The sequence below is a fragment of the Euprymna scolopes genome, chromosome 46, assembly GCF_053919585.1.
Source record: "Euprymna scolopes isolate OS-2025 chromosome 46, ASM5391958v1, whole genome shotgun sequence".
NCBI lineage: Eukaryota > Metazoa > Mollusca > Cephalopoda > Sepiida > Sepiolidae > Euprymna > Euprymna scolopes.
This window is the reverse complement of record NC_136527.1, coordinates 204,061,368-204,123,867: the sequence shown is the minus strand read 5'-3', so window position 1 is coordinate 204,123,867 and position 62,500 is coordinate 204,061,368. Positions and strand designations below refer to the sequence as shown.

Here is a 62,500-nt window from a genome sequence, read left to right as displayed (position 1 = left end):
AATTGGTTGCATATTTTACCTAAGCAATAGTTGACAAATCTACTTTTTGGGTTGTTTTAAAAATGGAATAGAAATTAAAATTTCGTTTCGTTTTATTCTCTAATAAAATTATTATGTCAAATTGATTCCATATTTTACCGAAGCAATAGTTGACAAATCTACTTTTTGGGTTGTTTTAAAAATGGAATAGAAATTAAAATTTCGTTTCGTTTTATTCTCTTTTTATTATTATGTCAAATTGATTCCATATTTTACCTAAGCAATAGTTGACAAATCTACTTTTTGGGTTGTTTTAAAAATGGAATAGAAATTAAAATTTCGTTTCGTTTTATTCTCTTTTTATTATTATGTCAAATTGATTCCATATTTTACCTAAGCAATAGTTGACAAATCTACTTTTTGGGTTGTTTTAAAAATGGAATAGAAATTAAAATTTCGTTTCGTTTTATTCTCTAATAAAATTATTATGTCAAATTGATTCCATATTTTACCGAAGCAATAGTTGACAAATCTACTTTTTGGGTTGTTTTAAAAATGGAATAGAAATTAAAATTTCGTTTCGTTTTATTCTCTAATAAAATTATTATGTCAAATTGATTCCATATTTTACCGAAGCAATAGTTGACAAATCTACTTTTTGGGTTGTTTTAAAAATGGAATAGAAATTAAAATTTCGTTTCGTTTTATTCTCTTTTTATCATTATGTCAAATTGGTTCCATATTTTACCTAAGCAATAGTTGACAAATCTACTTTTTGGGTTGTTTTAAAAATGGAATAGAAATTAAAATTTCGTTTCGTTTTATTCTCTTTTTATTATTATGTCAAATTGATTCCATATTTTACCGAAGCAATAGTTGACAAATCTACTTTTTGGGTTGTTTTAAAAATGGAATAGAAATTAAAATTTCGTTTCGTTTTATTCTCTTTTTATTATTATGTCAAATTGATTCCATATTTTACCTAAGCAATAGTTGACAAATCTACTTTTTGGGTTGTTTTAAAAATGGAATAGAAATTAAAATTTCGTTTCGTTTTATTCTCTTTTTATTATTATGTCAAATTGATTCCATATTTTACCGAAGCAATAGTTGACAAATCTACTTTTTGGGTTGTTTTAAAAATGGAATAGAAATTAAAATTTCGTTTCGTTTTATTCTCTTTTTATTATTATGTAAAATTGGTTGCATATTTTACCTAAGCAATAGTTGACAAATCTACTTTTTGGGTTGTTTTAAAAATGGAATAGAAATTAAAATTTCGTTTCGTTTTATTCTCTAATAAAATTATTATGTCAAATTGATTCCATATTTTACCGAAGCAATAGTTGACAAATCTACTTTTTGGGTTGTTTTAAAAATGGAATAGAAATTAAAATTTCGTTTCGTTTTATTCTCTAATAAAATTATTATGTCAAATTGATTCCATATTTTACCGAAGCAATAGTTGACAAATCTACTTTTTGGGTTGTTTTAAAAATGGAATAGAAATTAAAATTTCGTTTCGTTTTATTCTCTTTTTATCATTATGTCAAATTGGTTCCATATTTTACCTAAGCAATAGTTGACAAATCTACTTTTCCAGTAAAGAAATTTAGAGAAATTCTCAGAAAATGTCCTTTTCTTCTCACTGACATCTTTTGCTCTTATTTTTATTTTTTTCGTCTGGCAATAAAACCTACTTTGCGCAAAGGCACATTCGAATTTTCGGCGCTTCTACACTATTGTGACGAACTTTCGGAAATCGTAAACCTGAATTTCACATGAATTTTACGATGGTATCGACGTATTCCTCGTATTTTTAAGATGATTATATAAAAAAAATTTTACGAAAATCGATAAAGGGAAAAATCATTTATTACGGAAAATAGATTTGGAAGAAAACGGCCATAAAACACAGGAGAGCTAAAAAGGGGGATAATTTTGCGTTTTGATTTAAACAAGATGGTGGCAATTTTGCACTTGTTAACACGATTAAAGTTGGGTTGTTTAATAATGCAATAATATTCAAGTAATTTCGACTGCATTATTTGGAAGCTATCTTGTAATTTATTAGAATTGACAACAAAAAAATCAGTGGAAACCATTGCTTTTTTTTAAATCTGAAAACTCCATTTATCGACTACAAAATGTCGTCCTAATAGTGTAGAAGCGCTAAATAATTATTTAAAAGTCTGCATAAGGAAATATAATTTTAATAAAACAATTTCATAATAAAAGCAACATTGGATTGTTATGAAGAAATTTTTTTTCGGGAGAGATGAACAATTTAAATGAAACATTTTTTTTTTCAAATTAAAAAAACATTGAAAGGTCAACAACAAATTCATAATTTGAATGAAATATGTTTTTTTTCAAATTAAAACAACATCAAAAGGTCAACAACAAATATAGTTATGATTGTATCAATATAAAAGATATTCATCATAGTTATGATTGTATCAATATAAAAGATATTCATCATAGTTATGATTGTATCAATATAAAAGATATTCATCATAGTTATGATTGTATCAATATAAAAGATATTCATCATAGTTATGATTGTATCAATATAAAAGATATTAATCATAGTTATGATGGTATCAATATAAAAGATATTAATCATAGTTATGATGGTATCAATATAAAAGATATTAATCATAGTTATGATGGTATCAATATAAAAGATATTAATCATAGTTATGATGGTATCAATATAAAAGATATTAATCATAGTTATGATTGTATCAATATAAAAGATATTAATCATAGTTATGATTGTATCAATATAAAGGATATTCATCATAGTCATGATTGTATCAATATAAAAGATATTCATCATAGTCATGATTGCATCAATATAAAAGATATTCATCATAGTTATGATTGTATCAATATGAAAGATATTCATCATAGTTATGATTGTATCAATATAAAAGATATTCATCATAGTCATGATTGTATCAATATAAAATACCTTCATCATAGTTATGATGTTATCAATATAAAAGATATTCATTATAGTTATGATTGTATCAATATAAAATACCTTCATCATAGTTATGATTGTATCCATATAAAATACCTTCATCATAGTTATGATTGTATCAATATAAACGATATTCATCACAGTTATGATTGTATCAATATAAAAGATATTCATCATAGTTATGATTGTATTAATATGAAAATGAAATCTTTAAGTGAGTCCCACAAAAAACACACGGAATTCGTAACGTGAAATTACAAAATAATTTAGATAAATCCCTTAAAAATGATTATTAACAATAAAAAACAATGTAAAAATATTTTTTTTCATTACAGGTATCCGTGGTTTATCGCCTGTGTTTAATCTGAATTCTCTTTAATATCTGCGACAAAGAAAACTCTATTATAATAAAAAAAAACATCTGTTGCCAAAAGATCACAAATTAACAAATCTTCAGAAAAAATCTGCAAAATCTGTCATAATCAACATATTATGAGTCACTCTAAAACAAACTCTTATTCTTGTACAATTTGTGGATCTATTTTCTCTCGGAAAGCAAATCTAATGCGACATTAGATTAACCTGAGGAAATACCATATTCTTGTGAGGTGTGTGACTATATTTGTCATTGGAAACGCTAACAAAGCCACATGAAAGCTCACACTGAGGTAAAACGTTCTCGTTCTACAAAATCAAATTTAGTGGAACATAAAAAAACTCACACTGATGAAAAGTCATATTCTTGTGAATCATGCGATTATTCTTTTTCTCAAACATCAACGCTTGAAAGACATATAAAAACTCACACTAGGGGAAAACCATATTCCTGTGCACAATGTGAATATTCAAGTTCTCGTAAAGATAATCTTGTTACACATATAAGAACTCACACAGGTGAAAAGCCATATTCTTGTGAACAATGTGGATATTCTTTTTCTGTTCAATCAAATTTAGTGAAACATATTCGAAGTCACACAGGTGAAATGCCATATTCTTGTGAACAGTGTGGAAGTTCGTTTTCTCGAAAATCATATTTAGTGGTACATATGAGAACTCACACTTACGAAAAGCCATATGCTTGTGAATTATGTGAATTTTCTGGTTCTCGAAAATCATATTTACTGGCACATATGAAAACTCACACTTACGCAAAGCCATATGCTTGTGAATTATGTGAATTTTCTGGTTCTCGAAAATCATATTTACTGGCACATATGAAAACTCACAGTGCGGAAAAACCATATTCGTGTGCACAATGCGAATATTCAAGTTCTCGTGAAGAAAGTCTTGAGACATATAAGAACTCACACAAACGAAAAGCCATATTCTTGTCAACAATGTGGATATTCTTTTTCTGTTCAGTCAAATTTAGTGAGACATATTCGAATCCACAATGGTGAAAAGCCATATTCTTGTGAACAATGTGGTAGTTCATTTTCTCAAAAAATCACATTTAGTGAGACACATGAAAACTCACAGTGGGGAAAAGCCATATTCCTGTGAATTATGTGAATATTCTTGTTCTCAAAAATCAAATTTAATGTCACATATGAAAACTCACAGTGCGGAAAAACCATATTCGTGTGAACAATGTGAATATTCAAGTTCTCGTAAACACGATCTAACAAAACATATGAAAACACACACTAAAGTAAAAAAAACATAATATAAAAATATTCAAGTTTTTTAAACACAAAATCATGCGACACACATTTGAAAACTGATAAAAAACCATATTCATGTGAATATTCTTTTTTTATAAATGAAGTTTAAAGAAACATGTTCGAATTCTCACATGTATGTATGTATTTTAACTATATATTTCATAAAGAATGCAAGTGATTATTATTTTAACTATATATTTCATAAAGAATGCAAGGTAGTAGTGATTGGCTAACACTTGATTTCTGATAACTACGACTGAAGTAAAATAAAACAAAAAGGAAAAAACTTGTAAATTATGTAAATATTTTTGTTCTAAAAAAATAAGCTTTAGTTACACGTGAAATCTCACACTGTGGAGAACTTGAATGCCTACTAGACACTATCTTCGAGTGTCTCAGATCTCTCTGTACAGGGGTTTTTAAGAACCATCTGGCATGAGGATACTTTTTCCATAGAAGTAAACCCTGACCAAATATTCAAAATCACATTGTATTCCCTGCCCAAATAAGATATTTTCACTATGGCTAACCCACATTAGCTTTTACGAGGAATGGTGCACCTTCTCCAAGTGATGTTACCTCAAGTAATAGCACGATGCTGGATACTCCAGCAGACTAGATAAATTCTTGTCCTGGAATCCAGTAAAACCATGGGACCAACATGAAAGATATACTACAACGTAAAAAAATGGTTAATTGGGGAGAGGAAAAAATGTTCTCAATTTCTTTACTAATAGTGTTTGAGAGATAAAGAACTTAAATGGAACATTCGAATATCTATGTATCTCTTATAGACTTCAAGTGTTAGCCCCAGGTAGTGGATTAGGGTTAGGGTTGTGGACCCCTTGATTTCTGAGAACTTCGACTGAAGTAAAATAAAACACAAAAAGCGAAAAGTCATAATCTTGCGAATTATATGAATATTCAAAATCTTATGAACACAATCTCGCGAGACATATATATATATATATATATATATATATATACCATACATTACGACCATATAATCCCTACAGCAACTTACCTTAAAAATGCTGCTGTGAAACCTGACATAGTTATATGGAATAATTCAGAGAGTGTTGCAACCTTGATTGAAGTGAGTGTTCCTAATTGGAAGCTATCTTGTAATTTATTAGAATCGACAACAAAAAAAATCAGTAGAAACCATTGCTTTTTTAAAATCTGAAAACTCCATTTATCGACTACAAAATGTCGTCCTAATAGTGTAGAAGCGCGAAGTAATTATTTAAGTCTGCATAAGGAAATATAAATTTAAAAAACAATTTTATAATAAAAGCAACATTGGATTGTTATGAAAAAAAAAATTTTCGGGAGAGATGAACAATTTAAATGAAACATTTTTTTTTCAAATTAAAACAACATTAAAAGGTCAACAACAAATTAATAATTTAAATGAAACATTTTTTTAATTAAATCAACATTAAAAAGTCAACAACAAATATAGTTATGATTGTATCAATATAAAAGATATTCATCATAGTTATGATTGTATCAATATAAAAGATATTCATCATAGTTATGATAGTATCAATATAAAAGATATTCATCATAGTTATGATTGTATCAATATAAAAGATATTAATCATAGTTATAATTGTATCAATATAAAAGCGAAATCTTGAAATAATATTTCTTAAAGAGTCAAGCAAATTCACTTATGATGAAAATTAAAAAAAATATTTTAACACGAATCACTTTATATAATATTGGCAATAAATAATAAAATTTTATATAATTTATTTTTCTTTGCAGATGTTCCTGCTTGAACGGTTGTGTTTAATCTGAACGGGTCTATATTTTCTTTAACATTTTCTACAGATAAAATCATATTCGTGTTCGGAAAACCAACATCTGTGGCAAAAACATATCTCAAATTCTAATATTTATTAGAAAAAATCTAAATAATTTTTTATAACAAAATTGTTATTCTTTCACGGTCAATATAAACCATACTATTGTTTAGCATATGAATTTTCCTCTTCTCAATAAAGATATATAGTTCAACATATACAGCCACTCTAGAGAAAATCCTCATTTTTGTACAATATGTGCATCGAGTTTATCTCAGACAGAAAATATAATGCGACATATGATATAGCACGCTGAGGATTGGGGTGAAATTGTTTGTTCTGATTAATGAAATCCAGCAAAACCCGTAAAAAGCCATATTGTCCTGAACAATTTCAATATTCACTTTCTGAGAAACAAATCCTAGCGATGCATATGAGTACTCACACCAGAGAAAAGCCAGATTCTCGTGAACAATGTCAATATTCACGTTCTGAGGAACCAAATCTAGCGATGCATGCGAGTACTCACACTGGGGAAAAGCCCTATTCTCCTGTAGAATGTCAATATTCTGAGAAAGAAAATCTAGCGATGGGGGTGAGTACTCACACTCAAGAAAAACAATAATCTGTTAGTACATAATACTTTTATATGAATTCCTTAAATCCTTCCTCCTTAACTGAAGATTATATAAAACCATAACCTCCCAATACTAAGAATGGCTTTCTGAATAATAATGTTTTTATTTCAGAATTTGGAATCAGTAGTTTAGCGATGTGTGATGTTTGGAATATGACATCTTGTCTCAATATAATATACGATAAATATATAACATGCATTTTTTTTTTACTTGGTCTTTTGGCTAAGATCAAAGTGTAGCATCTTTTCTAAGAATTCAAGCTGTTTCATCTCTCCACCCCCACCTCCACTAAGAAAACAACTTTGCATGCCTCTTAAGAAACAAACGTCACTCGAAAATAAGGATGGTCTTCTAAATAATAATGGTTTTAGTTTAGATGAGATTTTTGGAATATGACATCTTGTCTCAATTTAGTAATCGATAAATATAAATTATACATCTTTTTATAATAGAAGATAATGCTCGGTAGAAAACTAAGCTGTATAAGACGGTTACTTGGTCTTTTGGCTAAGATCAAAGTGTAGTATCTAGCGAAACATGAGAAGTCACACAGGTGGAAAGCCATATTCTTGTGAACAATGTGGATATTCATGTTTAAGTAAATCACATCTAGCGATACATATAAGATCTCACTCTGGAGAAAAGCCATATTCTTGTGAACTATGCCCATTTTCATGTTCAAAAAAAAACAAATCTAAAGATACACATAAGATCTCACACTGGAGAAAAGCCATATTCTTGTGAACTATGTAAATATTCATGTTCACAAAAATCAGACCTAAATAAACATATGAGAATTCACTCTGGAGAAAAGGCATATTCTTGTAAACTATGTGATTATTCATGTGCACACAAACATCATCTAACGAACCACATGAGATTTCACATTAGGGGGAACCCATATTCTTGTGAAAAATGTGTATATTCATGTTTTCGTAAATCAGATCTAACGAAACATATGAAACACCATCAAATGTGAAAACCATATTCATGTGAACAATATAAATATTGAAATTCTCGTAAACAAAATCTTTCTACACATTTCAGAACTCGCACTTGATAATCTTGTAAACAATGAGTTTATTATTGTTCTTATACCCAAGATAAAGGAGAGAAATGAGATGAGTTCAGATATAAAGTCTTGATAAAATCTATGCAGATCCGTGTATTTCCATCATTTGTAGCAACAAAGAATAGAGAATTAAAAACTCATAAAACCATGGATTTTTTTTTCAAAAAAAGTCTTTTCCTATCACTAATCCAAATTTGTAGCAAATAAATGTAAATCCTGGATGAGGAAATTAAAGAAAGCGACGTCTTTGAAAATAAAAATAATACACTGGTTCGCCCTAAAACATAAACAGTCAACGACGAAAGTCTTTGTTTTTAATGAAAACACAAATATCATCTCTCATAAGTAAAAAAGAGAATCACAATTGGCTTCATTCAACAATGCATCAGTAACACATCTTAAACTACACCATTCATTTGTTGATTCATTCGAGCAGTTTTGACCATGATATCTCATCACTTACAACCATGATATTATTTGTGAATTGACTCCCCTATACGTCCCTTGTCATCAGCAGCTAATAATGTAAAACTCCCAAACCGTCGCTAACTGGTTCATCCTCGCTACTTCCAATGGCAAAGCTATTGCAAACAACTGGAGAGCAACATTAGAAATTGCGAACCCCGATTGTCAATGGCCAGGGTATAGGAATGTAGAGAAGTGTTCGGTTGTTAAACTACGAGAATTACAAGGACACAACTAAAGAGTTACTGTTGCTATTCAAAGTTGTAACATACAACACACTCCATCTGGAGCTTAACCAGATATCTTAAGCGATAGGACTCTAAATTAAGAGTCTCTCAATTAAAAAAAAATAAAGGCCGTCCTGAGCAAAAACAAAACAAACAAACAAACAAAAAAACAAGACCACATATTTATAACGGAAGCTCCAGAATCGGCTGAGTATTTGCAGAAAATAAATTGTTGCAGCTAAAACAATTTATCGCCTCTTAAAGCGCTGAAACGGCTGGAGAAGAGAACCTACATTATCTCATTATCTTGTATATAAATAAGAGAAGAGACGCAATTTTCCGTATCTGGATGAAACTTCCTAAGATTGACAAAATATGGCACATAAAAACTTACTACGTTTACATCATTAGCGATTACGTTATCTAACTATAGACCGCAATTACATACACATTAGTTCGTTATAATAAAAAAATTACATTAAGTCCTAGAAGCGCCATGACCATCATGCTCCTAACCTAAAGAGAAAGTAGCTAAAATGTCACCCTCACTTTACCAACAACTCTTACGATACCATTCTACACCGAGTACTTTTATATTTTTACATACTTTTCACGACTACACATTTCTTACACATCCGCATATTCCTACCCCTTAAATCCGACAAAATAATGATTTCTCCCTGTTAAATATCCGACTGATTGGATTAGAACTATTCATTCTACAATACCAACATTCGGTTATTCCACCAAATAAACGAACACTTATCAACTATTAAACACGCCGCCATTTTTCGGTACGTGCATAATAATCTTACGTTTTATTTATTATTCATGGATTTGTCCCGCTTCTACACTCTGATCTTCTATTATTTACTTATGAAAATGTTACACTCCCCAAACATAAATGATGACCAGCTGCGCGATACAAGTCCTGTTTATAGACACTCGGAGTGAGGGGCAGTTACAGATAGAGAGATACAAAGAGTGGGAATGAGAGAGACGGTGTAAAATAAGTCGTTTTTTATTTTTAACGGACTGACATCAATGTTTACGCTTGTAAATCAAAAATAATTGTGTGATAAAGCTCTGCCTGTCGTACCGGTGAATTGTACTTTATAAGGATTGAAATTGAATAATGGTTATTTTTACAAGAATGTTTACACATTTAACTAGCATTAAAATTCCAAATTATCCAACGAGAATGGAGTTGGCTTTTTTTCGTAAACGAAACTGACTTTGCATTGATAAAATTGTTTCGCATACCGTTGATTTTTTTTTCTCCCCTAAATAACATTTATTAAAGTTTATTATTAAAAGACTGTTTATACATTTGTAAAGCAAATAAAAATATATTGGAAAAAAAAACGTTGAGTATTTTTTACAAAATCACATGCAACGGGGATAGTTTATTTTTACAAGAATGTTTATACATTTGTCTACCGATTAAACATCAAAAATATACAGGAAAACCACGTTTGCTATTGTGACAAATTCTTGTAACAATTAACTTCATTCCATTTATTTCTTTTTGTTTTTGTATGCAAATACATTTAACCACTCCATGTTTAGAACGGCTTACGAAATAAACAGCCCGACCTCCTTGTGTTAAGAACGGCTTCTGAGGTTGGGAGGTGTTTATTTCGACAGCCATTCTTAACATAGGGAGGCTAGGGATTTTAGTAATACGTGGGCTTAATGATACTCGGTCGTTTCTTTTATTTTTACTATTAAAATCATTCTTTTACTTTTTATTTAATTTTTTTAACGTTTGTTCGTTCGCGTTTATTTTTTGATCGATCGATATAATTTAATATAATCAGCGGTTTTTGTCGTTCGCTGGGCATTGCCCAAAGAGAATCCCGGAAAAAAGACCCTACTTAAATCTGCAGAAGTACCGAAGTTTGAAAATGAGTAAATGTTCTTTTTTAATGGTAAATGCGTTGAATAATACAAAGTACAATTTTGGTACTTATGTATTTTTGGTGCTGAAATAATATTGGTTTTTATTTACAAAGATATTTTAACCTTCGGAAGGGGAGGGTGTTTTGTCAGTATTACAAAAGAATTTTTTTTTTTTATATTATTTTAATTTGAATGCATTATTGAGATGTGGCAAGTTTTATTATCGCACAAGCAGAAAGGCTCAACATATAAAAACACCAAGCGTTCTTTGATATGACAAAAAATTACAAAATGAATATTTCTGTTTAGAGCACAAATGAACCAAGATATTTGTCTTTTGTAAATTAAACTTAAATTCAAGCCACTAAAACAGAAAGGTCCGGCGCATAAAACCAACAGTGGTTCGTTGACCTGACTGCGGCGCGTTCGAAATGAATGATTCTATTTAGATCACAAGTGAACCATGATACTTGATTTTGCATTTAAAATTTTAAGCGACGTTTTGGCCAAGTGGCGCAGTTGATAGAGACTACGGTTCCAGATGAGCATTGTCTGAAGATAGCGGTTTCAATCCTACCCAAAGCCGGCCAGATGCTTACTTGGCCAAAACGTGGTGAGACGACAACTACAGATGGCAGGGATTGCTGAGAATGCAGTTAGGAGATTCGACGTTTCTATCCGTCGCGGTTACCACCTGACGAAGGCCAGAGGAATAGTTGGCCGAAACGTCGTTAAACAACAACCAATAAAGATGAGAATAAGTCCGCAATAAATATTCTTTTGTTTTGCTTGTGTATGCAAAGTTATTTCTATTTTTCTTACGTGGTATAAACACATCCACCCTCCCCATGTTAAGAACGGCTTTCGAAAGGAACACAGTCCAACCTCCCTGTGTTAAGAGCGGCTTCTGAGGTTGGTGGTTTTTATTCCTAAAGCCGTTCTTAATATGGGGGATTGTTTATAATACGTTGACACAATGATACTCTGCCCTTTTTTATATATATTCTTCTTTTTCTTATTAAAATCATTCCTTTACATTTTTCTTATTATTTTTATCGCCTGTTGGCTCGTACGCGTTTCTCTTTGCGCAGTCTGTATAATCTGCCGGTTTCCATCGTTCCCCGGACGTTGCCTACCGAGAATCACGGAAAAATCTACTAAAAACTGAAGAAGATCCGAAGTTTTACAATGAATACATGTTCTTTTTTATATTAAAAACGTTGAACGATGCAGCATACAATTTTGTGTACATATGTATTTTTGGTACCGTGCTGAAATAATATTGTTTTTTTTTATCTCCAATGCGATTTAAACCTTTGGAAGGGGGGGCAATATTAAAAAAATAGGGTGAAACTTGAATTTTACCTGAAAACAATATTCACAAATAACCCGGTACCAAAATGCATAACCAATGTAGAAGATGCATGAATTTTTTTTAGATTTCTTAAAAATGTGTATGTCTATGGCTTCAAAAACATCAATACACAGGAACGATTTTTGTCTTGCATTTACATTATTTTTGTATGTTGTTAAAATTATTAGCAGTTCTCTTGCGTATAAGGACAAGATCAACGAAGAGTATCATCACGGTTATTCCATAAAGTATTTAAGTCGGCAATTATAGCCGGTGTTACGATGTTAATGGTACGTTTTTCTAGTCCATCTGCACAATCCAAATATTAAAAAGAGGTCTCAAAATCAGTTACCACAACCAAGACCGATAGGGACTGCCAAAATTCACCACAGAATTACCCGTATGTAACACGATGTAACTTTATTATAAATTAATATTATCAGTATAACTTTTGTACCATTTAAAAGATAGACAAAATAAACCAGTGATAATTAAAAAAAAATTATCTAACGAAAATAATGAAATTGCGAGACGAAAATCGTGTTTACATAATTGGCGCTTTAAAATAACGTTCCCATGTAGTGGACATCCCGAACGTGAAAAAATACCCGAATTTAATAAATTTAGCAAAAATCAGCTAATGGTCACAGATTTTCGTAAAATTTTCGATACTTATCCATCTTAGAATTAAATTACATATAAAATGCAGGTAAAATCGATTGAGAGCGTATGGTGATTATATGAGAAAATAAAGCTGTGTACGCATTATAAATGTTTCTTTTCTGTGTCTTATACATTAGTACATTAGGGGTCATTTCGAGTTAAAAGTTTATTTACTGCACCCATTTGAACTAGGGAAAATCATGATTAAAATGTGTATGTCTCGTCTAAATTACTAACGATGAATATCTAATATGGCCGACCAGACGGGTGATCAAAAAGTCAGATCGAACGTACCGGAAAACGAAATGAAACCAACTTGACAACTGACCTTTTTTTTTTTCGTTATGTTTTATTTTCTTATATATATATATATATATATATATATATATATATATATATATATATATATATATTAACCGTGTTTGTTTGTTTGTTTGTTTTTAGGGGGGAGGAGTTTTTTTTAAGGAGTACCTTTCATTTTCTTGAATAAAAAAACTTACTAGACGAGAACACGACTGTTTTTGCTTTGATAATTATTTTTATTCAAACGTTAAAAAAAAATTCAATTTCAATTTGACTTGAACTTTAGTTTTCTTGTTTTCTTTTACAAATGTGAAATGCAAAACAGCTAAAACAACTTATTTTTACTTATGTTGAATAAAAAAAAAATTGGGTTTGTATTACTGTACACATAGATTCGAAAAAGTTGTCAAAAAACAAATATATGACAAATAAATGTTATCAAAGGCAAGATAAGTTACTTTTCTACCTAACTGGATATGTTTTCAGTGTTTTTATTTAATGTAACATGTTTATTTAGCTCGAAAAACATGCTGTGTTTACCGATGTATTGGAAAATTCAAAATGGCACGCGACTCTCCCTTTAACACGGTAAGTTTGGGGAAAGGTGCTATAAATATAAAACTAGACAAAATACTGTTAGAAACTCGTTCAATATATATTACCGTGGCATAGCTTGACATATATTCGGTGGGTTTTTAAAAGTATTTTGTCTAGTTTATTATTTATAACACCTTTTCCTAAACTTACTGTGTTAAAGAGAAAGTCGGGGGCCATTCTGAATTTTCCAATACATCGGTAAACACTGTATGTTTTTCGAGCTGAATAAACATGTTACATTTTGTTTTTCTAGATTTGTAGGTGAAAGGGCCTCTTAGTTAATTTGTAGCAATATTTTAAGAGTGATTGTGCTTAAAATTTTTTAATGTTTTGCAAAGTTGTAAATGGGGCTTCTAAAATATCATTTGTTTGATTTCATTAAAGCTAGGAAATATCATGCATTTGTTGGCATCTTTTTGACCGAGCCAATCATTTCTTATGCACTTTAAAATGTGCACAGAATCAAATATAAAGAAAAGAGGCCGAGACTTCAAAACTGGATGTGCATATACTATTGACAGTCTTGGTGGATAAGTGAATAATGACATGGCTTACTTATTAATAGCATTGCTATCTGTTATAACAGATATTACTTTAAACCCAATCTAATCCAATTATAATTTCTTTTAGAATTTCAAATAACGATTGTGCTTTTAGGCATTTAGTAGGCATAATATGCACAACGTCTTTAAATTTTGAACAGATACTGCTCACCATGAAAGCAAAAGCACTTGTTGCAGCCTCACAAGTATTATATGCTGATCCAACAATATTCCCTCCTTTAAAGTCAAAGTATGGCTTTAAATGAATTTCATCAACAAGTAACGATACTGTCTCATCTTGTTGTGATAACAATTTAAATTTATTCTTAATGTACATCAAGAATTTGTCATGTTGCTCAACTACAGGATCCATGTATTTTGATAAAGTTACCCTCCTGATGGTAGAAGGACAGGGTAAGATTAGTTTATTGCTGTCTCTTAAAAGTTTGTATCATTTTGGAGAGCAATTATAAAATAGTGAACAAAATATCAACATTTCTGCAGAATAATCAAACCTATTCTGTGTCATCAGTTGTAACTGCTCACATATTAATTTTAATGTTTCACAATATTTTTCAGTTTGATCTATGAGCAATGTTAAAAAAGATATTATCAGAGTCAATGAGGTAAACACATTTAGAAGGTTGGTTCTGTGTTCTTCTATATCCAGTTTTTTCATGTTTTTGAGGACATTTTCTAAGGTGATGATGTCACTTACATGAGTAGGAATTTTATCTTGCCCTATCATATGCATTTCCACATCATTACATAAAACCTGTATTGAGCAATCATGCTCAATCACTATAGAAAGACTTATTTTGGGATTGGGTGATTTCGTGATGTGACATATCATGCGTGTTTAGTCATGTTTAACTACAGTCCAATACATCTGGTCCAGAAATGTAATTTTTCCTTCCAATTCTTCAAGGCTTTCAAACTTAATATTCTTTTTATATGCCACATCGTCGGCAATGCTTTCAGCCAAAGCATGTTTTACGGCCTCATTTTCTAGCCGCATTCTTTTGGCATTGGCAGACTCTCTGTTAGATACTGACAGTTGGGTTACACATACTTGTGGAATTGCATCTTTCCGCAAGGGTGGATTAATTTTGCAGTAAGAGTCACTCCAGTTTTGGGGTCGTAACATGCGGTTTCATGCATTATATCACATTGAAGGAAATGCAGTTCACATACCTAAAAAAATAATAAATAAGTGATAAGTTATACAGTAAATGAGTATAGCATTAAATTAGGTAAAATAATAAATTTAAAACACTGATGGGAATGTAAAAAATGTTTAGTCATAGAACTTAAAATTTCAAGATTAACAATTAATAACCTCTATTTTAAAATAATTCTTAGACAGTTATATTATTTTTTGTACTCATGCACAGAAGGTACCGTTCTGAAATAACGTTATTATTTAGAAATGTATTCTTAACATGAAGAAGTAGAATGTGTTTTGTAACTATTTTATACTTTCACCTAACAATGCAATAAACGAAGGTACCATAAAATGTGGACTTCAAAATACGATTTAAAGAATAGCACGGTGTCTTCTCTGAATAACCAGTTTAATATAGATGTATAAATATTATATATATATATTTATATATATATATACATATGTATATATATACATACACATGTATATATATATAAATGGTTCGACTGTACATATTAGTAGGCCATAGGACATGGAAAAAGCATGCATTGTAATATACTGATGTATATACATATAGATAACGTGCATACGTGTTCATGTAAGTTTATCTCTTTTATGTAAGTGAACTGGATTAAGTTTGCCAGAATGTCACATTGTTGCTATATGCTTTCTATAAAGTCACGTGGCTGTGTAGTGGAACTGGATTAGGCTTCAAAGAATGTGGCATTGATGCTATATATATATATATATATATATATATATATATATATATATATATATATATATAAAGAGTTGTACCTGTTTTCAACATTTCAAATTTCTTATGTTCATCATTCTACACGCTTATATAATCTTGCAATGTTATTAATGTAACGAAATTTAAAAAAATCATCCATCAAGAATTTGTTAGTGATTAATGTTTAAGATAATGTTGAACTTTGTTTTAACTTTAATAGTAAAAACAAACGCAATCGGAAAGAAACGACTGTTAACTTTTAAATGTACTTCTACAGAATTTAAACCGATTTTTTTTTACCTTCATAGGATTTAGGTTTAGTACAGCAATAAAATTTGATTTGGTTACAATTGTATAGAACACTTGTTTAAAAGAATTTCATACGCTAAAAACGTATACAATCATTCCTAAATTTTAAAGAGTATGGTGAAAAATATATCAAAGGAATAATTCAATACGGTCGAGTTTTAAAATATTTTCTTACTACATTTCATTGTTTTGGTTTATATATAATTTAGTTTATATTAGGCACCGCCAAAACTAGGGGGCAAGTAAGTACTTTTTGACGGACCGTCTTGTTAAAAATCTACCAAAAATCAGGTAATTATCCAATCAATACGAAATTTTCAGCGATTATTAAGATAAGAATGAACTTTATAACAGTGTACTTATTTTTCATAAACGATATTTATATATATATATATATATATATATATATATATATATATATATATATATATTGCTTACAACCCCCCTTGTTTTTTGGGGGGGTACCAAATATGCTTAAAATAATCATCTGAAACTAAACAAAACATATTCCGTTGCTATAAGGGACATGATTATAGATTTAAAAAAAAAACACTTGTTTACATACCTTATTTTGACGTCTGAATATCAGAACTTTGATTGTGTTTAATTATTCCGCTTTTGACTTTTGGAGTGTGAAATTCGGTGAATATGTTAAGTAAAACAATTAATTTAAGCTCAGCAAAAAAAAATTAATATTTATACGAAAAAAGCCATTTTAAAATCTTTGATAAATAAATTATTTTTTTTTTTTAGCCGAACAATGCATTGCATGACCATTATTAAACAGGGAATTCTTTGAAGAAAAAAAATCGATAAATATTGTGCCCTTTGTGTTAAAAATATCATCAGTTTTTCGATCCCATTTGATAACGTTTGCTGCCTTTCGACTACGGTGTACCATACGCGCTGAAATAATTTTGTTGGATCTCCGTGACTGCCAAAACCGGTGCAAGCGTGAATCAGTACAATTTATGTTGGTCAACACTCACATAGAAACGAGATGTTTCTCTTTTCATTGCGAGACAAAATTATGGATGGTAAGTAAAAATTTATTATTATTTTTATTATTACACGTTTATTTTTATTTTACCGAAACTATAGCGGATATATGTTCGTTCGTCTGCCATACAGTGAAAAATTAATTTTAAACTAGAAACACTACTTTTTTTTTATACTGCGAAAAATATGCACCGTAAATAATGGTTAAACCTTCTTCATTGAATTATTAGGGTTGCTTATGTAGTTTAATCTTTATTCTGCTTTAAATCCCCCCCTATTTTGGGGAGCCTGACTCCCCCCCCCACACACACACATACACATTAAAAAGCAAACTCGTCAAAATGGTCACCCATCTGGTACTGGCCAGCCTCAGGGTTGCTTATGTAGTTTAGTTTAATTTTTATTCCGCTTTAAATCCCCCCATTTGGGCGATCCTGACCCCCCACACACATACACATAAAAAAAGAAACTCATCAAAATGGTCACCCATCTGGTATTGGCCAGCCTCGGGGTTGCTTATGTAGTCAAAAAAAACCCTACAGTTCTTCTTTGTTCAATGAAGGAGAAATCTTTCTAGACTGGGTCAATTTTAATTTTTATTCTGCTTTACCCCCCCCCCATTTTTGGGAGCCTAACCCCCACACATACACATTAAAAAACAAACTCATCAAAATGGTCACCCATCTGGTGCTGGCAAGCCTCAGCGTTAATAATACATTGAAATTTCCCTCACTGAAAAATAAGTTTTTTTGTGCAAGTTTGGTCTTCCGTAGTTTGCTTTTTATCAACAACAAACATAAAGAGGAACGTAACACTATCGAATCTATGCGAAGTAATTGGTTGCCTATATGAATAAGTGGAATTATTTGAAATCCAGGTACTTATATTATAATATTTTTGCATATTTTCATAGAAAATCACCCTAAATCTTTGTTAGACAAAAAATAAACAACTTAATACTTTCAAAAACCTTTTTTTACAAATATTTATATACGCTTTTTGTGCAAGACAAAAAATGTCAATTGTTAACTTTTGGGGAAATTTTAACATTTAAAATTTAATTAAAAATAGTAGAAAAAGTTTTACATTATTCAGCTTTCTATATGATAAAATTCAGGGTTTTATCTTTCTGGAAAAAAAAAGTTACTCAGAAATCATGGTTTTTAATAAATGTAATTTCGTTTTAAAAAACAACAACAACTTGATTTTTCGGCCATTTTTTTGCGGTGCCTAGTTTATATATAATTATACTTATTAATTAAATTTGTTTATACAGAATTGTTTTTATTAATTTATGTAATTGATACAGAAAAATTTTAGAATTGTACAGTACGTAAATTATAGAATTCGATTAAGCAAATGTTAAAAAAACATATTATTAAAAATGCACTAATTCCACGTGCACCAAGTTTATTAATTTTTGTTTATATGTAATTATTTCTATTAATTTTACTCATTAATAGAAAAAATCTATAGAATTAATTAATAGAAATAATTATATATAAAAACTAATTAATAGAAATAATTATATATAAAAACATTAATTATTAGAAATAATGATATATTAAAAACTTCTCAATTTTTTTTTCATAGAATTACATTTTTTTTTATTTAAACAAATGAAAAAAAAAAACCGAAAGATAAATATTTTTGTTTTTTTCATTTATGAAAAAAGTAAACAACACTTACCCGCTTGATTTTGTAGGCTCGAAATGTTCTCGCTTGATAGCATTTGTCCATTCATCACGTAAATCCTTATCGTCAGGGAATTTAAATACACTCACTTTGGGTCCATCTGCGTAATTACCTTTGCATAGTGGTCCACAACAACAACTAGGCATTTTAAAAGAAAAGCAAACAAATTGGCACAAGTGTCTATTAGAATAAAACAAAATGGCCGTTCGATACGGCCCAGTTCCCAAACATGACTTCAACGTGACTTCAACGTGAACTTCCCATGTGACGTCACATTTCATATTTGACCGGCCTTAATGTTAATAATATATCTCGGCGGCCTTGGTTCAGTCCAGGTAGGGTCTGTAGATTTAAATAAAAGAAGTTTATTAACGTATTTACAGTGAGACAATGTGTAGTGTTTATCGTGTTCAATCCAGGGAGGGTCTCTCTTCTCGTATATCCGGTGACCAATGTTTGCAATTAAAGGGACATAACTCCCAGAAGAGTTACCTTCCCCTGAAACAATATATAAGGTAAATAAAAAAGCGTTTGAAAAAATTACACGGCGAGCAGTAGATTGTAAATATTGATTTGTGTCCTTTCCTATTCTCTACCATATTCACACCCGGGAGCCGGTGCAATGCATCATTTTACAACATTAAACTACTTCTCTATCAAAGAAGGTATAATGCATGGGAGGAGGACACAACCCATGACAAATAAAGCCTCTCTTGAACTAGCTACAAGGATGATAACGCAAAACATGTATGAAATGAACAAACAAATTAAAACAGGTACTACACTTTCATCGTTGTTCGTTTAATGCTGATTTTATGTTAAACAGGCAGACTAATAAGCAGGTTTAAGTCTGGAATAATGAGTGAAGGTCATCGTAAGTTTAACCGAATCAAGTTTGATAACAATAAGTTGCAAGTCCCATTACGTAATCATGACGTCATAGTTTAATTTCTTGGACCAAATCTATTTTTGTCATTTGACTGACTTCACTGTTTGTACAATTCCTTCCTCTTATTGGATTTATTTATGTGAAATATTTAGTTTTACAATTTTTAATATGAACATTATTTGGATTATTATTCGGAATACTGTTCTCATTTTGGACGTTAACAGTAATTCGACTAATCCAAATAATAATGAAATGTTTTATCTACAAAAATGAACCTGATTTTTAAAGCTTCATAATTTTTTTTTAATGAATACGAAATATAAAGTTACAATAGAAATACCCTAAAAGGTTTAAGAATTGACAAATATAATCTAAACTTTATAGGAAAACAATTCGGACATTTTTACACAAGGAACAAAATAATGATTTCACCGTGTTTTTACGATGACCTTAATTTCTTTGTTCTTAAGCAGTTGATTTTTTCCTTTAAGTAATTTCATGTTTAAATCGTGTTTTTCAACTTTTAATTTTGATTCTTTTATATTTTTAATTTATTTTATTTCCTTATGAATTGGACACACAGAACAAAAGTTGTATCAATTTACTAAAGAAATCAGAACAAACAAATTTTCTGTTTTGAACACAAAAGATAAGACGACGGCACTGTTCTCGTATCTAATTTCCTGAATGAAAGGTAAGTTTCTTTTTTTTAATGTTTAAAAATATAATTTAACAACTTACAAATGATTTTAAATATTGAAATAAGTTTATTTTTTATTGCAATCCAATATGAATGGTAAGTTATTTTTACGCTTTTAAAAATTCGCTTTGAATAACTTTTAAAAATAATCTGAAACAGAAAAGCAGTTTTTTTTTTGCACCTCAGAAATATTGATTCTTAAAAAAAATCTTTAACATTAAAAAAAAGTTTATTTTTATTGCAATCTAATAAAAATATTGACTCCGCCATACTTTATAACAAACTTGAATAAAAAAATTTATGAATTGCTGATAAAATTTTTTTTAAAATTCCGGTAAATATGAAGAATTATTCCACCCTCGAAAATTCCTTTAAAATTACCAGTCTTATATGTTTTCAGGAGCGCTGACAACGAAATGAACGTTTAAAATTACGGCAAACGAGTAGTTTCCAAGATATAAAAAAAAAAATGTTAGTTTTAACAAAAAGTAGGGTATCACTTTTCTGTAATAATTTTACGTAAAATGAGCACCCACTTTGTGGCCATGATTTTTTTTTTCGGGGGGTGGCGGGAAGACTTTCTTTCCACTCTCGGAAAATCCTTTAAAATTACCACTAACTTTTAAAATTCCAGGAAACAAGTAGTTTCCAAGATATGAAGAAATGCAGTCACTTTATGGTCACCGTTTGTTTTGTTTTTTTAATGGAGTAGGAGACTGCCGGTTTGTTTTTCGTTCTTTTTTATATACATTTGGCAGAGGCGGTTGACGGGCGGGGGTGTTGTGGCTCTGCCGCCTCTCACCAAATGCAAACAGAATTTTTGTAAAATATTAAACAGTTCTTCTTCTCGGTTAATGTCGGCGTGTTACTTACGTTAAAACGGTTAATTAAACTGCATAGAGTAATTCTTCGTATTGACCAATACTCCTTTAAAATATAGTACACAATCTGACTATTAGATGTTTTTGTCAAAAATGTGTTTATTTAAGTAAAACTTAGGTGATTTCTAGTAAAATAATAATGTTTACCATAAACAAAATAATTTAATTCAAAGTTGGTTTAAACTGTTTTTTTGATATTTAATCCTAAAAAAATATCAAACTCTCCTTTTTGTTTGCAGTTGCGTCTGAAAAGCCATAAAAAATATCCCGAAAAATAGAATAACATTAACACAAATTATAGATATTTAACACTTTCTTATATAAATTTAACATAAATTTAGCACCTATGTCCTAGCAGTGTCAGAAATCGCGAATAATTCCACCCCATCTTTCCAAGCTTATAACTCCTCGAAAAATGCAATTCAAGCCCTATTTTTTTTCAATTAAAGGAGCAAGGACCAAGATTTCATTAAAAAAAACAAACAAAAAAAACGTGTTTTTTTTTTAAGGTTTTAAACTTCGGACTTTACAGGTAAATTTCTAAAAAACAGTATATTTTTTTGTTTTAAATTTGGATATATTATGTATTGACCTTTTCTCTTCAATTTGTGAGTAAATAATTATGTACTTATCGGGGTCTAAATTAATTATTATTAGACATTTACAAAATGGGAGGCGTGAATTATTCGACCCCCTGTCTTTCCAAGCTTATAACTCCTCGAAAAATGTAATTCAAGCCCTAATTTATTTTTCAATTAAAGGAGCAAGGACCAAGGTTCCATTAAAAAAAAACAAAAAAAAAACAAACAAATAACGTGGTTTAAAAAAAGGTTTTAAACTTCAAACTTTACAGGTAAAATTCTAAAAGAACACTATGTTTTTTTTTTTTAAATTTGAATATATTATGTATTGACCTTTTCTCTTCAATTTGTGAGTAAATTAATTATTTACTTTCGGGTGACTAAATTAATTATTTACTTTTTAATAGACACTTAAAAATTGGGATCGGGGGGTTAGTGAATTTAAAAAAAAACGTTTGTCTAAAATATTATATTCAATTTATTGGAAAGAACATAAAATTTCACATTGACCCTGAAAATATCGTAAAAATAGAATCAATAGAAAAATTTTGATAGATTTTTAAAGTTTAAAAATTGAAAAATATTGAGTTCGGAAAATTCATTACTGTTTAAAAAAAATATTTCTATTACTTTTAAAACAACTGTAATAGTTTATTTTGGAAGTATAATCCATAAAGAAAATAAATAACCCACTTTTAACAGAGAAATTCCGAGATTTTTATATTGTATTCGCAGTTTCGTGTTAGGGGTGTCAAAAATTCCTCCAAAAATTCTGATACTGCTACCTATGAAAAGGGAGAGGGAATTCCTTGTATCGCTTTTTGTTTTGATTTTACGAAGGTAGGATTAGACCCACATGTTTTAAACTATTCTCTACTTTCACCTAACAATTTATTTGTCAGAAAAAGTGATGCACGACATTTACCTGCGACCATCTGGAAGAGCTTAAGCAAAGAAAATGTTTGTTCACGTCGTGAGGGCAGAAGTGCTAGCAGTTCATCAGAGCATTCACCATTAAAATACTTGTAGAACAGGCAGGGATGCAACGTTCGTCGATGGGACAGAGGCTTAAGCTTAGATGCCAGTTTAGGGCCTATCAGATTTGCGACTCTCTTTTGAACCCTGTCAAGGAGCGAGAGACTAGTAGCCGATGCACCAGCCCAAATATGACAGCAATACTCCATACATCGGCGAATGGTTGCCTTATAGAGATACAGGATACTTTCGGGTGTTAGTAGTTTTTTAGCACGGTAGAGAGAGCCCACCTTCCTTGCAGCGGCCCTGGCAATGCCCTCGATGTAATTGTTCCAACTCATGTTTCCTGTGATTTAACATTGAACCAAATAATTTACTTGTCTGAAAAAGTGATGGACGACATTTATCTGTAAAGAAAATATTTATGGCAATGTTGATCTTTTTATGCTTGAGGTAGCCATTACGTTCGACTTATTTGATTGGATAACTTGGGTATAATAAGTCACATGATCGGACTAAAGGTGTGGTTAATCATTCCGAAGTTGTGATTAGTGGAAATTAAGTGTTTTCTAACATCACCAGACCAATGAGGCTATACGTTTTGTGTTACCTACGGCACAAGTCGCAACAATCCCTTGTGGCAGACTTAAAATAACTGATGCTCTATAGTGGACAAAATACGACATAATTCTAAAAAACTGGAATCTTATCTGCATTCAGATGACATTCTAACTTCCATCATGTTCCTTTCTGTTCTCCAGAACTCAACTGCCGCCATCTTGACTGCCGGCCTTATATTCCCTCACCCTGATCCTTAAGATAATTTTCACATTGACATTTAAATGTGCATTTAACATTCAACCAAATAATTTATTTGTCAGAAAAAGTGATGAACGACATTTATCTGTGACTGTCTGGAAGAGCTTAAGCAAAGAAAAAGTTTATGGCAATGTTGATTCTTTTTATGCTTGAGGTAGCCATTACGTCCAACTCATTTGATTGGATAATTTGGGTATAAAAAGTCACATGATCAGACTGAAGGTGTGGATAATCATTCCGAAGTTATGATCACTGGAGATGAAATCTTTTCTAACATTAGCAGATCGACAAGGTTATACTTTTTGTGTTACCTACGGCACAAGTCACAACAATCCATTGTGGCAAACCTAAGATAACCGATGCTATACAGTGGAAAAATACCACATGATTCTAATAAAAAAACTGGAATCTTATCAGCATTCAGATGACATTCTAAGTTCCATCATGTTCATTTCTGTTCTCCAGAACTCAACAGCCGCCATCTTGACTGCCGGCCTTATATTCCCTCATTCCAGTGTCTAACCTTATTGATATGCAAATCACATCAAACCACATTCCCCTTTGACCCTTAAAGATCACCTCATAAACCTACAACCATGCTACTTTCACTTCCTAGCCCACTCATATATCGCTACACTAGCCCACTCAAATATTCCCGCTATTCTTGCTTCCTAGCCAACTAAGATATCCCTGCTAGTCTTGCTTCCAAGCCCACTAAAATATCGCGGCTAATCTAGCTTCCTAGCCTACTCAGATATCCCTGCTAGTCTCGCTTCCTAACTCACTCGGATATCCCTGCTAGTATTGCTCCCTAGCCCTCTCAGATATCCCTGCTCGTCTCACTTCCATGCTGACTAAGATATGCCTGCTGGTCTCGCTTCCTATCCCACTCATATATTTCTGCTAGTCTTGCTTCCTAGGAAACTAAGATATCCCTGCTAGTAACACTTCCTAGTCCAATCAGAAATCACTGTTTTAATTACTTCATTTAAGAGCGACAATTTTTTAGCAAATGCAACCAAATTTCTTTTTAAATTTCTCATTTAAAAACGATGACTTTTTCTGTACAAGTCAACTGAATTGCATTGAAAGTTCTTATAACAGCAACGACTTTTTTGTTCAAATACAACCAAATTTAAAATATGACCGAATTTCAGCATCACGCACTCGAATTGCCATTGTAAGTTCTATAGAATGTTTAATTTTCAAATTTTGACTTGCATGTGCAAATAAAAAAATTCTCTATAGTCCGACAAATAATCACAAGTCCGAGCTTTTAATGCATATTTCACTTCTCAATAGCATCATTTTTTCGAAAGTCCAGCTTTTGATTACGTATATAAAATCCACAGCATAACAAAGTTTTACTTTGACTTTTAAATGTGCATTTAACATTCAACCAAATATTTTTTAAATACGTTAGTTGTATGATGACAATAAAAAACCCAACAAATTTTCACTTTGACTTTTAAATGTGCATTTAACATTCAACCGAATATTTTTTTTAAATACGTTTGTTGTATGATGACAACAAAAAAATCCAACAAACTTTTATTTTGACTTTTAAATGTGCATTTAACATTCAACCGAATAATTTTTTAAATACATTTGTTGTATGATGACAAAAAAATCCAGCGCATTTTCACTTTGACTTTTAAATATGCATTTAATATTAATCCGAATAATTTATTAAATACGTTTGTTATATTATGGCAATAAAAAATCCAACGCATTTTCACTTTGACGTTTAAATTGTTTATTAAATGTGTATGTGAAAGTACAGAATAGTTAACAATATATAAACTCTAATTCCCAACAACGTAACAAACATATGTTTTGTTTATTAATTTGTTACGTGAAAGTACAGAATAGTTAACAACATGTAGACTATAATCTCCCAACAACGTAACAAACGTTTTGTTTATTAAAAATTATTGTAAGAAGCTGCAACCGATATGCTCCTCTTATACCACTATCAGCCGGTCAGTGAGGTGTATGAACGACTGACGTGTTATATTAAATCTCTTAAAGTGATCTCGGGAAAATGTAAAGATGGGCCAGTCTTTAGGAACTTTGTAACAAGAAAATCATACCTGAGATGTTGGATGTGCTGTGTGGCTCCTTCTTCTCCCAGGAAACGTCTTGACCTCTTCACCCTTGGTGACGTTCTGACTGGAATTTTCCTTCTTCATTTTCCGGACTGCTTTGTTGTTTCAATGAAGGCATTTATTGCAGACACAAGAAAAATGACACGCGACACAATTGTAATATATATGAAGCATAACTATTTTATTTTACAAAATATATTATACATAAACTTTTACAATTCAAAACTGGACAATATGCTTTTCAAACCTAACTAGTATTGAAGGAGGAGTCGTACAGGAAAGAGACAGAAAGATAGCAAGGGAATTATGGGAAGGGATTTCTTTGTATCTATATACATATCAATATCTCTCTATATATATATCTATATATATATCAATATATATATATATGTATATCAATATATATATATGCATATCAATATATATATATATATCAATGTTTCTTATTTTTTCACTATGATGAATATCATATAGAATTCTAGGTGTAACTGTTTCTAAAGTATATGTTAAAAACACCTGTATCGACTCTTTCTGTGTCAAATTATAAAACATCCGATTATTTTCTTCTGTGTATCATATTAAGGTTTGAGTAAACAAGATTTGATAAAAAAAACAATATATAAACGATGATACTAAAATATTGAAATTCATTTATTTCTGTTATTTACAGATGTTCCTGTTTGATGATTGTTATAGAAAATTATTGATATGAACGACAACACATGTATGCGAATATGTATATATATATCATTATATATTATTACATTTTCATTGATCAGTATGTTTTACTATAGAAAATTATTGATATAAAAGACAACACATATATGTATGCGAATACTACTATTCCAAATAATTATTGGAAATAGTGTAGAAAATCACACACACCTTGAAGATAACATTCACATATGCGGTATATGTGATTAATGTTCAAACGAATGAAAAGCTATAAACAAGATAATCACAAATCACAGAAAAGTATGCGGTTTTTGAAAAGACAAGATTGTACAATATTCAATTCCATTAAATATTTTATTCTTGTGAAGGAGAATATTTTCGAAATAATGCTCAAGTGAAATTCTGTAATATTCATAACAGAATACATAATATTGAACCTGGATAAAGTTTAGTAAAACATGCAAGTACACAGTGAGAAAAGGCCACATTCTTGTGAAGTGTGTGGATATTCTTGTTCTGTAAAATATTCTTTAGTGAGACATATGAGAACTCACACTGGAGAAAGCAAAAGAGAAAAGCCACATTCTTGTGAAGTGTGTGGATATTCTTTCTCTAGAAAATCAGATTTAGTGACACATATGAGGACTCACACTGGGGAAAAGCCATATTCTTGTGAAGTGTGTGGATATTCTTTTTCTAGAAAATCACATTTAGTGACACATATGAGAACTCACACTGGGGAAAAGCCACATTCTTGTGAAGTGTGTGGATATTCTTGTTCTATAAAATCACATTTAGTGACACATATGAGAACTCACACTGGAGAAAAACCACATTCTTGTGAAGTGTGTGGATATTCTTGTTCTCAAAAATCACATTTAGTGACACATATGAGAACTCACACTGGGGAAAAGCTACATTCTTGTGAAGTGTGTGGATATTCTTGTTCTAGAAAATCAGATTTAGTGACACATATGAGGACTCACACTGGGGAAAAGCCATATTCTTGTGAAGTGTGTGGATATTCTTTTTCTAGAAAATCACATTTAGTGACACATATGAGAACTCACACTGGGGAAAAGCCACATTCTTGTGAAGTGTGTTGATATTCTTGTTCTATAAAATCACATTTAGTGACACATATGAGAACTCACACTGGAGAAAAACCACATTCTTGTGAAGTGTGTGGATATTCTTGTTCTCAAAAATCACATTTAGTGACACATATGAGAACTCACACTGGGGAAAAGCCACATTCTTGTGAAGTGTGTGGATATTCTTGTTCTATAAAATCAGATTTAGTGAGACATATGAGAACTCACACTGGCAAAAAGCCACATGCTTGTGAAGTGTGTGGATAATCTTGTTCTAGAAAATGAAATTTAGTGAGACATATGAGAACTCACACTGGAGAAAATCTTTAAGCATCATTGTCCAAATAAAAAAGGCATCGCAAGAGAAAAACTCACATGCCAGAAGTTTAACTTTATGAAGAACAATGCTTTCTCTACGGAGCAGATTTCCAGCATGATTAGAGACATTCACTTGATGATTGAGGATGACATATGCCCAATAAGCAACCCCATCCCTCTTCCCAGTGATATTACACCAGAACCCATTTCATCTCAACTACCCGACATGGTCTCAGACCTAACATTGACAGAGGAGACGCGTTATCAAGGGCAATGCCCAATAAACGACAGTAACTCTCCTCAAGACTCACTTCCGAAAATATCTCAACTAAAACATGGGCAAAAACAACACCGCAATGCCCCACCTGTAAATATGACACTGGATGGCGACCAGATTGAGCTGGAGGAAGAACTGGCGAATAAAATAGAAATTGCACGATGCCTGGCTGTTGGAGATCGACCCAGACTGGTGAAAATAAATTGTACCAAAGCCTTCAAGATCCTTGTTACGAAAGTGAATGATGCTCTCACAAAAATTGTCCCAACTAATGCGTCATTTACTGAAACAAACCATGCAACTTTTGGGGCACCATGGTTTATGCAGAGGAAACTTTTACCTCAGCATAAAGAGAAAAAAGAGGGAAAATTTGAGGCCAAAACAAAAGAACCAGTCTGGAAAAGTAGGCTTCAACAGAAAATATTAAAACTCCGAAAGGAAACATCCCGGATATCTGCCTTTCTGTTATGTGACAGCCCAGGGAAAAAATTAAAAAAGAAGATGAATAAACTTAAAACTGACTATTCTCTTCACAACCAAGTGAAGCTAAGAGCTAAAATAGCAGAAAACCAAGCTGAAATAAAAGCTTTAGCTGTACAAATTAAAAACAAACAACAGAAAATGGAGTCCAAGTCATTGAATGAGTTGTTTGGCAAGAACCCAAGGATGGTGTACAGAAATTTAATTAAAGAGGAAATCAAGGTAAATTCGCCACCGTCACAGAGAGGGAGTGGATATATACAATTAAAGAGGCTGTTAAGGGCAAACAAAATATGCCACCACTAAAAATCACGAAAGATGCTCTAAGGAAAAATCACCCATTTTGGCAACTTTAAAATCCCAGGAATTGACAAGATCCCAAATTTCTGGCTTAAAAAACTCACAGCACTTCATGAACATTATGCACAGGCATTTACTCGTGTTGTCAGCGGTGAGGAAGATCCACCAGAATGGTTAACTCTTGGTAAAACGACTCTGGTACCCAAGAGCCAAGAGACTCACTTGTCCAATAAATACAGGCCTATCTGCTGCCTCTCAACCACATACAAGTGGCTTACAGGAATGATTGCAGATGCAATCTATCAACACCTGACCGAGGGTGAGGACCTTGAAAACGAACAAAAGGGATGCACCAGGAATAAACTTGGTACAAAGGACCAACTGCTCCTCAACAAAACCATCCTGGAGCACTGCAAAAAGCGTCAAAGAAACTTATCAATGGCTTGGATAGGCTATAAGAAGGCATTTGATAGTGTGCCTCACTCCTGGATACTGAGATGTTTTGAGATATATAATGTTGATGAGAGCATAAGGACATTCCTTAAAAAACAAATGACCATGTTGCAAACATCAATGGCTCTACACCACATGGAAGGGACAATACAAACTTCAAATCTCAGTGTCAAGCGAGGTATATTTCAAGGTGATAGCCTGTCACCATTGCTTTTCTGCCTTACTATTGACCCACTCAGCAAGCTCCTCAAAAATGTGATGCTGGGTACAGTCTTAGTAGGGGAAGGAAAAAAGAAAAAGTAAAAGAGTAAATCATCTACTTTTTATGGACGATCTCAAACTCTATGCAGAGACAGAAAAAAAGCTTGTCTCTCTGATTGAAAATGTAAAGACTTTTACAGAGGATGTCTGCATGGAGTTTGGATTTGACAAATGTGCCAAATGCACAATAAAAAAAGGAAAAAAGACGACATCCGAAAATATTCGGTTCAATGATGGCTTGATTGAAGACCTAGGAGAGGATGCCACATATAAGTACCTCGGTATAGAGGAAAATCTAACTGTGGAGCATGAAAAAATGAGACATAAGGTTGAACAAGAATACACATCACGCCTTAAAAAGATACTCAAATCCGAATTAAGCCCGAAAAACAAAATAACTGCCATAAATCAACTTGCAATCCCTGTCATCACATATGGGTTTGGTATTATTGACTGGCCCCAATACAGTATCAATAGGCTAGATACAAAGACCAGGAAACTCCTAACCTTGCATAAAATAATATACCGAAATCAATGTATGGACAGGATATACCTTCCACGAAGAGAGGGTGGCCTCGGTCTCACTGAAATAAACCATGCATATCGAGCCACCATAGTAAGCATGGGGAAGTATATTAAAAGCTCAACAGATATGACAATAGAAATAGTGAGGGACCACCATGAACGTCTACCTCAACAAACCTCAGTCACGAAGCTTGCCGAAAACTTTGGGGGCGTCATACTGGAAAATACTGCCGAGGTATATGATAATCCAGCAACACAGATTGCAAGAAAAAAGAGAAAGAAATACACCGAAATCGAAACAGACACAGGAAAGCAAGGATGGGAACAACATAAAAGAGCAGGAAAGTTTCTGGAAGAGCTTAAACAGGAATATATAGACAGGGATGCTTCACTCCAATGGCTCAAGAGCGGGAGACTTCCATTTGATGAGGAAAGACTCATTGTAGCCAGTCAAGACCAAGGCTTACTCACAAATAGATTAAAAAAAATGGCTGGCCTACAAGCAAATGGCCAATGCCGGTTTTGCCACTCAGCAATTGAGAGCCCAAGCCACCTAATGTCTGCATGCCCAATCTTATTGGCAGATGGCCTCTACACTGCCCGCCACAACAAAGTATGTAAGTACCTTCATTGGAAAATTTGTGGAGAGATGCAGCTTGACAGAGCGACAAACATCTGGGAACATGAACCACCACCAATAACATCAAATGGAAAAGTGACCGTGTTCTATGACAAAGACATACAGGCGGGGAGATACATAAAAGACAAGGCCATCAAGCCAGATATTGTAATATGGAACAAGCCTGAAAGAACTGCGCTCATTATCGATGTTACAGTTCCAAATGATTTTGGCCTTAACAGAGCTGAACGGGAAAAAATAACAAAATATCAGGACCTAAAAATGATCTAAAAACGACATGGTCTCTGAAAGAAATAAACATCATACCAGTTGTGATAGGAGCAACTGGGTTAATAAAAAAAGAATCTTCATTGATACTTAGAAGCAATCCCTGGAAGATCAAGCTGTAACGAAATACAAATAGCAGCCATAAAGGGAACAGCATCTATTCTTAAAAGAGCCCTCGGATATAAATTTAAATCATAACAGAATCAAGTGTTAGCTCCAGGAGGGAGCCCCTTGATCTCTTAATACTTACTGAAGTAAAATAAATAAAAAGAGAAAAGCCATATTCTCGTGAACAATGTCAATATTCACTTTCTGAGAAACCAAATCTAGCTATGCATATGAGTAATCACACTAGAACAAAACCATATTTTTTGTGAACTATGTCAATATTCATGTTCAAAGAAATCCACACTAGCGATACATATAAGAACTCACTCTGGAGTAAAACCATATTCTTGTGATCAATGTGATTATTCATCTTAAGATAAATCAAATCTCGTGAAACACATGAAAATTCACATTACGTGAAAACCATATTCTTGTGAAAACTGTGTATATTCATGTTCTCGTAAAGAAGATCTAACAAAACATACGAAACATAATACAATGTAAAAACCATATTCATGTGAACAATATTTATATTAAAGTTCTCGTAAACAAAATCTTTCAGCACATTTCAGAACTCACCCTGTGTTTATTATTGTTCTTATACATCATATATTTTGAAACATAAAAATTCACTCTGAAAAAAATAAATCCTTACTGGAAATAACTGAAATGTTTACTTAACATCGTCCTCGGATGTCTTCAGGATTTCTTTATAGGTTTTTGTGGGGAAGTGCAATGCGGAGATTTTGTCACAAAAAGGCCATGAGATAATCATATATAAAGTTAATATAAAAAATACAAACAAATGCTGGCAACCAAGATAAGGGAGAGAAATGAGACGATTTCAGATATAAAGTCTTGATAAAATCTATGCAGATCCGTGTATTTCCATCATTTGTAGCAACAAAGAATAGAGAATTATGAACTCATAAAACCCATGGATTTTTGATCAAAAGAAAATATTTTGCTGTCACTAATCCAACTTTGCAGAAAATAATATAAAATCCTGGATGAGAAAATTAAGGAATTGCGGAATCATATGGTCAGTAAGTCCAGAGTATGGAAAGGTAGAGAAGAAAAACTCAGTTGTTGTCAAACTACAAGAATTACAACGACAGAAAGCTTAACAAATTATGAGTTTCTCAATTGCAAAAACCACGGGCGTCCTAGCACAAAAACAAGACAACACATTTAAAACGGAGACTCAAGAATTGGTTGAATTTTTGCAGAAAACAAATTGCTTCAGATAAAACAATTTCTTGTCGCTTACAGTGTTAAGCTGGTTGGACAAGAGAACCTGCAACCTGGAAACATTATGATATATAAGACAGAAGTAGAAGAAAAGTCATTATATTATGAGACAAAAGTAGGAGAAAACTCATTATAATATGAGACAAAAGTAGAAAGGAAATCATAATTACGGCTATGACAACAGAACATTCTTTTCATTGTTTTGACTTTCGAGTATATATCCGACACAATTAGACAGTTAATCACCCTAGAACCACATCACTCTATATAGAAGCATATAAGATATCAACGGATACAATTAGACAGTTAATCACCCGAGAACCACATCACTCTATATAGAAGCATATAAGATATAAACGGATACAATTAGACAGTTAATCACCCGAGAACCACATAACTCTATATAGAAGCATATAAGACCTCAACGGATACACACACCAGATCCAAAACAATGAAGAAATATGCCGTTGCCTAGCCATAATTACACAGGGTGACCCCCTAAAAACGGGCACCAACGCTAATTAGGCCCCGTTTTTTTTGTGTTTTGTCCGAATGAAATGAAACTTCGCTCATAACTAGTTTATTATATTCAAAACAGCACGCCAACACACTAGGGTCTTTGGCCTTTTTTTCACCGTTCTACAGCATATGTTCTAGATGGCCTCCATTTAGCTTTTATTTTTGGGGGGTGTCACCCTGTATAAGACAGAATTAGGAGGAAACTCAAACAGTTGGCATAAGAATGAAAGCAAGAACAGGGCAAACAGAAAATAAACGGTTTAAGTAACATGTACGAATGTTTTACCAAATTTTGGTATAGGGAACAGTCACAGTAAAAGTCAATGTAAAGTAAAATGTTCGTAACGTGCATATACAAGAGATCAAACAGATCTGTTTTTGTTGTTTTTCATCATATCAATCATAAATATCATAATTGATAAAAACAGAAGAATAAAAACAGAAGCTGAGTGGATTCCAAAATTACCCAAAACAGTAATTTAGTAAAACATATCATATTGACCCACAGAAGCAAAAAATAAGGGTAACTAGGAGACTGACAAACAGTATCGTGGTGCTATCGTGAACAACAGGTAATATCTGATGATCTCCCAAAATTCAAACCTCAAAATGGCACATCAACATCACTTAACAAAAGTCAGTTTTATATAACTTCAACATCACTTAACAAAAGTCAGTTTTATATAACTTCAACATCACTTAAGAAAAGTCAGTTTTATATACCTTCAACATCACTTAACAAAAGTCAGTTTTATATAACTTCAACATCACTAAAGAAAAGTCAGTTTTATATACCTTCAACATCACTTAAGAAAAGTCAGTTTTATATAACTTCAACATCACTTAAGAAAAGTCAGTTTTATATACCTTCAACATCACTTAACAAAAGTCAGTTTTATATAACTTCAACATCACTTAAGAAAAGTCAGTTTTATATAACTTCAACATCACTTAAGAAAAGTCGGTTTTATATAACTTCAACATCACTTAAGAAAAGTCGGTTTTATATAACTTCAACATCACTTAAAGTCAGTTTTATATAACTTCAACATCACTTAAGAAAAGTCGGTTTTATATAACTTCAACATCACTTAAGAAAAGTCAGTTTTATATAACTTCAACATCACTTAAGAAAAGTCAGTTTTATATAACTTCAACATCACTTAAGAAAAGTCAGTTTTATATAACTTCAACATCACTTAAGAAAAGTCAGTTTTATATAACTTCAACATCACTTAAGAAAAGTCGGTTTTATATAACTTCAACATCACTTAAGAAAAGTCGGTTTTATATAACTTCAACATCACTTAAGAAAAGTCAGTTTTATATAACTTCAACATCACTTAAAGTCAGTTTTATATAACTTCAACATCACTTAAGTTTTATATAACTTCAACATCACTTAAAGTCAGTTTTATATAACTTCAACATCACTTAAGAAAAGTCGGTTTTATATAACTTCAACATCACTTAAGAAAAGTCGGTTTTATATAACTTCAACATCACTTAAGAAAAGTCAGTTTTATATAACTTCAACATCACTTAAAGTCAGTTTTATATAACTTCCACATCACTTAAGAAAAGTCAGTTTTATATAACTTCAACATCACTTAAGAAAAGTCAGTTTTATATAACTTCAACATCACTTAAGAAAAGTCAGTTTTATATAACTTCAACATCACTTAAGAAAAGTCAGTTTTATATAACTTCAACATCACTTAAGAAAAGTCAGTTTTATATACCTTCAACATCACTTAAGAAAAGTCAGTTTTATATACCTTCAACATCACTTAAGAAAAGTCAGTTTTATATACCTTCAACATCACTTAAGAAAAGTCAGTTTTATATAACTTCAACATCACTTAAGAAAAGTCAGTTTTATATAACTTCCACATCACTTAAGAAAAGTCAGTTTTATATAACTTCCACATCACTTAAGAAAAGTCAGTTTTATATAACTTCAACATCACTTAAGAAAAGTCAGTTTTATATCACTTCAACATCACTTAAGAAAAGTCAGTTTTATATAACTTCAACATCACTTAAGAAAAGTCGGTTTTATATAACTTCAACATCACTTAAGAAAAGTCAGTTTTATATAACTTCCACATCACTTAAGAAAAATCAGTTTTATATAACTTCAACATCACTTAAAGTCAGTTTTATATAACTTCAACATCACTTAAAGTCAGTTTTATATAACTTCAACACCACTTAAAGTCAGTTTTATATAACTTCAACATCACTTAAAGTCAGTTTTATATAACTTCAACACCACTTTAAGTCAGTTTTATATAACTTCAACACCACTTTAAATCAGTTTTATATAACTTCAACACCACTTTAAGTCAGTTTTATATAACTTCAACACCACTTTAAGTCAGTTTTATATAACTTCAACACCACTTAAAGTCAGTTTTATATAACTTCAACACCACTTTAAGTCAGTTTTATATAACTTCAACACCACTTAAGAAAAATCAGTTTTATATAACTTCAGCACCACTTTAAGTCAGTTTTATATAACTTCAACTCCACTTTAAGTCAGTTTTATATAACTTCAACACCACTTTAAGTCAGTTTTATATAACTTCAACACCACTTTAAGTCAGTTTTATATAACTTCAACACCACTTAAGAAAAATCAGTTTTATATAACTTCAACACCACTTAACAAAAGTCAGTTTTATATAACTTCAACACCACTTTAAGTCAGTTTTATATAACTTCAACACCACTTAACAAAAGTCAGTATTTTATTATTATAAATAAATTTTAAAAACATTATATATAATTTAACTTAACAAAACTAGTTGAACATTTGGAACAATACTATTTAACAAATAATTGAGAATAAAAAAACCATAAATATTCCAAAAGAGACACTAAAATCCTCCATAAAAGAATAGGCCAACCAACAGCGGAAAGGGTATATTCTGGGTGAGTTTACTCAGAACTATATAAATAAGGAAAGCTATAGACTAAAAAAAGACTGTATAAACTTGCTAAAATTAAGATAACTCTATTATGATGACATAAAGATTAAATTACTGATGCTTTTAAGAAGATGAGTAGTTTTGCAACATAGAAATAGTGTAAGCCACGATGGAATGCGTAAATATGTCTACTAGAATAAATTTAGATGTCGATTGTAGCAAGTCTTGCAAACTTGTACCAGAAAGAGTAGTTGATACGTTCCTAAAACGGAGCTATTAAACCTAACATAGAAAGATAAATAATCAACCTTAGAAGTAAGCATGCGCAACAATGTTTGTTTAAACAGATCCGAGCGGGAAAAGATAACAAAATGCCAATTTTTACAAGAAACGAAACTGGATTCTTGGGAAGATCGCTATAATACCAGTAATTATAGGACTAACTAGCTAAGGTTCTACTGGAGGACGACTACTATACAATGCAACAAAATGCAATGTATAAATATGGTCACTAAGCAGGAAGTTGGATATTGATAGCAGCTGTTGTATACATCGAATAATGCGAGTTACTTCCCCTTTATTGTGATTACTTCCACCATCACCAATGCCTGCAACCTTCAACCACGTAATCACGTGGTATATTGTTGTAGTAAAAACTACTCCTCTTTTCCAGTGTTAATATAGTTTCTATTACGTTCACACGTGTGTCTCTCTTCTCTTAATGTTCTCACTAACCTTTACTAATTCAGTTACAAACACCTGTATCGATCTGATACAACATGGCGTCAGGGAATAACTACGAACCTTAGCATTCACAAACATAAACTAAAAAACTATGAAACTTTTGCCCCCCCCCAATAGAGTAAACTTTTCATCCGACAATCTCGGACAAGAATAAGAAACATGGAGAAACGATTTGCAGTCATTTTTACAAGCAACAACAGCAAAAAAAACAGGAGAAGGTTAAAACATGACAAAAGTTGAATTTAATGTTTTAACTCTAAAAAGAAATCCTCGTTCGTACAAACCCGTGAAAAATATTCACTCCAATTGCGTAACACAATTTTCTCTAGATTTCTCAACTCCTCGTCGTCACAAAATCGCAATTACATTCCAACCCTCTCGCAAAAACCCTGTCCTTTTATACAGCCTTTTAATTCCGACAGTGCTACGATTTTCATATTCTTCCTCCCTTTTCTTTTCTCGTACACGACAGATACCGGGTTCAAATGGCGGTATTTCTTGTGCGCATCATTTTGTAACCTCAGTGTCGTTCAATTCCGTTATACATTTTGACAGGAAATCAATTCGGTACATTTAACTAATGAACGGACATTTTTACACGAGTAACACAATGCTGATTACACCGTGTTTTGATGACCTAAATTCATTGTTCTTTAGCAGTTGATGTTTTTTTTTAAATAATTTGACGTTAAAATCTTTTTTTAATCTTTTTATTTTATTTGTTGTAGTAAAAAAAAAAATCGTGCAAGCCTTTTACCACTGGCAACGCCCGCTTCAGAGAGTGAAAGAAGAAAGAATAAGAAGAGAATGGCCACTGCGTCTATTTATAGACTAGAGATCATGGGAAGAGTATGCAAATAACTTTGGACGGTTTTTTTCCTATAAAAAGCCTGTATTTGGGAGAGAGGGCGTCTTTTTTGTTTGGCAGAAGCAATTGCTGTCAGAAGTGCATTGGACTGCAGGATTGAAGAGTGAAGATTGAGTTGTGGGGTCATTGTATTTAACCACAAGCTATTTTGGCAAAGAACAGATCATGGAATCTGGGATGTTGAGATTGGGAAAAGATGTGATACCACCTTTTAGTGGAGAAGGTGATGTAGTCGGATGGATAAAGAAAGTAAAACTGGTGGCTAAGCTTCAACATGTGCCAGACCTTGCCAGTTTTATTTCACTTTTTTTGCAGGGAGATGCACTCGCTCTCTATCTTGAGATGAATAATGCAGAACAAGAAGATGCAGAACTGATAGAGATGAGACTCGCGACCGCCTTCACTGAGGGGCCTTTTGAGGCATACGAAAAACTGCAACGATTAAAGTGGACAGGAGAATCGGTGGATGTTTATGCTAATAAAATCAAAAGATTGGCTGGACTGGCGGGATATCTGGGAAGAGGGCTGGAACATACAGCCAAACTGGCATTCATAACTGGATTCCCATACGCTGTATCTGTGGCATTACAGCAGCTACCGAACATAGAGAGAATGGATGTCAGCAAACTGATACCGACTGCACGGCTTTTAGTCAGCAAAAGGGTCGTAGAAACTCGGACATTGGCCGCAAGTGCGCAAACTAATGAGACTAATAAGGGAAAGAAAGAATCAAGCCTTCAGTGCTTTAGATGTCAAGGACCGCACATAAAAAAAGATTGCACAGAGATTCCTAGGGCCAGGGCAACATGATACAATTGTGGGAAATTTGGCCACATTGCGAGATATTGTCCTCAGATTCAGGGAAACGGGCAAGGGGGAGCTTCTGCGCCGCAAGCTACCCTAGCAATGAAATGAAGGCGCGATACTGGCCTCTTCCTATAATAGAAGTAGAGGGGAATGATTCTGTAATGACTGAACTTGTCGATACTGGATGCACCACTACTTTAATCAATTCCAAACTTTTGAAGGGATATGGAAGGAGCGGTACAGTGAAAGCAGTTGATGGGAGGAATATAGAATGTAAAGGAGCCAAACAAGTGGAGATAAAAGTCTGTGGAATGCACGTAAAGGTGAGGGCAATCTTGATGAATCACATCGTTGATGGGATCAACGTCATAATTTGAATGGACGTGATTAATGAACTGGGAGGTGTAACTATAAAGAAAGCCAAAGTGAAGTTTGGAGATATACAATGTGCCGTGGCTGCCCATCAGCTGAATGTTTGCAAAATCGAGGATAAAGACTTTGAAGCAAACTTCGATGGAGATAAATGGGCAGTAAGATGGACATGGAAGGGAGAGCCTCCAGTATTGCAGAACAAAGTTCAATATTATAAAAACTCTCTGGAAGGCGATAAGAAATTAGAATTCGAGAAAGAGGTGGAAAGATGGATATCGGATGGTATTCTGTTACCATGGAAAGGAGAAAGAAAAGGCGTGTTGCCATTGATGGCAGTATTTCAGGCCACAAAAGGGAAAGTTAGGCCAGTGTTCGACTTTCGTGAGTTGAACCGTTTTGTGGCGTGTCATACAGTGAGTGACATAATAGATGTATGTGATGAAAAGATACGAAAGTGGAGACAGTTGGTAGGAGGGACCGCAATAGTGGACCTTAAGTCTGCCTACCTGCAACTACATGTGGCAAAGGAACTATGGCAGTACCAGCTGGTCTGTTATAAAGGAAAAACCTATTGCCTAACACGATTAGGATTCGGACAATGTCGCACCAAAGATTATGGCAGCCATTTTAAAAACAGTATTAAAGAAAGGAAGTAGGACGAAAGAGGCCACTGATTATTACATTGATGATATAATGGTAGACGTAACGAAAATATCGACACAGGAAGTTGTGGAACATTTGAAGGGGTTTGGGTTAGCAGCAAAATCTCCGGAATCCCTGGACGGAGGAGCGGCACTGGGCCTTTAGCTTATGAAAAATAAGATGGGTGCGCTAATGTTCAGGAGAGGCAACGAGATCCCAGAGATGGGAGGAGAAATTAGTAGGCGGGAGCTATTTTCGATCTGTGGTAAATTATTGGGGCACTATCCAATTGCTGGATGGCTGCGATTAGCATGCAGTTATGTGAAAAGAAGAGCAAATGGAATGGATTGTGAAGAAAAAGTTGATTGCAGAACCATGAAAGTGATGCAGGAGGTTCTAGCTGAGGTGAAAAAAGAAGACCCTGTTAATGGCGCTTGGCACATACCTGAAGTGAGCACAGGAGTCGTGTGGTGTGATGCAAGCAATATTGCAACTGGCGTGGTTGTCGAGATTGGCGGTGTGGTGGCGGAAGATGCAACTTGGCTGAGGAAAAGTGATGACTTTAATCACATTAACATAGCTGAATTAGATGCTGTTCTAAAGGGTGTCAATTTAGCTATCAAATGGAGACTGACAAATATTGTAATAAGAACTGATTCAGCCACTGTACTCAGTTGGGTGAACTCTACTGTGGAGGAGAGTGGCAGAATACGAACAAAGTGTGCCGGAGAAGTGATAATAAAGCGGAGATTAGGGATGCTTAGAGAGTTGATATCTGAATTGAAACTGCAAATAAAAGCAGTGTTTGTGCCTTCTGAAAGAAACAAGGCAGATGCGCTAACACGGATAAAAAAAACAGTGGTTAATTGAGAAAGAGGAGGCGCCGATATGCTGTCTTGGAATTGGAGAAATTAAAGAGTTGCATGACATGCATCACATGGGAGTGGAGAGAACATTATATTTGGTGAGGCAAGTGGATCCGAATGTAAAACGGGAAGAAATTCAGATGATAGTAAAGAACTGTGTTCGGTGTCAATCGATCGATCCTGCCCCAAATATACATTATCCTGGGGAAATTGGAGTTTTAACGAACTGGACGAGACTAGCTATTGACATAGCACACTACCGAGGGGGAGCGTACTTATCAATAATTGATTGTGGGCCAAGTAGACTGGCGATATGGAAGGAACTGCGAGTAGAAGCCGCATCTGCAGTTTCAACTGAATTAGAAAAGGTGATGCTTGAACGAGGTCTAGTAAGGGAGGTGATAATGGACAATGGCACTGTTTTTCGCTCAGAAATCTTTCAGACGATGCTAAAAAAATGGAAGATTAAAAGTTATTACAGGGCAGCCTACAGACCTGGAGGAAATGGCATTGTGGAGCGACATCATCGGACCGTGAAAGCAATAGCTGAGAGAGGAAGAATATCGCCTGAAGAGGCCACATTTTGGTACAACATGTCCCCTAAGGTCGGGCAAAGAGATGACACAGTACCACATAGAGCAATCTTTAATTACGAATGGAGGCATCCTAGAGACATGTCACCGGAAATTAATGATCAAGGACCAGCCAGAATCCAAATAGGAGAAGAAGTTTGGGTGAAACCGCCTAATGCCCGATGCACAACGCAGTGGGGAAGAGGAGTGATAACAGGAGTGCAATCCCCAAACAACTTAAGTGTCAATGGAATGCCACGACATGTTTTAGATTTAAGGCGTGTGGTCCATTTAGGTGATGAGGATGGTGGTACTGAGCCAGTGAGTGATGAAGATGAACCGGTGCAGATGCAGAGACCGCAAAGAGAACGCAATGCGCCGATCTGGACACGGGATTATGAGATGTGAATGATCTTTAATGATCATGGGGGCGTGTAGTAAAAAAAAAATCGTGCAAACCTTTTACCACTGGCAACGCCCGCTTCAGAGAGTGAAAGAAGAAAGAATAAGAAGAGAATGGCCACTGCGTCTATTTATAGACTAGAGATCATGGGAAGAGTATGCAAATAACTTTGGACGGTTTTGTCCTATAAAAAGCCTGTATTTGGGAGAGAGGGTGTCTTTTTTGTTTGGCAGAAGCAATTGCTGTCAGAAGTGCATTGGACTGCAGGATTGAAGAGTGAAGATTGAGTTGTGGGGTCATTGTATTTAACCACATTTGTTTATATTTTCATAACTTTTATTTCTGAATGAATTAGACATACACAAAAATAGCTGTTTCATTTAATGAAAAAAATTCTAACAAACAACACAAAAGCAACAACGAATTCATTTTTCTTTTCTTTTTTTTTATTGAATTCCTGGAATGAAAGTTAAGTTTTTTTACTTCTTTTTTGCTTACACTTGTAAAACCTTTAATTCGATAACTTTTTAAAATAATCTTTAATATTACATTCATATTATTTTTATTGCAATCCGATGTAATAAGACTGGTCATATGGCCCGGGATTGTTCGAGAAACGGGGTCGGGGACAAGGTGCCAGCGTTGACGTCTTCCCCAAACAGAAATTAGACGAGGCGCTTCAGACCATTCAGGTCTATGTCAATGAGACATTGTGCTCAATACTCTTCGACTGTGTGCTCTCGCACCGCAGTGAGTGCGGGCCTCTGTCGTACTTGGAATAAGAAGACTATTAGATTAACCATCCTCAATGGAGCAATGCGGACATGTTGCGAGGTTGGCACTGTGAACATTCGCACTAACACTGGAAATTCAGCTAACATCGAAGCGTTGGTAGTACTTGAGAAACCGCTCAGCTTTGACCTGCTCCTAGGCTATGATGCCATCAGAGCCCTAGGTGGTGCTCACATAACGCAGACGGGGGCGATACAGTTTAGGGAGAAGGTTCCAGTGTGTGCTGCTTTGAAGATTGATCAGTCAGACTTTATTGCCGAGTTTTACCAGCAGCAGAAGGCTTGGACAGCCGCGTGGAAGTGGTCGGAAAACCAGGAACCAGTCAAACTGCGAAACGAGGTAACAGAGTACCATGTGCCCGACCAAATGAGGCCTGCATATGAAGAGGAACTTCGTGATTGGATCAAGGATGGCTGGTTGATTCCCTACCCCTATGAGAAACTTGGACCTCCCAAAGGACTGATTCCGTTGATGGCAGTCGCTCAGCACAACAAAGCAAAGGTGAGGCCAGTGATGGACTATTGTGAACTGAACACGTATGTTGATGCGTTCACGGCAGATGCTGACGTTTGTGCTAGCAAGTTACGAGAATGGTGCCAGCAGGGTTCCAATGTGTCCCTGCTGGATCTAAGAAAAGCATATTTGCAGGTCCGAATCAGTGAAATAATGTGGGCATTTCAGACGGTAGTGTTTGCTTTCAGGAGGTACTGCCTTACCAGACTAGGCTTTGGGCTGAACGTAGCACCCCAAATAATGAAGACCATTATTAACACTGTGTTGTCACAGGAAGAGACAATAAAAGATGGGACATCGACATACCTTGATGACATATATGTGAACGAAGACATTGTGTCGGCGTCACGTGTGAGGGCCAAACTGGCTGAGTTTGGTTTGACGTGCAAGGATCCAGAACGTTTGGTAAATGGCGTTCGTGTCTTGGGCCTGAACGTTCGGCAGGAGCGATGGACTTTGAAATGGAGGCGAAGAACTGCAGTTCCTGAAGTGCCCGATGTTTTCATGAGTCGAGCAGTATTCTTCCTGTGTGGAAAACTTGTGGGGCACATACCAGGGTGTTACTGGACTCGCATGGCAACAGGCATCATAAAAAGTAGGGCAAGCCCAGTCACCAAAGACTGGGATGATGAAACAGCTGACGATCTGTTATTTGCGTGGTGAAAGAGACCATCGCAAGGGTAACGCATGATGACCCCGCCAAAGGAGACTAGTGCGTGCAGAGAGACAAACTGAATTTGTGGGTGGATGCGAGCTCTCTGGTAATCGGTGTGCTGTTAGAGAAGAATGGTGCTACGATTAAGCCCGCTTGCTGGTTGTGACCGGCGAGTGACGCTGCTAATATCAACCTGGCAGAGCTCGATGCCGTGATAAAAGGTATCAACCTGGCATTCCAGTGGAAAATCAGAAAATTACACATGAACTCAGATTCACTATGCGTGTACCACTAGATATCAGACACACTGATAGGCAAGACTAGGGTGCGCACGATTGCAGCACGAGATGCTGCTCAGACGGAGGTTGGAGACGGTAAAAAAGCTGGTTACAGAGTACAACCTGTCTGTGGATACGGTACTGGTCACTTCAAATTGCAACCTTGCTGATAGGTTCACTTGGGTGCCACAAAAATTGTATGACACCATGAATTGGAGTCCATATTTTATGGAAGGGGGCCGCCTGGAGAGATCCTCACAGACACTGACACGGCCTTCTGCAGTGGGGAGTTCAGACATTTTGTAGACGATTGGGGGATCCAGCTCAGGCACAGATGTGCATATGTACCAAGTGGCAACGGCATCGAAGTGTGAAGAGGATCGCAGCAAGAAAACAATGCACGATCACATAGGCGGTCTATAGATATAATGCTACTCCAAAGGATGGCATGACTGCTGCAAGCGCACCCACCAATGCGATCCATTGCTATAGAGTGCGCATCAAGGACATTGACGCCCGTCTGCCTTATTAGCAGGAAACCTGAGGGCCGTATGAGTTAGGGGACACTGTTTGGGTGAAGCCTTTCAATAATCAATGCACCAGCAGCTTTAAAAGAGGGCTAATCACTGGCATTATCAGTGAGCAAGCCGTGCTAGTCAATGGTACTCCACACCATGTGAAGGATATCCGGCCTGCCCTGAATACGAACCTGTTGGCGAGTAGCAGTGATGGTTAATCGTCCAACGATGACCTGTGGATCAGTCTTATTTCCCGCAATGGTACAACTGTGAACCCCATCCCTGACGCCGATAGTTCCAGCACCCCATCGGAGAGCTCTGATGGAGATGAAGAAGTCCAGCCTGATGGTATGACTGTACGCCCTAAAGCTGATGCTAATGGTTCCGACACATCTTCTGAGATCTCCAATGAAGATGAAGTAGTCAAGCCAGTCCCCCTTCGTAGGAGTGCCGGCAACAAACGACCACGTCCACCATGCCAAATGTGTGTTCTGGAGACCAGGGGGAGTAAAAAGTTGAATGTAATAATCAAAGAGGAAAGCGACCCCGTGTGTGTGTCGTGCGGTCATACAACTTACCTTCGGATGGGATCTGAGAGAAAGAGAAATTAAAGATGGCAGCCATGGATTTATAAGGTGTAGTCTCGTGGAATCTCACGAGATCTCATCTTCCACTACACATGTATACAAATGAAATTGGGTCAGTTTTCTGATAAAATGCTTGTTGGCAGAGGAAGTGAGACCAGTCCATTTAACGTCATAACAGGTGAGGATTAACCCTGGTAAATGTGTTTTCGGTGCTTCGTCACTAGTTTTCATGAGCCACATTATCAGCCCAGAGAGTATATCTTCGTTACCAGAAAAGGTGAAGGCTATACAAGACTTTCAACCATCTACTTCACTTCCTCAACTGAAACTGGCAGAACAATGTTACAGAACGTTTAGCCATGAACTCCTCGCAATGTACCTCACAATGAAACACTTCCAACATTCACTCGAGAGCCGTCGATTTGTAATCTACACTAATTACTGTCTGCTTACAAACACAGTGTTCTAAGCCAGACAAATATTCTCTCTACGAAACGCGCCATGTTGATCTTTGTTTCACAATTTACCAGCGATATTCGGACAACGAGCTATTACAAAGCTGTCATCGCCAATTGAAAGCAGCGTGTTGGGTTAGCCTGACCAACAGTGATGGAGCGAATGTGTACCAGTTGTCCTTCTTGGCTTTCGTGCATTAATCAAGGAGGACCTGGGATACTCTCCAGCCGAATTTGTCTATGGAGTACCTCTATCGTTGTTAGGTCAAATACTGACCTCGATAACATTAACAACAATCAATTCAGCTGTGTATGTTGACAGACTGTGAGCTTATTTTAGTAAGATCTCACCGATGCACACTAGGGAACAAACCATCAGATCATCGGTCCCAAAAGATATCTCATTTTTGACTCACGTTTTTCTCAGAAAGGACGTCGTGAAAGCCCCTCTAACTTTACTTTTTTACGTGCTTTCACGTACTTATAAACTTTTCACTCTAGATATTAGTGGTAAAAGAGAAACTGGCTCTCTTGACAGAGAAAAGAGAGGCTTTCTGAACACAAAAACACACGAGCCTCACATCCCCTTACTTAGACACATCATCAAAATACACATATACCTGAAGTGAGTACTCCACCCAAAGACAATTATGTAAACATCACATGCAGTGGTCGTAGAGTACATTGCCCAAAGAAATTATGTAAGACTCTGCATATATAATATGCCTATGTCCAATTTCTGCTTGGATTTTCTTTCAAACAAAAATAAAAGTAAGAAAAAAAAAACAGCAAGAAAATGTTTTCACATAAAAAAATTATAAAGTGATTATACTATTTCTCTTGCTTCCTCTCTCTCTCTCTCTCTCTCTCTCTGATTCCCGCCTAAGCAGGGGTTGATGTTGCTGTTACAGAGAACTATCTTCTCTAATGAATCAATGCCTCCCCCTGAGTTTTTCCGTCACTGACTGACCTATCAGCTAAGAGAGTGCATCGATTCATCTGCTTCATAAAAAGTCTTGAGGGAACGTCAGTCAGTCAGGATCGGATCTTCAGCCAAGAAACCCCTCTTCTCTGGATATCTTGCAATAGCATCGACGGCCACCACTGGAGATAACTGCTATAAGCTGGGGACGACACCGTACTGACTTCTTCCTTTATCGCAGTCCGACCTGTTCTGTTACAAATAAATATTTTAAATTGTTAAACAGATTTTTGTTGTTATTTTGTGTTGTGTTCTTCAAATTACCTTCCCTAAAAACGTCTGCTTACATTAAGCGATATTATCGGTGTCTACCAAACAAGTCCCTTTTAGTGATTACATGTTATTTGTACAACTAAACGGCAAATCTGCTAAAAGTACTATCGTTTGAAATGATAAAAGTTCTATTTATATTGTAAAACATTAAAAAAAGGCTTCTATTTTTTTTTAATTATAAAAAGTTCTATTCTTATTGTTTAAAATTTTAAAAAGTTTTATTTAAAATGAATAAAATGTTTTTGTCTTTTTAAAATATTTTAAATTAAAAAAAAAATAGTTCTGTATATATATTGTTTAAAATAAATAAAAAAATGTTTTTCTTTTAAAATAGTTTAAAATTAAAAAAATTGTTCTGTATATATATTGTTTAAAATAAATAAAGTATTTATTCTTTTTTTTTTAAATAAAATTTGTTTTCCTGTCTAATTTTGAAAAAACCGTTCTGCTTATTTAAAATTGGAAACTTCCGAAATACCGATGTCATTATTTATATATTCTTGGCAAAGTAACATAACGGTGATAACAGAGTTTCGTTCGTTTTATGTGATATAGAAATCAAGAGTATTTTGCCACCTAATCTCCAATCTTGCCTTTTTTTCCTATCAGGTTTAGATTACATTTGTCAATGTCTTGTTACGATTTATCAGGAAAAATTCTTGTAACAGAAATGTGTAAGGAAAAATTCAAGATGGCGCCCGACTCTCTCTTTAACACGGTAAGTTCAGGAAAAGATGTTATAAATGTTGCAGCAATTCAATAATCCTTTTACACCGGTTCTGCACGGATTCCAACAACGGTAAAATATCCTCACACGGCACAAGAAGCAACAGCCACACGATTCCCCAGCCAACTCAATCGTCGCTCCTCACGTCTTTTCCCTCACCCGCTTTTATCGTCGTTCTAGGCCGGCTAAATTTGCATATTCCGAGAATTCGTGTGACTTTGCGAGACATCATAATTTACAAAAGACGGCGGCCGCCATCTTGGTCTTTCTTTTCTATTTTTGGTCGGTAATGCTGAGCTGGTCTCGAGGTAAGTCTTTTTCCCCTCACCCGTCTCTCCCACGTACCCACACAACATGCAAACACGCGGGCGCTTATCTCCTGGATGCACGTTACAATTCTCTTATGTGTGTCCAATTCATTAATAAATAAAATATATGGAGATAAAAAAGGTTTATTTTTTAAGACTGAACATTTCATAATTATTTGGATTAGTCGAACTAATGTAAACATCCAAGATAAGAATAATGTAATGTTGCAACCAAAGGGACATAACTCCCAAAAGAGTTACCTGCCCCTTAAATGAGAATGTATTATGTTCTATTTTTCCTCCTCCCCTCACACTATTTTGAGGGCATTTCAAACAGTAGTCAAAAGAATTCAAATAATTTTCATATAAAAAATTTCAAATCTAAACATTTCACTTAAACTGATTTTTTTTTACATAAACTGAATATTTCACATAAACTGAATATTTTATATAAACAACTCAAATAAGAGGAAGGAATTATAAAAAACAGTGAAGTCAGTCAAATGAAAAAAAAAAGATTTAAACAAAGAAAAAAATATACTTTTGAATCATTTCCGATGAAGTTAGATAATTTATTTTTTTACAGACTTTTGTTATCATGTGCATAGGGTTTGTTTCGGCCGAATAATCCTCTGGCCTTTTTCAGGTGATTAAGCGCGACCGGATATGAATTATGAATTTTGTAACTCTATCCACAGTAATTCCTGCTTTCCATAGTTGATTTTTTACCATGTTTCGGCCTACTATTCCTCTGGCCTTCTACGGAACCTTACTGGGGATGATTGACTTGTCTGGTGCACAAGTCATTTCAAACTACTCAACTCTACAAATGAACTAGGTGAATTAACAACAAAAATTGAAAGTCACACTGAAATTATAGAACTCGGAATTTATAATCTTTTAAATTTAATTTTGTGATGTTTTCTGGTCTCCCATTTTCAGACAAAAATATTCGCAAAAAATAATTACGCAAAATATAAATTCTTATCTCGAAATATAAAATAATCCTTTGTTTTAAATCAGAGCAGAAAAACTCCATGCAATATTCCAACAAATTTGCGAAAAAGATTTCACATTCAATGACAACAAATGTACATATAACAAAATGTCATTCAATTTCATCCGACAAATCTTCGCTAAGGAAATCATCAGCAAATCACAAACTTAACAAATATCAGTCGTTGGATTACTCGACCTGAAAAATCTATCAGAAATCAGAACCTTGCTGGGTATGATCGACTTGTGTGGTTTACGAGTCACTTCAAAATATGTAACTCTGACAAATGAACAACGTGAATAAACAACAAAAATTGAAAGTCACACTGAAATTCTAGAACCCTTCAGGTATGCTCACTCGTCCCCTTTGACCTGAAAAACATACTGATATATATATATATATATATATATATATATATATATATATATATATGTATATATATATGTATATATATGTGAATATATATGTATATGTATGCATGCATATATATATATATGTATGCATATATATGTATATATATATATGTATATATATGTATATATGTGTATGTATATATGTATATATATGTGTATATATATGTATATATATATGTGTATATATATGTATATATATGTGCATATATTTATGTATATACTTATGTATATATATATATGTATATATATGTATATATATGTATATATATATATGTATATATATGTATATATATGTATATATATATGTATATGTATGTATATATATGTATATATATATATGTATGTATATATATATATGTATATATATGTATATATATGTATATATATGTATATATATATGTATATATACATGTATATATATATACATGTATATATATGCATATATATATATGTATATATATGCATATATGTATATATTTATATATATATATATATATATATATATATATAGTAATGATGAAAATCCTATAAGAATCTCTACATATATCAGAAATTTGGAGGAATTTTTGACACCCCCAACAGAAAACTGCGAATAAAATTTAAAACCTCGTAATTTCTCTTTTTAAAGTGGGTTGTTTATTTATTTTATGGAATATACTTCCAAAATAAACTATCAATGTTGTTTAAAAAATAATAGAAATATTATTTTTTATTTAAAAAAACAGTGTTTACAACATGTTTACAAAATATTTTTTACATAAACTGATTATTTTACATAAACTGAATATTTTACATAAACTGATTATTTTACATAAGTAAAATAAGGGAAAGGAATTTTACAAAACAGTGAAGTCAAATGAAAAAAAATAGATTGAAACGAAGAAAATTATATTTTTTTTAATCATTTCACATGAAATTTCATACATTTTTTACACACTTTTGTTTTCATGTGCATAATTGTTGTTTCGGTCAACTCATCCTCTTTCAGGTGATGAAGCGCGATCAGAAGTTCTCTAAATGAATCCATAGTAATTGTTGTTTTGGTCAACTCATCCTCTTTCAGGTGATGAACCGCGACCGGAAGTTCTCTAAATGATTCCACAGTAATTCCTACTTTCCATAGCTGTTGTTTGTCCATTAATCCTCTGGCTTTCTTGAGTATGACTGAAACCGATATCTTCAGGCAAAGCTGACTTGGAATCGAAGAAATTTACTGCCTTTATCCATTGCGCCATTATCCCCGAAGGGCGATCAAGGTCGGAATTTATAATCTTTGAAATTTAATTTTTGTGATCTTTTCTTGTCTCCCATTTTCAGACAAAAGTCAGAAAATAAATGAATACGCAAAAAATAAAACCTTATCTCAAAATATTTTAAAAAATTATTTGTTTTGGATCAGACGTCAGGACTTTGCTGGGGACGATCGACTTCTTTTGTAACTGACAAATGAACTACGTGAATTTACAACAAAAATTTAAAGCCAAACTGAAATTCTAGGACCAATCAGGTATGCTTACTCGCCTTTGTTGACCTGAAAAAATACCGATATATATATATATATATATATATATATATATATATATATATATATATAATGCCGCATATCACCATGTCAGGTTTTATAGCACCGTATGTACATAGCTGTAAAGATTGTTTTGTCATAGTGACACTATCGGCCGGCCAATAACATGAGCGACCTACACTCATATTAAATTTCCTCGAAACGGTAGCTTGTAACATGATATCAAAATGATAGGAGTCTTGATGCTGTCACACCATCTCAATATTTAAGGCAGACATAACACGACAAGACACAATTTTAATACATATGAGAGATACTTTTTTTTAATTTCTATACACAAATATATTACTATATTTTACAAAAAGAATTAAGAGCAATTATTACGTAAACTATTAAAATGATTACAGTGAACTACGTAGATAATCCTAACTAGTGTTGGCAGAAATGGGGGTGGCCCCGTCGTTTACAGGGAAGCAGAAAATATGTGCTCATCCCATGGCTGTCCGGAGCAAAAGAGGTCGAAGGAATAGGAAGTGAACTGTGGTTCTCATTTACTTGTGAGTGCCTCCATGTGTGACAAATTAAATCCCGGCCATAGCAGGGTGGGGGTGAACTAGAACGACTAATAGTACGATCAAAAATAGTAACACAATAGACTTACTTCAAACTATCCTTTCTGGTATCTGTTGGCCCACTCCTTAAGATGTATGCAATGAAAGTTTATGATATATTTTTTGCCATTTTGGAGCAATTTTTGTAGCAGAGATTCTGTCTTATTTGTAAGACAATCGTGTCCAAAATGTTTGGCCAATTATGTCTCCAGTGTAAGTGCTCATACGTGTCACTAAATGTGAATTGTGCAGAACTAAAATAGTCATACACTTTAAATGACAATGGTTTTTACTCAGTGTAAGTTCTCATGTTTCACTGACTTGCATATTTCAGAAGAATATCCACACATCAGTCTCATATTTGTTATATATATATATATATATATATATATATATATATATATATATATATATATATATCTCCGAGGGCTCTTTTAAGATTAGATGCTGCTCCCTTTATGGCTGCTATTTGTATTTCGTTACAGCTTGGTCTTCCAAGGATTGCTTCTAAGTATTTCTGAAGATTTTTTTTTATTAAGCTAGTTGCTCCTATCACAACCGGTATAATGTATATTTGTTTACGAGATCATGTCATTTTAAGATCATTTTTACGGTCCTGTACTGTGAGTTCTCATATGCACAAATAACATTGATTTTTTAAAGCAAGAATATCCACACACTTCACAAGAATGTGGTTTTTCCCCGGTGTGAATTCTTATATGTGTCACTAAATCTGATTTTCTAGAACAAGCATATCCACACACTTCACAAGAATGTTTTTCCCCGGTGTGAATTCTTATATGCGTCACTAAATCTGATTTTCTAGAACAAGCATATCCACACACTTCACAAGAATGTGTTTTTTCCCCGGTGTGTATTCTTATATGTGTCACTAAATCTGATTTTCTAGAACAAGCATATCCACACACTTCACAAGAATGTGGTTTTTCTCCAGTGAGAAGTTCTCATATGTGTCACTAAACCTGATTTTCTAGAAAAAGCATATCAACACATTTTCCCTTTTGTTTTATTTTACTTCAGACGAAGTTCTCAGAAATCAAGAGGCCCACAACCAGGGGCTAACACTTGAACTCTATATGAGATACATAGATATTCGAATGCTCCATTTAAGTTCTTTATCTCTCAAGCACTGAGTTAGTAAAGAATTGAGAACATAATTTTCCTCTCCCAAATTAACCATTTTTATACGTTGTAGTATATCTTTCATGTTGGTCTCTTGGTCTTACTGGATTCCAGGACAAGAACTTATCTAGTCTGGTGGAGTATCCAGCTTCGTGCTATTACTTGAGGTAATATAACTTGCACCGTTCCTCGGAAAAGCTGTGGAGTGGCCATAGTAAGGAGATCTTATTTGGGCTGCGAATACGAAATGTGATTTTGAATATTTGGTCAGAGTTTACTTCTATGGAAAAAGCATCCTCATGCAAGATTGTTCTGACAAACCCCTGTACAGAGAGACCTTAGACACTCGAGGATAGTGTCTAGTAGGCATTCAAGTTCTCTCCAGTAGGCATTTAAGTTCTCTCCAGTAGGCATTCAAGATCTCTCCCCAGTGTGATTTCTCATATGTGTCACTAAATGTGATTTTTGAGAACAAGAATATCCACAAACTTCACAAGAATGTGGCTTTTCTCTTTTTTTATTTATTTTACTTCAGTAAGTATTAAGAGATCAAGGGGCTCCCTCCTGGAGCTAACACTTGATTCTGTTATGATTTAAATTTATATCCGAGGGCTCTTTTAAGAATAGATGCTGTTCCCTTTATGGCTGCTATTTGTATTTCGTTACAGCTTGGTCTTCCAGGGATTGCTTCTAAGTATTTCTGAAGATTCTTTTTTATTAACCCAGTTGCTCCTATCACAACCGGTATAATGTTTATTTCTTTCAGAGACCATGTCGTTTTTAGATCATTTTTTAGGTCCTTTTTCTCCAGTGTGAGTTCTCATATGTGTCACTAAATTTGATTTTTGAGAACAAGCATATCCACACACTTCACAGGCATGTGGTTTTTCTCCAGTGTGAGTTCTAATATGTGTCACTAAATGTGATTTTCTAGAACAAGCATATCCACACACTTCACAAGAATGTGGCTTTTCCCCAGTGTGAGTTCTCATATGTGTCACTAAAGAATATTTTTGAGAACAACAATATCCACACACTTCACAAGAATGTGGTTTTTCGCCAGTGTGAGTTCTCATATGTATCACTAAATTTGATTTTGTAGAACAAGAATAGCCACACACTTCACAAGAATGTGGTTTTTCGCCAGTGTGAGTCCTCATATGTGCAACTAAATATGATTTTATAGAACAAGCATAGCCACACACTTCACAAGCATGGGCTTTTTCCCCTGTGTGAGTTCTCATATGTGTCACTAAGGCTGATTTGTTAGAACAAGAATATCCACACACTTCACAAGAATGTGGCTTTTCACCAGTGTGAGTTCTTATATGTGTCACTAAATGTGATTTTCTGGAACAAGAATATCCACACACTTCACAAGAATGTGGCTTTTGCCCAGTGTGAGTTCTCATATGTTTCACTAAAGAATATTTTTGAGAACAAGAATACCCACACACTTCACAAGAATGTGGTTTTTCGCCAGTGTGAGTTCTCATATGTATCACTAAATCTGATTTTCTAGAACAAGAATATCCACACACTTCACAAGAATGTGGCCTTTTCTCACTGTGTACTTGCATGTTTTACTAAACTTTATCCCGGTTCAATATTATGTATTCTGTTATGAATATTACAGAATTTCACTTTAGCATTATTTCGAAAATATTCTCCTTCACAAGAATACAATATTTTTTTTTACCTGTGGAAAAGCTATTTAATGGAATCGAATATTGTACAATATTTTCTTTTCAAAAACCGCACACTTTTCTGTGAATTGTGATTATCTTGTTTATAGCTTTTCATTCGTTTGAACATTAAGCGCATATACCGCATATGTGAATATTATCTTCAAGGTGTGTGTTATTTTCTACACTATTTCCAATAATTATTTTAATAGTAGTATTCGCATACATATATGTGTTGTCTTTTATATTAATAATTTTCTATAGTAAAACATACTGATCCATGAAAATGTAATAATATATAATGATATATATACATATTCGCATACATATATGTGTTGTCGTTCATATCAAAAATTTTCTATAACAATCATCAAACAGGAACATCTGTAAATAAAAGAAATAAATGAATTTCAATATTTTAGTATCATCGTTTATATATTGTCTTTTTATCAAATCTTGTTTACTCAAACCTTAATATGATACACAGAAGAAAATTATTGCATGTTTTATAATTTGACACAGAAAGAGTCGATACAGGTGTTTTTAACATATACTTTAGAAACAGTTACACCTAGAATTTTATGATATTCATCATAGTGAAAACATAGGAAACACACACACACACATATATATATATATATATATATATATATATATAGAGAGAGAGAGATTGATATACATATATATATATATATATATTGATATACATATATATATGTTGATATACATATATATATATATATTGATATATATATATATATTGATATATATATATATATATATTGATATACATATATATATTGATATACATATATATGTTGATATACATATATTAATATATATATATTGATATATATATATAGAGAGATATATTGATATGTATATAGATACAAAGAAATCCCTTCCCATAATTCCCTTGCTATCTTTCTGTCTCTTTCCTGCACGACCACCATGAAGTGAAGACGCGTATTCTGTCTCTCCATAAATGGGGAGAGCACCGCCTCCCTTTATACTAGTTAGGTTAGTTAGCTTTGAAAAGCCTATTGTCCAGTTTTTAATTGTAAAAGTTTTTGTATTACATATTTTGTAAATTCCAGTCAGAACGTCACCAAGGGTGAAGAGGTCAAGACGTTTCCTGGGAGAAAAGGGAGCAACACAGCACATTCAACATATCAGGTATGCTTTTCTTGATACAAATACCCTAATGACTGGCCCACCTTTACGTCTCCCCGAGACCACTTTACGACATTTATTATAACACGTCTGTCGGTCATACACCTCAGTGACCGGCTGATAGTGATATAAGAGTAGCATATCGATTGCAGCTTTTTACAATCATTTTTTATAAACAAAACGTTTGTTACGCTGTTGGGAGATCAGAGTCTACATGTTAACTATTCTGTACTTTTATCTAAGAAATTAATAAACAAAGGATGCGGTTTTTACGTTGTTGGGAATTAGAGTCTTCATGTTAACTTTTCTGTACTTTCATCTAACAAATTAATACACAATTAAAAATTCAAAGTGAAAATTTGTTGATTTTTTTATTGTCATCATACAACAAACTTATTTAAAAAATTATTCGGTTGAATGTTAAATGCACATTTAAAATTCAAAATGAAAATTTGTTGGATATTTTTATTATCATCATACAACAAACGTATTTAAAAAATTATTCAGTTGAATATTAAACGCACATTTAAAATTAAAAATGAAAATGTGTTGGATATTTTTATTGTCATCATACAACAAACGTATTTAAAAAAATATTTAGTTGAATGTTAAATGCAAATTTAAAAGTCAAAGTAAAAATTCGTTAGATTTTTTTGTTGTCATCATACAACAAACGTATTTAAAAAATTATTCGGTTGAATGTTAAAAGTCATATTTTAAATCCAAAGAAAAAATACGTTGGAATTTTTTATTGTCATCATACAACAAACATATTTTAAAGAAATATTTGGTTGAATGTTAAATACAAATTTAAAAGTCAAAGTGCAAATTCGTTGGATTTTTTTATTGTCATAATATAACAAACGTATTTAAAAATATTCTGTTGAATGTTAAATACAAATTTAAAAGTCAAAGTGAAAATGTGTTATGCTGTGGATTTAATATACGTATTCAAAATTTGGACTTTGGAAAAAAATTGATGCTATTGAGAAGTGAAATATGCATTCAAATCTCGGACTTGTGATTATTTGTCGGACTATAGAGATATTTTTATTTGCACATGCAAGTCAAAATTTGAAAATTAAATATTCTATAGAACTTACAATGCAGATAAGATTCCAGTTTTTTAGAATTATGTCGTATTTTGTCCACTATAGAGCATCAGTTATTTTAGGTCTGCCACAAGGGATTGTTGCGACTTGTGCCGTAGGTAACACAAAAAGTATAACCTCATTGGTCTGGTGATGTTAGAAAACATTTAATTTCCACTAATAACAACTTCGGAATGATTAACCACACCTTCAGTCCGATCATGTGACTTATTATACCCAAGTTATCCAATCGAATGAGTCGAACGTAATGGCTACCTCAAGCATAATAAGATCAACATTGCCATAAACATTTTCTTTACAGATAAATGTCGTCCATCACTTTTTCAGACAAGTAGATAATTTGGTTCAATGTTAAATCACCGGAAACATTCGTTGAAACAATTACATCGAGGGCATTGCCAGGGCCGCTGCAAAAAAGGTGCGCTCTCTCTACCGTGCTAGAAAACTACTAACACCCGAAAGTATCCTGCACCTCTATAAGACAACCATTCGCCGATGTATGGAGTATTGCTGTCATATTTGGGCTGGTGCATCGGCTACTAGTCTCTTGCTCCTTGACAGGGTTCAAAAGAGAGGCGCAAATCTGATAGGCCCTAAACTGCCATCTAAGCTTCAGCCTTTGTCCCATCGACGAAACGTTGCATCCCTCTGCCTGTTCTACAAGTATTTTAATGTTGAATGCTCTGATGAACTGCAAGCAGTTGTGCCCTCACGACGTGAACACCCTCGACAGACCTGACAAGCTGCAAAATCCCACCCCCACACTGTAGAGATCCCTAGATGTAAAAGATCTTTCTACTCCGGAAGTTTCTTCCCCAGAACCGCGAGACTTTGGAATTCCATTCCAGGTCACTGCTTCCCCAACTGTACTGACATGCAGAAGTTCAAGTGCAACGTGAACCAACATCTTGCTGCCCAAATCCCTACATAGTACCCCAGTAGTTGTTTCCCCTGATAGTAGCCCCCTACACCAAAGTGGCAATGTGCCTTGTTTGGGGTGAAAATGTAATAATAAAAAAAATGCACATTTAAAAGTCAAAGTGAAAATTAGTCATGCTGTGGATTTTATATGAATATTCAAAAGCTGGACTTTGGAAAAATTGATGCTCTTAAGAAGTAAAATATGCATTTGAAGCTCGGACTTGTGATTATTTGTCGGACTATAGAGAATTTGTTATTTGCACATGCAAGTCAAAATTTGGAAATTAAATATTCTATAGAACTTACAATGGCAATTCGAGTGTGTGATGCTGAAATTCGGTCATATTTTAAATTTGGTTGTATTTGAAGAAAAAAATCGTTGCTGTTAAAAGAACTTTCTATGCAATTCAGTTAACTTGTATGAAAAAAGTCGTCGTTTTTAAATGAGAAATTTAAAAAAGAAATTTGCTTGTATCTGCTGAAAAAAGTTTTAGCTCTTAAATGAAGTAATTAAATTTGTTTTAAAATGAAGAATTTTGGAAATGTAATTCAGTTTTGTCGTATTAAGGAGGAGTCGTCATGTATCTAGCTGCGTCTAGCCAAGTATCGTGGGCTAGGAAGCACGAATAGCAGGGATATTTGTGTGGACTTGGAATCAGAAAAAGTAGGGTTATTTGAATGGGCTTGGAAGCGTTACTAACAGGGATATCTGAATGAGTTAGGAAACGAGACTAGCAGGGATTTCTGAGTGAGCTAGGAAGTGAGATTAACGGGAATATCTGAGTGGGCGAGGAAGTGTGACTAGCAGGGATATTTTAATGGCTAGGAGGCGAAACTAGCCTGGTTATAGGTTTATGAGGTGAACTTTAGGTATCAGGGGAATGCGGTTTAATGTGATTTGCATATCAATGAGACTACACACTGGAATGAGAGACTATAAGGCCGGCAGCCTAGATGGCGGCAGTTGAGTTCTAGAAAACAGGAATGAAAATGATGGAACCTACAATGTAATCTGAATGCTGATAAGATTCCAGTTTTTTAATTATGTGGTGTTTTTCAACTGAGTGGGATAAGAAGTGAGACTAGCATGACTATCTGAGTGGGCTAGGGAAGCGAGACAAGCAGGGATATCTGAGTGGGCTAGGGAAGCGAGTCTGATCATGTGACTTTTTATATCCAAATTATCCAATCAAATGAGTCGGACGTAATGGCTACCTCAAGCATAAAAAGAATCAACATTCCAACAAACATTTTCTTTGCTTAAGCTCTTCCAGACAGTCGCAGATAAATGTCGTGCATCACTTTTTCTGACAAATAAATTGTTTGGTGGAAGTACAGTATAGCTTAAAACATGTAGGTTTTAATCCTACCCTCGTAAAATCAAAAACAAAAATCGATACAAGGATTTCCCTCTCCCTTTCACCGCCACAAAAATTTGAAACTGCGAACGAGTACATGTCTAGTTGATTGAAATGTGAGCAGGAAGTAGGTGCTTAATTCATGTTAAATTTATATAACAAAGTCTTAAATATTTATAATCTGTTTTTTATTCTATTTGTCGTGATATTTTTTTATGGCTTTTCAGACGCAATTGCAAACAAAAAGTAGATTTTCATTTTTTTAGGATTAAAACTATGGTGGCTTCGATTGTAAACATTTACCAATTATTTTTTTACATTAAATTTTAGTTAATTGGTGATTTTCAATAAATAGGTGCTCATTTTTATGTAAACTTTATTAAAGAAAGTGTTACCTATTCTATAATCTTAAAAATTGAATAAAATGGTACTATTGAACTTATTGATCCGTGCTGAAATAATAACGTTATTATTTAAAAAGCCATTCTTAGCATGGGGAGGGGAGGGTGTTTTGTACCTATTTTATACTTTAACCTTACAATTGAATAAAAAACATATCATAAAACTTTCATTAAACTTGGAAATACGATCTAAAAAAAATAGCGCGGATCGATAGATTGGAAACTGTTTTTAAAAATTAAAAAAAAAAAATTAAATATCGAAAAAACAGTTTAAAGCAACTTTGAATGAAATTATTTTGTTTATGGTAAACATTATTATTTTACTAGAAATCACCTAAGTTTTACTTAAATAAACACATTTTTGACAAAAACATCTAATTGTCAGATAGAATACTATATTTTAAAGGAGCATCGGTAAATACGAAGAATTACTCTATGCAGTTTAATTACCGTTTCAACGTAAGTAACACGCCGACATTAACCGAGCAGAAGAACTGTTTAATATTTTACAAAAATTCTGTTTGCATTTGGTGAGAGACGGCAGAGCCACAACACCCCCGCCCTTCAACCGCCTCCTGCCAAATGTATATAAAAAAGAACGAAAAACAAACCGGCAGTCTCCTACTCCGTTAAAAAAAACAAAACAAACGGTGATCATAAAGTGACTGCATTTCTTCATATCTTGGAAACTACTTGTTTCCTGGAATTTTAAAAGTTAGTGGTAATTTTAAAGGATTTTCCGAGGGTGGAAAGAAAGTCTTCCCGCCATCCCCCGAAAAAAAATCATGGCCACAAAGTGGGTGCTCATTTTACGTTAAATTATTACAGAAAAGTGATACCCTATTTTTTTTTTAAACTAACATTTTTTTTTATTTCTTTGAAACTACTCGTTTGCCGTAATTTTAAACGTTAATTTCGTTTTCAGCGATTTCGAAAACTTATAAGACTGGTAATTTTAAATTAATTTCCGAGGGTGAAATAATTCTTCATATTTACCGGAATTTTTTTTTTTTTTATCAGCAATTCATATATTTTTATTCAAGTTTGTTATAAAGTATGGCGGAGTCAATATTTTTATTAGATTGCAATAAAAATAAACTTTTTTTTAATGTTAAAGATTTTTTTTTAAGAATCAACATATCTGAGGTGCAAAAAAAACTGCTTTTCTGTTTCAGATTATTTTTAAAAGTTATTCAAAGCGAATTTTTAAAAGCGTAAAAATAACTTACCATTCATATTGGATTGCAATAAAAAATAAACTTATTTCAATATTTAAAATTATTTGTAAGTTGTTAAATGATATTTTTAAGCATTAAAAAAAAAGAAACTTACCTTTCATTCAGGAAATTAGATACGAGAAAAGTGCCGTCTTATCTTTTGTGTTCAAAACAGAAAATTTGTTTGTTCTGATTTCTTTAGTAAATTGATACAACTTTTGTTTTGTGTGTCCAATTCATTAAGAAATAAAATAAATTAAAATATAAAAGAATCAAAATTAAAAGATGAAAACACGATTTAAACGTGAAATTATTTAAAGAAAAAATCAACTGCTAAAGAACAAAGAACTTAAGGTCATCGTAATACGGTGAAATCATTATTTTGTTCCTTGTGTAAAAATGTCCGAATTGTTTTCCTATAAAGTTTAGATTATATTTGTCAATTCTTAAACCTTTTAGGGTATTTCTATTGTAAATTTATATTTCGTATTCAATTCATTAAAAATTATGAAGCTTTAAAAATCAGGTTTATTCTTTTAGATAAAACATTTCACTATTATTTGGATTAGTCGAATTACTGTTAACGTCCAAAATGAGAACAGTATTCCGAATAATAATCCAAATAATGTCCATATTAAAAATTGTAAAACTAAATATTTCACATAAACAAATTCAATAAGAGGAAGGAATTGCACAAACAGTGAAGTCAGTCAAATGACAAAAATAGATTTGGTCCAAGAAATTAAACTGTGACGTCATGATTACGTAATGGGACTTGCAACTTATTGTTATCAAACTTGATTTGGTTAAACTTACGATGACCTTCACTCATTATTCCAGACTTAAACCTGCTTATTAGTCTGCCGGGTCACTATATAATACTCTAGCTCGCAACAAGAAAATAATGAAACGAATGGGATTGAAGGAAACAAAAACTCAATTGATGGATAAGATAAACGTCGCTTATTTACTGTTGAAAGAATGAATGTTTTAGATATGTCCGCGCGAGTGTAACCAATGTTCGTTGCACGACTGGTGTTGTCGCAAGAAAAGGAAAGGTGTCTTCATCTCAAGTTCAGGTCACTATCGTTTGTTCGTGCGTGGGAGAAGAAATGAGTGATGAAGTGGAAAATGGGATGATAGTCCAGCATGTAGACAAACAAGAGGATAGATAGTTGACATCAGTTAGAAGTCAGCTACGTGAAGGTGTTCTCAGAGTCCATTAGTAGATTGAGAAAGAAAGAGTGAGAAGGTGTACATCCGGTCTGTTAGCTCGTGCCCCATACATAGTTGCAGGGGACGTGACGCGCGTTAGCGTGCGCCTTCCGAAAGGGAGGCGACTGGTTAGCCCAACGTCTCTGGTAAAGAGCTGGTCCTAAAAGGAAGAATCCGGTTATTGCTCTTTGTTTTATACTAGTTCCGGTGGTCTTTTGCGCATGTGTGGATTTCTTTTGAAAGCAGAAGTGGCGTTGTCCTTGTGTGCGTACGTGTGCGCGTGTGTAAGTACATGTGTGTACGTTAGCGTGTGTGTATATACACGTGAATGTGAGTGTATGTACGCGAACGTGGATATATGTACGTGTGTGGACGTGGGCGCGTATATTTGTGTGTGCGTATGTATGCGACAAGTAATATAGCTTGAAATGTGAATGTGTGTTTTTGTGAGACTTGTCACGGTAACATATATTGAGCAAGTTTCCAACAGTATTTTGCATAGTTTTTTTTTAAATTTTTAACTTCTTTTCCCAAACATACCGTGTCAACGAGAGAGTCAGGCGCCATCTTTAACTTTCCAATACCTCGGTCAACACTGTATATTTTTCGAGCTGTATAAACATGTTACATTAAATAAAAACACTAAAAACATATCCAGTTAGGTAGAAAAGTAACTTATCTTGCTTTTGATAACATTTATTTGTTATATATTTGCTTTTGGCGATTTTTTCGCATCTATGTGTACAGTAATACAAACCCTATTGTGGTATTTATTAAAATACAATTCAAATCATGTGTGGTATTTATTAAAATATAATTCAAACCATGTGTGGTATTTATTAAGATATAATTCAAATTATGTGTGGTATTTATTAAAATATAATTCAAATCATGTGTGGTATTTATTAAGATATAATTCAAATTATGTGTGGTATTTATTAAAATATAATTCAAATCATGTGTGGTATTTATTAAAATACAATTCAAATCACATAACATTATTTAATTGTTGATAATTATTGTCAGAATATCGATGATATATGCAGGCAACTTCAATATATGTGTGGTATTTAAAAATTTGTGACATCCGAACCACATTACATTGCAATTCTTGTAGATAAGTATTGTTAAAATTGAATTATTGTAGATAAGTATTTTTAAAAACCGGTGATATCGACCGGAAACTTCAATATATGTGTGATA

The 62,500-nt window shown here is 33.3% G+C and overlaps 1 protein-coding gene and 1 long non-coding RNA gene across 2 annotated transcripts; one reads left to right on the top strand and one right to left on the bottom strand.

The window, feature by feature from the left end:
• The first annotated feature begins 20,484 nt into the window (after positions 1–20,484).
• LOC145270330 (uncharacterized) lies at positions 20,485–31,356 on the top strand. The gene is made up of 2 exons (XM_080125977.1): positions 20,485–20,693; positions 26,734–31,356. Exon 2 carries the CDS (start codon positions 29,986–29,988, stop codon positions 31,354–31,356), a length of 1,371 nt encoding a protein of 456 aa, XP_079982103.1. The 5' UTR covers positions 20,485–20,693; positions 26,734–29,985.
• A 21,283-nt stretch (positions 31,357–52,639) lies between these two features.
• LOC145270951 (uncharacterized) lies at positions 52,640–60,401 on the bottom strand. The gene is made up of 2 exons (XR_013865628.1): positions 60,198–60,401; positions 52,640–54,284 (listed from the first exon to the last, which is right to left on the bottom strand). It is a non-coding gene; the product is annotated as an uncharacterized LOC145270951 (long non-coding RNA).
• Positions 60,402–62,500: the final 2,099 nt, after the last annotated feature.

What these genes read in the sequence shown, in the direction of transcription:
- LOC145270330 (XM_080125977.1), top strand. Translation starts at nt 29,986, where the DNA reads ATGGACGATCTCAAACTCTATGCAGAGACAGAAAAAAAGCTTGTCTCT.